The sequence below is a fragment of the Alexandromys fortis genome, unplaced genomic scaffold (assembly GCF_014885135.2).
Source record: "Alexandromys fortis isolate MF-2015 unplaced genomic scaffold, M_Fortis_MF-2015_v1.1 scaffold_8_1_9099942, whole genome shotgun sequence".
NCBI lineage: Eukaryota > Metazoa > Chordata > Mammalia > Rodentia > Cricetidae > Alexandromys > Alexandromys fortis.
The window spans coordinates 7,411,119-7,481,223 of NW_026067898.1; the positions used below are offsets into that span (position 1 = coordinate 7,411,119).

Below are 70,105 nucleotides of genomic sequence, written 5' to 3' on the forward strand. Positions count from 1 at the left end.
AGATTTACATAAAGATGCATGTTTTATATTCCCTGGACTTTTTTTATACCATCTTATCAATAGTTCATGATAGTTTCTTACTAAAACGTCTCCTTAGGTTTCTAACAACAGGTTCATTTTATTATTTACCTTTATTTTCTGTGTTTGAGTATTTGCCTCCATGTATGTCTGTGTGCTTTGTTTGTCCCTGGCGCCCTCAGAGGCCAGAAGAGGGTGTCATATCCCTTGGAACTGGAGTCACAGACAGCTGTGAGCTACCATGTGTGCTGGGACTGGACCTGAGCCTCTGAAAGAGACGCAAGTGAGCTACACTGCTCTGCCACCTCTCCAGCCCCAACCGTGGTTGGCTGGCTTTGCTTTTGAGGCAAGATCTATGTAGTCCTGGTTGGCCTGTAACTAACTGTGTAGACCAGGCTGGTCTTGACCTCATAGAGAGCCACCTGCATCTGCCTCTTGAGTGCTAGGATTCTTAAAAGCACATCCCACCATGCTCGGGCCACCAGCTGCAGTTTTTAATAATGAAACCCCGTAGGAATGCAGCCCTTCCTCTCAGTCAATATTCAGAAAACATTATGTTATACATTGACACTACTGTACTATGGAAAGAGAGCCACATCTTGGAAAACTAAAACCATAGTTAGGAGTGTGTATAGATGTATGTGTGGTGTTTGAGTATATAGTCTTTAAAAAATGTCTATACCAGGTAGTCTTTTTAAAGGCAGAGAGGAATCTGAACTCTGACACATTGCCGGTAGGAATGTAAGTTGAAACAGCATGGAAGAAGGTCTGACGCGTTCTTCCAGAGCCAAAAATACTCATATCATCAAGGTATTGGATTACCCCAATCCAATGGCGTGTTCATTCATGTCAAGATTTGTACATGAATGTTTTATATAGTCGGAAGCTTGAGTTGTAATTTAAATATATGGAAATAACCCAATGTCTGTCAACAGGTGAACAGATAAACACATGGTGACACTCACCCAGTGGGATACATGAGGGTTTACTACTGATGTGTGTAGTGGCATGGCCGCCTCTCACGATGCGGAGAAGAACCCTGATTAAAGAGGGGCCATATTAGACGATGCTATTTATGGTACTCTAGAACAGCAACAAACACTTAGTTACCTAAAGCAGGAAAGTAGGCAAGAAGAAGCAGGGTTAAAACTGAGCCCAAAAGCCAGGTGGTGGTATCGCACGCCTTTAATCCCAGCACTGCACTCAGGGAGGCAGAGGCAGGCGGATCTCTGTGGGTTTGAGGCCAACCTGGCATACAAGAGCTAGTTCCAGGACAGGATCCAAAGCAAAAAAAAAGGAACACACCTCTGGGATGCCAAATGATTTATTATCTTTGATTGTGGTAATGGTGGCCTTATTAGTGTGTATAGGTGTGTACTTACCAAATTATGTATTTTAACTATGAGTCATTTATTGTATTTCAGATATACCTCAGTAAAACCTTTAAAAAAAAAAAGAAAAAGAAAAGTGCCTTGCATAGGTAAGGCCCTGAGCTCAATTCCTAGAACTTCCCAAGAAGGAAAGAAGGAAGGAAATTATGTCAACTTTGCATAAAATAAAATTTATTTAAGAAAATAGCCCCAGCCCTCTGTCATGAGAATGAATGTTCATAATTTCATTACTATAAGCAATTGTGATGCTTTATTTCTGGACTGTTGGGCCTTAAAAGTAAGATCTATATTTAACGCAAGTCCCTCAAACCCCACCCTGTCCCCACCAACAGGCTACTTTTCACTAAATATTCAACTCGGTTTTTTTTAATGAATGATAAATTAATTGGATACCTTTTTGATAAACTATTAGGAGAGTGCTAGACAACTTTCCACACCAACCTTGCAGTAGTTTGGAATACCCTTAGTTCACAGTCATTACCACACTTAAGAACGTGAGTGAGACAGGTTGTCCCAGGCCTGTAATCCCAGCCCTTGGGAGGCAGAGACAGGAGGATCGTTACAAATAGAGGCCAGCCTGGGCTACAAAGCCAGACTCTGTCTCAGAGACAAACACAGACAAGAAGTAGAAGGCAGTGTGTAGTTGGTTGTTTTACTCTTTTGGCCTTTTGGGAGGGAGCCCACCACCCTGCTCCCAAATAAATCACACACAGAGACTTATTATTACTTATAAATTCCTGGTCTTAGCTTGGTTAGTTTCTAGACAAGTTTTCTTAAATTATCCCATCTATCTTTTGCCTCTGGGCTTTTATCTTTCTCCATGTCTGTATACTTTATTTCTCTGCGGCTTGCTGTGTGGTAGCTAAATGGCTGACCCCCGGAGTCTTCTTCTCCTTCTCTGAGAAACCTCTCAGATTCTCCTCCTGTTTATCCTCTCTGCCTTCCAGCCCTGCCTACCCTTGCTCCTGCCTTGCTGTTGGCCATTCAGCTCTTTAGAGCATCAGGTGTTTTAGACAGGCAAAGAATCACAGCTGCACAGAGTCAAAGGAAAGCAGTATAAACAAAAGCAGCACATCTTTACATTGTTAAACAAATGTTCCAGCGCATAAACAAAAGTAACACACCTTAAAATAATATTCCACAACAGTGGCGCTCAGCTTCTTACTGGCTGAGTGCAGAAAAAAGTCTGTAGGCCTAAATTTCCATAGTTCTTAAAAAGAGAGAGAGAGAGAGAGGTGTATCGTATTTGTGTGTGTGTGTGTGTGTGTGTGTGTTTATGTGTGTGCTTGTGTAGACGTCACTTCCAGGAGTCAATGCTTTTCTTCCAACATTTGGGTCCTGGGAACTGAACTCAGGTTATCAGGGTTGGCAGCTGTTGACAGAGGTTTCAGTCCCACCTGGTCCTACAGTCATTCAGTCCCAAAGAATCACACTCCTATAACTTATATTAGCCCATAATTCTTGTCTGTGTCAGCCACGCGGCTGGGTACCAGTTTTTGGCGAGACAGAGGTAGTCACATTTTGCTTCCTCTGTGTCTGGATGACGACTGCAGGCTGAATCTTGCCTCTTCCCAGGATTCTCCTGTTCTCCTTACCCCGCCTATATTTCCTGCCTGGTCGCCCCACCTATGCTTCCTGCCTAGCTACTAGCCAATCAGCATTTATTCATTGACCTACAGCAGGCAGCAGGCACTTTCACCCACTGAGTCTCTCACCCCTCCTCGGTTGTTAAGAGGGTTAACGATATTCCCATGCCATTTTTTTCCTCTTTTTGAGAAACTCAAAATGACCCAATTCATACAAAGCACTTGGCCCCAGTGATTAAGAATTATTCTTTTTTATTTTAGGTTGTTGTTACTGTTAATAAGTACAGTATGTTTTTGGTTATTTCCTTGGTTTCTTTCTTTGTTTCTTTCTTCTTTCCTTTCTTCCTTCCTTTCTTTTTTTTTTTTTTCCTTGTTTCCTGTTTGTTTTTCAAGACAGAATTTCTCTGTGTATCCCTGGCTGTCCTGGTACTCACTCTGTAGACCAGGCTGGCCTTGAACTCAGGGAGATCTCAGAGGCCTGCCTCTGCCTTCCAAGTGTTGGGACTAAAGGCATGGGCCACCACTGCCTGGCATGTTCAATATGTTATAAAAGGAATCCTTTAAAAAGCTTAAAATTTCTAAAAACCTGTCAGCATACATAGCAAACACACAATGGATGTTAGAAGAGAGAAACTCCTATCCTCTTACTCAGTTGCAAGTGACATAATCCATGTCCAGCACAAACATTTTAGTTTATGAACTCCGCAGACAGACATACCCCATCTTTCATTAGGAGAGAGAAATCATGGCAGACAGTGGCCTGAGCCTTCCCCGAGGAAGGAACCATGCCAAGCTGATATTAAAGTTCACCTGAAGGTTAGGCTTTCTAGAAGCAAGCAATCAGAGGAACTAAATTTATTGGAACAATTGCACGGGGTGCGGCAGCTTATGGTCTCGTCGGCATAGTTTATACCTTGTCCTCAGACCTCGTCATGAAGGGAAAAATAAAAACCCTGCGGCTGACTTTCTCTCTGCCCTCCACTTGGACGCTCTCGCGTGTGGAAATCCTCTTCCCAACTTGTTTGCGGGTTTTCTCTAGTGAAAAACACCGCGTTGTTCTGTCCTTAGAGAACTAATTAAACAGAGCATGGATCTTCAGGGAGCTCGGCTGTGAAAGAATCGGTAAATACGGCGTGAGCCAAGGGACTCCAGAGTCCCGCCTTGCTTGAACTTAGCTGGGCTTTGGAACTACTCCTTTCCAGGATCAAATTTTTCTTGAGCTTTTTGAGTTACTTAAAAACAGTATGTCATTGTCTCATTTATATTAGGCCCAGGCACGTCTCTGAATTTCCCTGAATTTTTAGGAAAAATTTGTAAAATATATACAGTAACTATTACCCTTAGTGAATTAGGTCATTAATCCCCCTCAAAATCCAAAATTTGACGTGCGCAAGTGTTTCCATCTGAGCATTTAAGTGTGGTTCAGTACGGCTCACTTAAGTACGGCCTTCATAGTGCAGCTCAATTTGTGAGATAAATAGAAGACCAATTGTTGAGAAATGTCATTCTATCCCTGATTCTACCCGTAGCAGGCAGGTGACCACTAGTAACCAATTGACCCCTCAGTCTCCTCAAATATAAAAGTAAACACTTGACCAGGAACAACACCTAATAAATGTTAGTAGTCCTGTAATTCTTGTGCCATTGCAGACATTAATAATCAATCACTGGCCTTTTATACAGAATTGGGAGGCTAGGATAGACAGCTGAGTGGTTCAGTGATTGCCTAGTGTGTGTGAGGTTCCGACTTTAACACAGGTGTGGAGGGTTGGGGGACTTCACAAAAGGGACATTGGTTAGCTAGGTGCTTCTGAGTGCTCAATAAAGCATTGTCGGCAGCCATTGTGTGACAAATTTGAATTGACAATCTAAATGAAAGCGGGGGGGGGGGTACTTTTAATATCTCAGCACTTGGTAAGAGGCAGGCAGACCTCTGAACAGGGTAGACATAGTGAGTTCAAGGACGTCCAGGGCTACACCCTGAAACTTTGTCTCAACAAACAAAATAAAAACAAAGGGCAAAGTCAAAATCCAAGGGAAAAAACAAATGTCAGCAGACAAATCCCTTACTGACATAATTTCCCTTTGCGTGTTTGGGGACACCGGCTCGTCTCTGCAGGGCGTGGTCTCGGGGGATGCGTGGTTCTTTCCCTCACTGCATTCCAAATTCTGTTTGTCCAAAATGAAAGCCACTTAATCACTTTTCCCTTTGTTCTAAAATTATTTTCTGTAAAAAAATCTAAACATAGAAAAATACAAAAATAAAGGCCAGCAAGACAGTTCACCCCAAAAGGGGGTCGTTGCCATCCCTGATGCCTCGGGTTCTAGTCCTCGAAACCTCTCTGGTGGAGGGAGAGAACCGGTTCCCACAAGTTCTCCTCTTACCTCCACATGTGCACCTTGGCATGTGCACACATGCGCACAAAATAAATAAGCGTGAGTTTTAGAAAGGGAAGAGGGAAACTGTGGTGGTGGGGAGTATTTGGTTTTCTACTCCATAATTAATCCCTGTAGCTCATCAGGGCAGACAGGTTCCCTTTTCCACACAGCAATGTTCTCCCTGGGATGTCTGGTACCTCATCCTGAAGATTCAGTTCTTGGTCTCTGCTCATAAACCTCAACCTCGGTCTGGGAACTGCCTAGACTGCTGTGCACAACTTTGCAAATACGGCAATATATTGAAGAAGGAAAGGGTCTTTAGGCCTTAACATAACCACAAGGCAAGAAATAATCCATTCTAGAACTGGGCTCTGTGCAGGTGAACACAGATGAACACATTTGCAAAATTTGTGGTTCATCCAGTTTGAAAATAAAATTGGGCCAATGGCTTAGGAAGAAAGCAAGCATACTCTCCTCTCTGCAGCATCTGAGCCCCCTCCACCCAGTGCTTTTTTTCTTATGAAAGTAATTAGGAAACTATAGACAGGCAAAGAAGAAGAGGAGGAGAGAAGAAAAGGAGAAGAAGAAGGAGGGGGGAGAAAGGGAAGAAGGGGAAGAAAAGAAGAAGAAATTGTGTCTCCAGCCGGCATGATTGATTCATCGGTGGACATCATTTTGGAAGCTATTCATTCAGTCTCTTTTCCGTCCGTGTACATTTCTGTGGAGGCCAACGGGCACAACTCTAAGAATTCTTTCAAGCCTCTGCCCTCCCTCTTTCCTCATGCAGGCTCCTCCTATAAGGGCTCTGCTGTTTCTACTCGGAACAGGAAACTATACCGGTTGAAACTGGGTATGTATAGACTTACAGTTCTTTGGACCGGTAGTTTGTACCGTGAGGTTGTCTTAAGTCCAAGAACCAAGGTTATGGGTGTGTTTGGAAGTTAACACCCCAATTATTTCTAACACTACCATGCTGGAGTTTATCGGCTGGGCAGGCGGCTCCTCAAATTTCCTTAGTAGCTATTCACAAGCGTCTTGTATAACAGGCGTAAATGAGGTCAGGCAGGGACAGGTCCTTGATTACATTGACATCAGCAGCTACGACTAAGTCGCTGGTGTCTGTGCCCTGTAAATGCGTTTTAATGAGGGTATCTCGCCAGCGTCTGGTCTATTGGACGGAAACTAATGCCTGGTGAGATGAAGTCATTTACTCTGTGGGTAGCAGCAGGTATACATTATGGGAAAAACCCTGTCCTCATTCTTGGCGAAGACAATTCTTTTCTGAGGGTCTAAGACTTGGTTTAATCACTGAGGATAGTCCGTATGGGTGCTCTCAGTGGCAGTTCACAAACAAACACGGTGCCCAGGAGACAGGCTGCCTCTGACGGTCACCACGTGCTCTTCTGATCCCCGACTATTAGGAAACAAACTACCTAATACTTGATAGTTGGAAGTAATTTATGTACTCTGTCACAGGTCGGTGGGTTGACTGGACCCAAACAGGCAGACTTCTGTTCAGTGGCCACAGACTGATTGTGCCGAGGGCTGGAATCCTTTAGGGACTTGAGGCAATAGGTGTGGAAGGAAGGCCCAAGGTTCTAGGCAGTTTCTTCCTAAAATGTATTCCGTTTTATTTCACCGGCCCCAGGAAAGCTGGCCTTGCCTCTTGTTGGACACTATAGCAAGAGAGCAGACCCCAACCCCCACAGGAGAGGCGGCCCCTGCACTAGGCAGAGATGGCGAACCGAAGGCAAGGGTGACTTGAGCCTAAGGACATGGACTGACCAGCTTAGCTTCCTTCCAGACCCTCAGGTGAGCCTCGGCTTAGCCCACCCTAGCATCTACCCCATCTAGGACCTGCTGGAGCTCACGAAGGGTCTGGAACAAGACCAGCAGGGTCTCCAAGATCCGGAGTGGCTGCCGGATATCCCAGAGGAGTTCCGGCGAGGACCAGTAATGATGGTGGGACCAGAATCCAGAAGCCTTGAACCAGACAGGTGACCATGGCAATGAAATCCGCTAGGAAAACTGACAAGACAAAGAGTATATACTGTGCGACGCACACGGAGGCTCCCAGTGCCACCAGGACCGATGAAGAGGTGGGAAAGGTGTTGTTATTTGTTTTGGTTTGGGGGATTTTTTTTTTCGTTTGGTTTGTTCTTGTTTTTGTTTGTTTGCTTGCTCACTTACTTTGTTTTATTTCGTGGGGGAACACTGCAGGGGTGAAGAGGTGAGCGGAATTGGAGTGCATGGCATAAAACTCCCAAAGAATCAAGAAAGAAGTTAAATTAAATTAAGATATATATATGTATAATTTATTACATTTTATTAGTGCGTGCGTGTGTGTGTGTGTGTGCGCACGCGCATGTGCAGTATGTTTCCCACAGAACAAATGTAGAGGTCAGAGGTCAGAGGACAATGTGCAGGACACCTCTGAGCCATCTTGTCTGCCTCATTTCTTTTTTCAGGAGAGGGGTGGTTTGTTTCTTTCAGGTTTGTTTTTTGGTTTTTTGTTTGTTTGTTTGTTTGTTTGGCATAGGCCAGGTTAGTCTCAGACTGGTGACGACGCTCCCGCCTCTTGATAGCTGGGATTCCAGGCATCCACCTTCCAAGTTTCTTCCTTCACACCAAGTCTTGACGTCTTGACGACACAGCCTCCCGGCTCAGGGTTTCATCCCTCGCCGCTTCTCTCTTCATCAGTTAGGCAGACTTCGAACAAGATGGCTGAATTCCCAGAACCTAATAGTGAAAGCTCTCTAGCCTTTTTCTGGCTTGGGCTGGAACGTGGCACCGTGGTGTTTCTGACCTTCTTCAGTAAATTAGCCTCAAAGCCAGCCTTGATTCAAAATGCGAGGGGCGAGGCACATGAACCTTGCTATTAGGAAGGCTTCGTTGCTGTTATTTGCAGATTTGCTGCAACTCAGCATACTGGACCAACGAGCATTTCAATTGTAATTCTCAAAGGGTCTGAAGATTTTCCAGCTCCAACACAACAGAATCCTCAAGCCTGGCAGCATTGGAGGAGGCCGAAGCAGCCCGGACATCCCTCGGGTCTTGAAACTTGGTGGGTCAGAGCAAGAGAAGGTAGAACGATGACCAGGGCATGGCCATTACCCAATCTTGGTGCCCACAGAGCCTCCTTTGATGATGCTTCCTGGGAAACTCTGGATTGCCGTTCCGCAGTGCTGGCGCACCGAGAGAGATCGGACATTTCACACTCAAAATGGAGTTCAGACATTAGTGCAAATGTCCAAGGATCCGCAGAAATTAGCTAACTGGGGCCAGTTAGGGGTGAGGATGCAACGGTAGGACTAGGGGTGTAGTTCAGTGGCGGAGCACATGCCCATGGCCCTGGAGCCTGGCAGCAGTAAATCAGCTCTCCCCGCACCAGAACGGGAGGTGAAACCAGCAAATCCTCTTTGATGCTCCCTGGTTCTTCTCAGCAAGCAGCAGTGACAGTGTGTCAAGGAGAGTGTCCGGGCTTTCTCTCTCCACAACCATTGGGAACCTCCTTGACTTGAGTGGTCCAAGATGGAGGTTCCATTTTCATAAGCTGAACCACCAAAGAGTTTTTCCCGTGTTTAGCTTTCTTTCTTTAACTCGTTCAGGCTCGGATCCCTTTGGAAGTGTGCACTCTGCAGTTGCCTGAAATAATATACACCCAGTAAATTATTTTGTGAAGGGAACGGTTATTTCATTCAGTCCAAGCTCGGTGGAAATACTGCCTAAGAAGGAAATAAAAATACCTGAAAAATTCCTTCAGGGCAGTACTGTGTCACCCAGGACTTTGGTCTGGTCTGCCTCCTGGGCTCACTGTCTGCCTTTCCAGGGGCAGTAGTTTTAATAAGAAGCTGAACGGTTAGCATTATACACTTTCGGCCTCTTTCTTTGACGCGGAAATGGCATTTCACGATTACGTCATTCCCTCTTTTGTATCAAGGTCTTTGTAATCATCTCTCTCAGTTTTCACTGTGCGGCGCATTTTGCAGGCTTTTCATCTAACAGATGAAAGGCTTAATCCTAGTTGGAGAAGCCTGCTTCAATGCCAAGGACTGGGTTTCGGCTCCATTTATCTCAAGGAAGATTGGAACGTAAAGTTTACATAGCAATCCTGGGAGTGTCAAATTATGAAATGAAGAGAAAGCAAGTTCATGGTTTCTGGAGCATTGATCTGCTCCCGTCAGTGCGCACGCTCTGTCGGGCTTTTGAATGAAACAGTAAATTGCCAGCTTCAGTTGTGTTTTTATAGTTCCAAGAAGTGAAAAACTCCAAGTCACATTAAAGAGTTGGGTTGTTAAAGCTTAAAAGAAAACACAAAACCCATTCTTTTTTATATTATATTGATTTTTATTGAGCTCTATATTTTTCTCTGCTCCCCTCCCTGCCTCCCCTGTACCCTTCAACCCTCTCCCAAGGTCCCATGCTCCCAATTTACTCAGGAGATCTTGTCTTTTTCTACTTCTCATGTAGATTAGATCTATGTATGTCTCTTTTAGGGTCCTCATTGTTGTCTAGGTTCTCTGGGATTGTTATTTGTAGGCTGGTTTTCTTTGCTTTATGTTTAAAAACCACCTATGAGTGAGTACATGTGATTATTGTCTTTCTGTGTCTGGGTTACCTCACTCAAAATAATGTTTTCTAGCTCCACCCATTTGCCTGCAAAATTCAAGATGTTATTTTTTTCTGCTGTGTAGTACTCCATTGTGTAAATGTACCACATTTTCCTTATTCATTCTTTGGTCGAGGGTCATTTAGGTTGTTTCCAGGTTCTGGCTATGACAAACAAAGCTGCTATGAACATAGTTGAGCACACGTCCTTGTGGTACAATTGAGCATCCTTTGGATATATACCCAAAAATAGTATTGCTGGGTCTTGAGGAAGGTTGTTTCCTAATTTTCTGAGAAATCGCCACACTGACATCTAAAGGGGTTGTACCAGCTTGCATTCCCACCAGCCAATGCAGAAGTGTTCCCTTTTCCCCACAACCTCTCCAGCATAAGTTGTCATCAGTGTTTTTGATCTTGGCCATTCTTACAGGTATAAGATAGAATCTCAGAGTTGTTTTGTATTGCATTTTTCTGATGACTAAGGATGTTAAACATTTCCTTATGTGTCTTTCAGCCATTTTAGATTCATCTGTTGTGAGTGTAATAGAAAAATTAAAAATGTTCAGGATTCCCGGCAGTGGCAGGCAGCAGGCCACGTGATGGCAGGCAGCAGGCCACATGGTGGCAGGCAGTGAGCAGGGGGTCCCAAGAGTGGCCAGTCCCAGGCAGAGATGGCTGCAGGTCCCTGAGCAGTGGCTGGTCCCAGGCAGGGAGACACATGTCGGTGGACAAGAGACAGAGACATGGATAGGCACACCATGCAGAGTAAGGTTGAATATTTATTCAGTGGCTTATGGAGGGGGAAGGGAGAAGAGCAGAGAGAGAAAGAGAGAGACAGACAGACAGACAGACAGAGAAGGGGGAAGGGAAGAAGTGGGGAGAGGCAGAATTTGCCTCTTCCAGAGGGAGATGAAAAAGAGAAGGAACTCAGGCTGGAAGCTGAAGATCAGCCTGCCTCAGTGGACAGGGGAGGGAGTGGGCGTGGCTTGTCTCTTAAAGAGAAAGAACAGATCATTACAGTGAGACAGTGAGTTCTCTGTTTAGGTGTGTACTCCATTTTATTGGATTATTTGTTCTTTTGATGACCAATTTCTTGAGTTCTTTGTGTATTTTGGAGATCAGACCTCTGTCTGATGTGGGGTTGGTGAAGATCCTTTCCTATTCTGTAGGCTGTCGCAAAACCCAATCTTTTAAAAGAATTCATGAACTGTATGTTTTGAAATTCTTGGTGTTTTCTATAGGCAATGATCCCCCCACTCCCCCCCTCCCCCGCCTTTGAGACTGGGCTTCATTGCAGGAGGAGCTGAGCCTTGGCAGGATCTCTGAGGGCACTCCTTGGAATTGAAAGGAATGGGGTTGCATTCCTAGTAGAACTTCTGGGCAGGGTTTGGAATGGGACCAGAACTGGAGATTCCTAATATTTGTTTGTTTTGTTTTTCAACACAGGGTTTCTTTGTGTGACACTGGCTGTTCTGAAACTTCCGCTCTAGACCAGGCTAGCCTTGAACTCAGAGATCTACCTGCCACTGCCTCCCGAGTGCTGGACTTAAAAGATATACACCACCACGCCTGATTTAGGGTTGTAATGTTGTGTTGATGGCTAATTTTATGTTTAAAAGTTTAAAATGTCTGTGTTTAAGAGAACGATAAAGCAAAGTTAAACCTCCAGTTGTCAAGGGCTGTTAAGGGCTAAATGTTACACTGCTGTTTCTGCTCTATAAAATGCTTAATTTGCCCAAGAGAACCTCAGCTGCACAGAACAAATTGTAACTTTGTATTCTTTGCCTTTATAAACCCCTGACTGAGGTGGCTGGGTACTTGCATTCCTGGGCATAGATCTGACACCAGTATCTGAATAAAAGCCTCTTCTTTGTTAAAACTTACTGAAGGTCAGACTGGCAACTCTTTAAACGACCCCAGACTTATAACACTTGGGGATTTATCTGGAATTTGGGCATTCAGCCAAACCCACCTTCTTTTTCTGGCAGGTCTTGGGGCCCAGAAGGCACCCAGCATACTAGGAACCAAGGGATAAGACAGGCCCAGCATTTGGAGGGAGCCACCGGTGGGTTCTCAACACTTGATTGTAAGAAAATAGGCAATGAGAAAACCTCTGGAGGTCTAGGCAAGGATACTGCTTGTAGGGAACACTCGTGAGACTTGTGGAAGAGCTGGATCAGAGTGCTGCGTCCTTTTGTAGACCAGGCTGGCCTTGAACTCACAGACATCCACCTGCCTCGGCCTCCTGAGTGCTGGGCTGGGATTAAAGGTCTGCACAACCACTATCCACAGAGTGCTGCTTGCTGAGTCAAAGGGACCAATAGGATGTGGGATGCCACAGGCCCTGGTTTGGTTTTGGTTTGTCTGGGTGGCCACTGAATTGTATTATTCTAGATGATATGATTCTAGATTCTCAAGCCTCTAAAATAACAGAGGCCCAAGAAACAGGATGAACTAGGCTAAAAAGGGGCGAAAGAAAACTTTAAAATGTGGGGAAGGGGATGAGAAGCTAAGGAGTTAGGGCCACAGCTATGAGCACCAAAAATAAGAAAAGACAGAAAGACAGACAGAAGAAAGAAAGAAAGAAAGAAAGAAAGAAAGAAAGGAAGGAAGGAAGGAAAGAGGGAGGGAGGGACGGAGGGAGGGAGTTGAGATAAGCAGTTTGGCAATAACCTATGGAATATCTTGATCCTTAGCTAAGGTCTGTTCAGACTAGCAGAAACTGACTTGAAAATGTATCTCTGGCCTGTTTGTCTTTGCTAGCTTTGTTAGCTTTAGCTATTTGGATAAACTGAATCATACAAAACTCATGCTGGGTGGTGGTGGCGCAGGCCTTTAATCCCAGCACTTGGGAGGGCAGAGGCAGGTGGATCTCTGTGAATTCAAGGCCAGCCTGGTCTACAAAGTGAGTTCCAAGCTAGGATTGTTAGAGAGGAAAACCCTGTCTAGAAAAATCAAAACAGGGGGCTGGAGAGATGGCTCAGAGGTTGGGAGCATTGCCTGTTCTTCCAAAGGTCCTGAGTTCGGTTCCAGCAACCACATGGTGGCGCACAGCCATCTGTAATGGGGTCTGGTGCCTTCTTCTGGCCTGCGGGCATACACGCAGACAGAATATTGTATACATAATAAATAAATAAATATTTAAAAAAATTCAAAACAAAACAACAACAAAAAACAAGAGCCTGTTTGTATATGTAGCATGAATTCTGATTGTTCTAAATAAAACCTGGAGTCAGAGACATATTAGGAGGGTGAAAGTCACCCACTAGAAAGACCTTTTACCTCTATCAAACCTCAGACCAAGGAAGCGATCCTGTCCTCAGACTGCATCTGTCTCCACCAAACCTCAGACTGCAGTGAACTCTTATCTCCTTCCTCTTTATATTCCTCTCTCTGCCCAGCCATATCCCTTCCTGTCTCCACCTACCTAGTGCTGGGATTAAAGGTTGAGCCAACACTGCCTGGCCTCTAGTGGCTTAGCTCTGCACCCTGATCTTCAGGCAAGCTTTATTTGTTAAAACACAAAAATCACTACAGTGATAGTCTGTAACGATGCATTATAAAAGAATCACGAGTAGGATTCTTAGTCTCTCTATGGGCTGAATTTATAATTTGAAGTTTTATTTTGGTACTAAAGGAGCTTCAATTAAAGAACTGTAATTTTCCTAAGTCTATAATTAGGACATGCAGGTTAATAGTCATGTACCTTATAAATAATCAAATTCTTCAACATGCTCAGAACTGTGCTTATAGTCATGCTAAAAACAAATATAATTCATTTTCATGGAAAAGCTTTATTTAAATTTCTGTGGTAGCTTAAATGTAATTGGTCCCTATAATCCCAAAGGAAGTGGCGCTATCAGGAAATATGGACTTGTTGAAGTTGGTGTGGCCTTGTTGGAGTAGGTGTTTCACTGTGGGGCAGGCTTTGAGGTCTCTTTGGCTCAAACTTCACTCGATGTGACAGATAGTCCACTTTCTGTTCCTTCTGATGAATATGTAGCCAGCACCATGTCTGCCTGCACGCTGCCATGCTCCCCGCCATGATGATAATGAACTGAACCGTGGAGCTGTAAGGGAGTCAACCACAATCAAATATTTTCTTTACAAGAGTTGCTGTGGTCATGGTGTCTCTTCACAGCAATAGCAACCCTACCTAAGACGTTTTTCTGTATATGTTTTCAAGGTTAAGTCTAAAACAAGTAAAGTTTATTTAAAGTAAGATTACTTAATAGATAGCCTTCAAAAATTCTTCAGAGATCTGCTGAATATTTAAAGTTTTTAGTGAAAAAGTGTAGTATGAGGCCACTTGTTTGTTCCCAGCTACCCAGACCATGAAATAATCATTCAGCAACTCTATTATTCGCAATACTGTTTGACCAATAGCTTAAGCGTATTGCTAGCTAGCTCTTACATCTAGAATTAGCCCATTTCCATTATTTTGTACTTTACCACGAGGCTCATGGTCTACTGGCAAAGTTCACTGGCTGGTCTTTCAAAGGTCCTGAGTTCAATTCCCAGCACTCACATGGTGGTTCACAACCATCTGCCATGGTAGCCTCATAGGATCAGATGACCCCTTCTGATGATCAGATAAATCCATATACATAAAATAAGAATCTTTTTAAAAAGACCTTAGAGATGATATATGGTGTTAACAGTTCAAAAGCTCAGAGTTTTAACATATCAATCAATGGAGTTCTGATGAGCTATTATTCTGACTGGTAAATCACTGACTACTATTATAGTCACACACTCAAAATTTTAAATTTCCTTTGGTTGTTTTCTAAGTAGAGACTAAAAGATGCTTCTCTTCATGCTAAAAAAAAGAAATCCCTGTTAAATCTGTATATATCCAGACACCTGGAGAGAGGAAAATGTGTTAATGTTTTTAACTCAAAATCATTTTGGAGTCTGAAAGCTTTTACTATAACTCAAAGGTTATAACTCAAAGGTGTTGCTTTTTTCTACAATGTGGATTTCTATACAGATTACAAATAGTGGGAATGTAAATATATCTAAAACCTTTATCCCTTCTTGTCAACTTTAAGTTCATGTAAGCTTCAGGGCATCATGACTTAGGTCAAATGGACTCCCAGATAGACACTCCTGTCAATCAACAGCCTAAGCTTCCCCACCTGCTGCTCATTCCTGAGTGCTCAGTTCTAAATGTAAAATTTCCCTTTAAGTTCCTAAACTTCAACTTCTGTCCTAAGTTTATTTATTTATTTATTTATTTATTTATTTATTTGTGTTTTCTGTCCTAGCAGATTTCCACTTGGCTGACAAACACCATCCAGGAATCGGCTGTGAGCTGAAAACTGCTCCTAACAGCCGTGAGCCCCACACCTGTTAAAAGCTGATGTAAACCAGTCCAGCCAGTGTGACTGTCCCCATCTCTTCAGCCGCATCAGCAAACCAGCTGCTTCTGGTGCATGCCCTCCACTGGTGCACCCCATCCTTGGCCTTTGACTAGCATTCCAGCCTTCATGGGCCCTGACAATGACATCCTAGTCTCCACTGCAAAGCAGTTACAGAAGAGAGAGTATGTCACACCTGACCCTCAACAAATGGAATATTAGGTCTGTAGGAAACTGGGACCCCACTGGAAGGGACCACACCTCACCATCCTTATCACCCTCACTGCTGTCATGGTGACCATGTCCACACTTGGATGCATACGTCAGGGTCACAGGATGATGACCCTGATATAGAAGGACGGCCCATCACTGTGGCTTGAGAAGATTCACTAAAGATAAAACTGATACGGGTTGTACATTATAATGTTTTGTCTGACTGTGTTACCACCTGCCCTTTCATGGGGTTTGTGTCTAGATCCCCCTTTAAGAGCAAATGCAAACTTGCCGTGAATGTCTCACAGCTATTGGCCACACTTCACCAGGTGGCCTTTCTTTCTTCACCTCTCAGCTGAAACTGTTTGGTTTGCATACAGTGATGGATTACACCCCTGCTTAGCTAGTTGGCATATGCACAATCCCCCCAAATCTTGTATCTCGGTATCCCTAGTTCCCCAGATGTTTGTATATGACGCTGCAGCATGGAGAGCACTTGTGTTTGCAAATCTTTCAGTGCCTGGGGCAGAAAGAAACATGCAGTCCCTCTTCTTAAAGTCATCACAGGAAGCCATTCTTGGGGCAACAGGCACAGCAATGACTGATATCAACTACAAAAACTTAGACTCCATGCTGGGCAGTGGTGAATCCTAGCATTTGGGAGGCAGAGACAGGCAGATCTCTGTGAGTTGGAGGCCAGCCTGATCTACAGAGTGAGTTCCAGGACAGGCTCCAAAGCTTCATAGAGAAACCCTATCTTGGGGCGGAGGGGGGGGGGGGGACTTAGAACATCAAATAATCCAGGACTTGTTTGCATTAGAAAAGTCTATTGCAAAATTAGAACAGGTTGACTCATTAGCTGAAGTAGGGTTCGTGGGATATTTGTACATTGTAAAAATGTGTTGCTGTGATTGATGTAATAAAAAGCTGAGTGGCCAATGGATAGGCAAGAGAGACTAGGTGGGACTTCAGGGCAGAGAGCCAAAGTCAGAGGGATGACTCTAGGTGTCTGTGAGATACCAACAAACCTTGGAACAAGTTGGACATAGGGAACAGAGGGAAAGTAATCAAACCGTGTTCTATAACATGGATTAATAGAAACAGGTTCATTAAGTCATAAGAGCTAGTTAGAAAAAGCCAGGGCTTCTCTGCAGACCATTCAGGAATTATTGGTATAACTTAGCCAAACTTTAAAAACACCTTACAGAGAGGGAAAAGGCCCTTCGGGGAGGAAGTTATTGGTTCCCATTTTTCCTCAAGTTCTTCCTGGCTAGTAACTGCTGTCAGCCATCACAGGGCCCTTAGTTCTCCAGCTCCCACCGATTACAGTTGGCCCCTGCATCAATGAGTGCCTTAAGCAGCTGTAGACATGCCCACTTAAGAGCTTTCCAGCCGATGGTAATTGCGTCCTAGTAGGAATAGGTCCCCACCACCAGAGGCAAAGATCTGGCTCAGGGAATAACTCAAGGGGGTGGGGGATGACTGACATGTTGATTGCCAATTTAATGATTAAAAGTTTAAAATCTCTGTGCTTAAGAGAACTATAAAACAACATTTAAGAAAACATTAGATCGCGAAATGAAAAGGCTCATAAATGTTAAATTTTTTGCTGCTACTTTTGCTTCTGTAAAAAAGCCTTTTTTTTTTTTTTTTTTTTTTTTTTTTTTTTTTTTTTTGCAGTATAGGACCTTCTATTGCAGAGAATAAATTGTAACTTTGTATTCTTTGCCTGTATAAAGTCCAGACTGAGGTGGCTGGGCTTTGCATTTGGAAACTCCCCAGTCCCAGGTGTAGGGGTGTAGACTGGTGCCATATCGGAATAAAAGCCTCTTGTTAATATCTATTAATAGTCAGACTGGTGAATCTCTGAAGGGCCCCAGACCCATAACTAGGTAATAGTTTTTATTTACTTATTTTTGGTTTTTTGAGACAGAGTTTCTTTGTGTAGCGCTAGCTGTCCTGGAACTCGGTCTGAGACCAGGCTGGTCCTGAATTTACAGAGATCCTCCTGCCTCTGACTCCCGAGTGCTGAGTTTTAAGGCCTACATCACCACTGCCAGATGGGTAATGGTTTTAAGTTACATTTTGAAAGAAGATATTAATTATGGATTTCAAACAGACTTTTAAAAAACAAAGAGAAAGATAAAAATACTCCGTGGGATTTCAACTACTAATACATCAGTGAACATCCCTTGATTTCTCTTTTTTTTTTTCCCCTAGGTCTTTACAAACTGTCTTATAGATTGAATTTTTTCAGGGGCTAGGGAAGTATGTTAGGAAATGGACTTTGTCAAACAAATCACCATCACCACCAACAGAGCCTAGTAGTGTAGCCTATAAATGGAGTGTTTTACAACTCATGGGTCGTGATTCCTTTGGGGGTAGACCAACTTTCAAAGGGGTCACATTTCAGATATCCTACATATAAAATATTTACATTATGATTCATAACAGCAAAATTATCACAAGAGAAACTATGTTAAATGGTCACAGTATTAGGAAGGTTGAGAACCACTGCTACAATACCAGCCCTTGGGAGGTGGAGACAGGAGGATAAGGAGCTCAAAGCCACCTGGCTTCATGAGACCCTATCTCAAAATTCCAAAATAAAATAGTAAAAAAGAGGGGGAGCTATATCATGAGCACACAGAAAGGAAGGGTGATCCACACCGTTGAAGGATACTACTTGTGTGCCTGCTTTGTGTCTGTTCTGGGTGGGTGACCCGCATACTACTTCAGTCCTGGCCGCTAGCCCAAGGCACGTGGGAGAAGTAGAGGGCGTTGATTAAGTGAACACGAGTTTGCGGTGTGGACGCGTCTCCCCAGAGCAGAGCTGTCCGGCTCAGGCATGAACGACAACAGGGGCCAGAGAGCAGTTGGCTGCCTGCACAGTCCCGATCCCAGCCCAGAGCCCCCACCCCCAGGCTGGCGCCACAGTCAGACGGTAGGGCGAGATAAAGCGGGCAAGGTTCTGCGGATCCGAATCAGGGAGGTGCAGCTCCGATAGCAGCGCCCGGGCCGAGGCTCCCGGTGTGTTTGCTCCAACTGTTAAACTGCTTCAAAGCGCCACAACCCGAGCGACCTTCAGCAAACAGCTGCTAATCTCCAGCAAGGGAGAGCTGTCCTAGGGAGGACCCGGGCAGCCGTGGGCCTCTCGCCCGCACTCCGCCCCCGTGGGACCTCAGCCCTCCAGACTCGGCCACGCCCGGACCGCTACAACAGGGTCTACAGCGGCGGTGCCGCAGGGAACGCAAGAGCTCTGGCCGGAAGCCCAGAGGGTCATTATTCCGCCCCCAGGCTCCTGCTCCTCCCTCTGGCCCCCGCCTGGTCCCTTTCCCTTTGTCCCGCCCCCGGGTCCTTGCCCGAGACCCTCTTGCCCCCGCCCCCAGGCTCTTGCCCCGCCCCCGGGCCCTTGCCCCGCCCCTGGGCCTCAGCCCCGGACCCTTGCGAGACTTCAGGCTCTTGCCCCCGCCCCCAGGCTCTTGCCCCACCCCCGGGCCCTTGTCCCGCCCCCAGGCTCTCCTCCCCTCCATGCCCTTGTCCCGCCTCTAACCCTTGCCTCTTACCCGAACCCTCACTCCGCCCTTAAGCGCTTGTCCCTTCCCCAGATCCTTGTTCCGCCCCAAGGGGGCGGGGGGCGGAGCGGACAGAGGCCGGCCGGACACTCTAGCGAGCCTGCTGTCTGCTGGATCCCGGTAACTCTGTGGAGTTGCCGCCGCCGCCGCACCTCGGCAGCCAGTGTAACTTCGTCGTCGGGGATCCCCAGTGCAGCGTCCGCTCTCAGCATGATGGACTTGGAGTTGCCGCCGCCAGGACTACAGTCCCAGCAGGTGCTGCTCCGGCCCTCGGGCCTCTCGGCTGTGCCTGGGGAGCGGGCAGGAGCTCGAGGGGAGGGATCCTCCGGAGGGAGGGACAGTCTGAACCCGGACTGCGACGGCCGGGCCGGGAAGGCAACGGGGATGTAGGGACAGCGACAAGAGTAGGGACCGAGCCTGAGGTCCCCAAGGGCGCCGTGGGGCCGGGGGCGACAACCACCTCGCTGGGTCGGATGCTCAGAGGCGGCGGGAGGGGGTGGACCCTGGCTGTCTTAGCCGGCGCCGCCCGGCCCTTTCCGGGCCTGCGTGGTTTCCCAGAGTCGGTGCCGGTAAAAATGTGCCTAGTCACGGGGCCGCGCTCGGGGGAGCTGAGGTCTCCTCAGGCGACCGCCCCGGAGCCCGTCCCCGTCCGCGACCTCCAGCGCGGTGGCCTAGCCCACTTTGCCGTCTGTGGCTTTTTCGGCCCGAGAGCTGGTCGTCTGTAGGGTCTCGCCAGTCCGGCTTGATCTAGAATAGGCCAGCCCTTCGGGGGCGGAAGAGAGAAAGTCACCGGGTGGCCCTCGTGCTCAAGCGCCCCGACGGGCGGGCGGGCGGCGGGCAGGGCTCCGCGCGCTTTCCTCGACCCGGGAATCCGGGGTTGGCCTTACGTCAGGCGAGGACGTGTGGACCTGGGCGGGCTCAGAGGTCCCGAGTTGGCCGCACGGGAGCTGCGTGTCGTGTGCGCCGTGACTCGCGGGGCTCCACGCTTCATGCATGCGTGGCGGTGCCCTCCGGGTGGGTGACAACGGCCGATTGGCAGTCATAGAGGCCCTCGATTGGCCCTTTCCTGCTTTATAGCGTGCAAACCTCGCCGCTCTGGGGCCAAGGGACAAGTTGGAGCTGTTGATCTGTTGCGCAATTGTTATTTTCCCCTGGGCGGCTTTGTCTTTGGATAGAGCTTACAGAATTGCAATCCCAAAATGTGTAAGGCAGGATATACTGTTCCTTGCCGTCAAGGGGAAGAGTTGTAGGTTAGAATTTGTTGCTTTTTATACTGTTGACGAAGTTTTGCTTTTAGCTATTACCCCTCTCTTGTGTCTTAGCATGTTTTCCCTTGCTGTTTGAGATTTTTGCCACCTTAATTTCTTAGCATGTTGCATACTTTTATGAAGACAGAGAGGATGGGACGCTTGCGTTTCATAACACTTTGTTGATACGTTTTAAAGATTGTTATGTAAGTGAAAACCAGTTTCTGGTCATACTTCAGGCACTTTTAAAGAAGTAAAAGCTTACGTTGCCAAAAATCGTGTCGAAATTGGATTTTTAGAAAAAGAAAACATTTAGCTGAAGGAAATGTGTAACTTGGCAAACAGTAAGTTAGCTTAAATGTAAAATCTTGGGCTGACTGACCCTGAAGGCCCTGGTGTAAGCGTTTGGTTGCTGACAGTGTTTTAATTCTACTCCCTCCCTTGAACTTTCCTCCAGAAATGATTGGGGGTTCTTGCCTGGTTTTCATTAGGACGGTCGAGTAAACTGTACTTTCCTATCTTCTGTTCTTCATTAGTAGTCAGAAGAAATGCTTGTCTGGCCACAGGATTCACGGCGCAAACCATCTTCGCTTTACAGTTTTCTCCTCTTTTCTGTGTAGTGCGCAGTGTCACATCTCATGTACAGAAATGGCAGGCGCAGCACTTTCTCTTCCATGTGAGTTCTCATCATTTGCCAACAGCAACCTTTCCTGTTATTTCCAGACCTCGGTTTAAATGTTTGAAGACTCTGAAAAAAAAATTAAGAATTATAATTTATCTTAAAAACCATTGTTTGGTAGTCCAGAGGGATTTGAATTGCCTTCGGATCTGAGCAGGTGGTTGTGTAGTCATAGAGGATATGGTTTTTAACTGCGTGCAATGGTTCTTCATCTCCGGGGAAAAATCGTCCATTACTGGGAAAGAGAAAATACTTTTGAAGACCAGAGATGAAGTCGATATTGAATGAGACAGATGAGATTAGTTTTAAAAGTCAAACACAAAGAGGACGTGGACAGGAGTGAACGCTAAGCAAGAGCATCTTGCCGTTTTAGATACGTGGAATATCTCTGAGACACTACAGAAACCGAATGTAGGTTGATAAACGCAAGACTACATCAGTCTTTCTGCTGTAAAGGTAACTAGGGCCATTTTGAAATTCCATTTGTATTAACTTGGGTCCTTAAAAACAACCCTGAGGGAACAGCCCTGGTTTTTAGGATTCTCGGGGAGTTGAAAGCTAGATATTTGCTTATTCCGAATATTTGTTTTATTTAGGATGAGTTCATGCTCAGCAAAGCTGCAGGAGAAAGGGCCCGAGGAGCTGTGCTTATATCTGGATATTTCCTTCTTCGTGATTGAGCGTATCTAAAAGAAGGTTTCCATAAGTCCATCCTTCTTAATTTTTCCTTGAACTAGGGTTGGCTTGAGGATGCAGGGACAATTTGAAACTTAGATGTAGATAATAGGTGAGTGGACACTCCTTTGTAAGCCAAGAAGTATGGGAATTCTTGGATGTCTAATTTCTCAGTAACCCCACGGGGCACACTTTTTATCTTTAGTTTTCGGGTTAGGAGAGAGCACACAGAGAGGCCAGGACGCCTCCTCCCACTGTTTTGTGTTGAAGATACAATCCAAACTTAGCCTGACTCCTACCTACCTAGGTCTCTGAATTTCCACTTCCAAACTGGACCAAATGGAACTTGAAGCAGGGCCACAAAGCTTCCCTTTTAAGTGGGTAGATTTCAAAACAAACCAACCCAGGGAGGAGAGGCTGGGATGATAAAGGCTATTGTCTGCACCTTCCCCTCTTACCAAGGGGGCTAATAACCACCGTGTGAGAGGGAGGACATCCTTGTGATGACAGCAAGTGAGGAACCCAGCAATGGTGCCTGTGGTCCTGCCCAGGGAGGCACGGGAGCAGGCAATGGGCAGCTTTCATTTGGAGAGGCAGGATGCTTTTTTCTGTAATTATCATTTTTAAAGCAGTGTCTGAGAGTCTGCTTCCCATTTTCCAATAGCCATTTTCCCTTTTTCTTAATTAAATCTTTTAGCTGCCTGTATCTTTTCCTCTGCCTTGTTTTTGATACGTTCTCCTGATTCTATTTTGGAGTGGTGGACACAGTTACCTTTACTACTTAGGGTGTGTTGTACAATGTGACCAACAGGGTTAAACTAGCTTGATGGAAACTGGATTTGGGAATGGGGGGCAAGGAGTTGAAAACAGCAGAAACCTGTTAGGTCAAACTGAACACGAATCCCCTGTCTTGGCAACTTGGTACTAAGAGCTCAAGTCTGTCTGGTGTACCTGTAGCTTTGAAACTAGTACATTTGGAGGTTCGCTACTTTATTTCTTTGCCTTTATTGTTAAATCCTGTTAGGAGTTATTGTCTGATTTGTTTGTGTTGAATATGCTTCAGAACCTTCAGGGTTTTGTGATTTACCTGAATTTTGTGTGTGTGAGTCTAGATACTTGAACTCCTGGGTCACCCTGAGCCTGGGGTGGAGGTGGCTTCTAGAGGTGGTTAGTGGTTACCCTGCCTCACTCCATCGTGACTGTAGAAGGGACCATCTTACTGTGATGTGCCGAAAAGTTTCTATTTTGATAATGTGATCTCCAGAAGGTACTGAAATTTCATTGCTGTAAGTGCCAACAGCATTTAGCAGAAAGGGCTTTAAGGTTCCGAGCCAAGACTTGGACAGTTGGCAATGGTATACGTTATAGACAGGAAAGCAAAGATGTGTTTTTAAGTTTGTGGAAAATACAGTTGCATTCTTATGAGAGTTTGTCCCTCAGAAAAACAAAAACAAAATCCTAAATTGGGCTTCTTGGTATATGCCTTGCTATAATAATATTAAGAATTTTGAGGAGTGGAGAGATGGCTCAGCGATTTGGCTGCTCTTCCAGAGGACCTGAGTTCAATTCCCGGCACCCTCATGGCAGTTCACAACTGTGTGTTACTTCAGTTCCAGGGGATCTAATGCCTTCACACCAATACACATAAAATAAAGTTAAATAAATTATACGTAAAAATTAATTTTGATAAATGCGTGGGCGGGAAGCAATACAATGCTAATCTGTCATTTTTCTAACATGTGAACAGTGATGTCACAACCTTGCATCAGAATTCTCTGTCCTGACAGTGGGTGGTCGGGGTGTTGGGGATCAGTCCCAGGTCCTTGCACATGCTAGGCACAAACTCTACCCCTGAGCTCACCTCCCCAGCCGTGAAAGTCCTTCTTGCCAGAGTAAGCGTTTTTACCTAGAGCGCTGCAGTGTGGAGACAGAGCCAGGGCCTGCGCAGGTGTGAGCACCTGCCCTTCCTCCGCAGGCCTCTCGGATGACCTGCTGATGCTCACATCGTCACACTCCAGGAACAGCTGTCTTCTGAAGGATCGGTTCAAGTGAAATAGGATCCGCCCACCACACAGCTCGCCCATTTAAAGCCCATTCAGTAGTCCAGGTGTTTACAGTTATGTAATCATCTGTAGTTAATTTTACCACTCCTAGAAGGAATCCCAGGCCCACTAGTAGCCACTTCCTATTTATTTTCCTCCAGTTCCCCAAACCCCTGATAACCACTCAGTTATTTTTTTCCTTCTAGATTTGTCCATGCTAGACATTTCAAAGAAATAAAACATTCTATGACTAGCTTGGCATGATGTTTTGAAGCTTCACCTTGTTAGACCATGTATCCTGTGTCTCCATCCCTTTTTATTGCCGAATACTATTCCATTGTGTGGGCATCGCATATTTCAAATGTGAAACATTTGAGTTATTTCTCCTTTTTGTACTTCCAAACTTTGTTGTTTGTTAGACTCACCTCCGGTATTGATGTTTTCTTTATTCAAAGTCTCTAGGGATGGCTGTAGGCATTCGTGCTCCCTGTAAAGGCATCCCACTGGGTTCCAGTTGCAGCGAAGATTGAGAGCTAGTACCTTAGGGACCTAGCTCAGTGCCTGGTGCACACTGCGCGCGTACCTTGCTTGCAGTGGTTTTAGAAGAGCTGGTTAGAGCGCTGCCTTCATAGTGAAAAGTTCTTGTGTTTGACTGCAGCCCGCGTCTCAAGTTACCTGGAGAATGTTTGAAGTACAATAAATGTGGCTTGAGTTCTTTAATGCCCCGTGAAGATTTGCGTGATGCCCTTGTTGTCGACAGGATGTCCCGAAAGAACCAGTAGGACTTTCCATGAGGTTTTTAGGAGTGTGGAGAACCTGCAATAATAAGATCGTTGAGGAATGGCATATTTAAATGGCTGTGAGGGGGCTAGAGAGATGGCTCAGGAATTAAAGAGTACTTGCTGCTCTCTAAGAGGATCTGAATTCAGTGTCCAGCACCCATGTCAGGTGGCTTACAACTGCCTGTAACTCTGGCTCCAGCTGGGACCTAAGGCTCCGACCCCCTCCCCCCGCACCTGCATATATTAGCATATATCACATGCGCACACACCGACGGGCACGTAATTTTTAAAAGGCAGTGAGAGCCAGGAGCGTGGTGGTCATTCCTGCAATTCCAGCCTCCTAGGGAGGATTGCTGGCGTTGGGGGACGGCTTGGTCTGCAGAGAACCCTGTCTCCAAACACAGGAGGAGAATGGAATGCTCACGCTGGGGTGGATGTTGAGTTGGATTCCTGCACACTTCATTCCTGGCCTTTGTTTTCTTTCTCCAAAGAAAACTCTGGAATCCCAGGCCAACTTTTAACAGCTCTCGTTTTTCGACTGTGCCTGATTGACTGTTCTAGCAGCTGTATAATCCTGACCACGGTGATTAGTACTTATATTGCTGAGCCATTTCCTGATTCGCACATTTGGGCCTGTCCTGGAACTAGCTCTTGTAGACCAGGCTGGTCTCGAACTCACAGAGATCTGCCAGCCTCTGCCTCCCAAGTGCTGGGATTAAAGGCGTGCGCCACCACCGCCCGGCTCTCCGCACATTTGGAACTAGAGGCCGCCTTTGCTTGTGTGTGCATGAGAGGTGGGGTGGGATATACTGGGTGTGCCCTTTGCAGCTGGCCTATACACTCTATGCACACCTCTGCCCTCGCTGCTTCTGCTCAGTGCTGCCAGGCAGAGCTGGTTGGGCTCCACCCCAACCATTCCCACAGCTGCTTGCTGGGGTGTATTTAGTCACCTGTCAGGAAGCTGGTGAAAGTTCGACCTCGATTGCTTTAAGATTTTGAAAATGGTATTTTTATATTTGTCCCTAAAAGACTTGAAAACTCTCCTTGGGGAGGGTTAGTACCTCCCATATTTGTTGAGAGGTAGGACATGAATGTTGGGGCTGTATTGTATGGCTAACCGACTGGCCGTTGAAAAGGCGAGTTGGAATTTCCTTTGTCAGATCTAACGCTCTTTCTGATGTTTTCTGGGAATCTGGAGTGTTGCACATGGATGCAGAACCTCACCTCTGCCCAGCCCAGGACATTAGGTTGGAGGGCAAGTGGTTGCAGTTGGTGCCTGCCGCCGCAGAGCCTTGCAGAGTTGTGTCCGCCCGATGGGATTAGTCTGCTGTTGTTTCCTACGGGTGACCGGGAATTGGGACTCTGTTGGTTCGTTCTGCCATACTGGAGCCCCGAATTGGTTGATTTTCTTGAGACAGGATCTCATACTGTAGCCCACCTTCAGCTCCCTGCGGTGGTATGAGCTCACCTGGCCTGACAAGCCAGGGAATCTTGTTTCTGCGAATAGAGAATGTTGGAGACATGAGATTTTGTTGTTAAACCAATAAAGTCTTGGTAAAGCACCCAAAATACACGCACCATTTTTTATCTGCAGTAGAAAAAACTGCCAAGTTTTGAAGTTTCTGCTGCTGGCAGTTCTTAGTGAAACAGTGAGATATACATTAAAAGACACCCTTAAAGTCTGCTTTACTTTGTGCTACTGGGGGGGGGGCGCACTTGCCACCACTCCCGTGTTCCTAGTGGTTCCCAGGCTAAGAGTAGGTGTCTGTGGGCTGTCTCCTGTGTCACTAGAAAATCTCTACCTGGCTTGAAGCAATTGGTTCTGACTAATCCACGGGCCACTCCCGGAATGTGGGGGGAGGGGACTGGGCACCTCAACACTCTCCTCATTGCCCTTGACAAGTACAGTCCTCTGTCTCCAGAGCTGTGGGTCAAAATGGCTCCTCCAGGTAGAACACTGGCTTTCCCAGTCAGCCAGAAGTCCCGAGCTCAACTCCGGTCCCTGTCTTCTGTGCTTCAGTTGGTCAAAGTTCACATGATAAGGCTGTGGCTGTAAGGTGTCGTAGGCTCTGCCCTGCAAAAGATAATGGAGAGCGGAGACACTCTTGGAGTTCTGTTAGCAGCTTACCCTCTCCCTTTGAAGATAGCCGGTCGCTGGTGCCCCTCAGTGTCTCAGGGCGTGTACTTCCAGAACCTGTGGGCACTGAACCCCTCGGATGCTCAGATCCTCCTTGTAAAGTTAAATTGTTAGGGGGTAATAGAGCACGCATGCAGGCAGCTGAACTTTCAGTTGAGGGTTGCTTGACTCTGCAGTCCGAGGGCCAGCTGCACTGCGCACTGGCAGTTTCCTGGATTGGGAGCAAACTTGTATTTGTTGCTGCTACTGCCAGACCCTAGTTCTGGTCCTTGCTCTTAACAAAAGTCTACATAGAAGCTGGCGAGATGGCTCAGTGGGAAAGTATGGGCTTGCTGTGTGAGCCTGACGTCATAAGTTCAGTCGCCAGAACCCACGTAAAGGTGGAGGAGAACCTTCCCAAAGCTGTTCTTGACCTGCACACGCACCATGCACACACGCACATGTCCGCAGACACATGTCCTATGACAGTGTTAATAAATCTATGTAGATATCCGTTACAGTTGACAGAAGCAATTCGGAGTGGTTAAGCTACTTCCCAGGACCACACTGTGTGCATGTGGCAGAACAGGGAATCCGCATGTCCCCAGTCCCTGCCTTCTGGCTCCTGGATGTCACTGCTTCAGTCCTTCGTTCTGTCCGTCTCTAGAGGTGAAAGTGTTTTCTCTTGTTAGCTCCAGAGAACGAAGATCTCTTTACAGAATGCTAGAGAGTTCTGCCAACGGGGCAGTGTGCTCCTGTGCCCAGCTTCTCCATGGAGAAAAGACCCACGGTACAGCAGCTACCAGAAGGCCCCATCCTCTGCCTCTTGCCTCTTAGACTCCCGGCTGCACAACTTTGGTGGACACTTGCTGTCTTGTTTGTAGGGAAACCCATCACCTCCTCAGAGAGCGAGCTGCTGTGCCTTTTATTCTCAAGGAATGGAGGCAAAGCGGGGAGACCGAAGATGGCTGCAGTGACCAGGCACATTTTCCTGACTGAAGAAGAGTGACTGACCCAGATCCTTTCCCACCCGGGGCAGTGCTTGTTGGACCATTGACACCGGAGTCTGTAGCTGCAAGGAGGTCGTTGATCCTAAAAGATGAGTTAACTTGGTTCTTGTTGCGTGTGTAAGGAGAAAGAGGTAGAAACGCTGCCGCGTTATTTTCCCTCCTGCTCGTCTCACCTGAAGAAGCCTTAGTCCTGAGGTGAGAGTGGGAGAGCTGTAAGTGGCTGGGTAGGCCGCCGTGCCAAGTTAATGGCGAGGCCACATTCCCAGTGATGCCGGGAGACTAGCCCAGTGGTCTGTGGGCGCATACACACCCTTCCTGACCCTCTCGAGGAAACACACCTAGTGGATTAATTATTTTCTCTGCTTCCTGGATTGCAAATGTCTGGCTTTTGATTTTTGGACAGACTCGAGGTGGCAGACAGGCTTGAATGCTGCTAGTCCAGGATGGTCTTAAGCTCACGTCATTGAGCCTCTACCTCCTGAACGCCGAGATTCCAAGGCTGCAGCTGGTGCCCAGCTTCCAGATTACAGAATTCTTTTAGTGGACGTTTCAGGATACTTTCACAGTTACCCTCCTTTAGAAACTCGTCTTAAGGCTGGAAATCTAGTCTGGGAAGAGCAGAGTGCGTACCTAGCACGCACAAGGCCTGAGGCTGTATCTCTAGAAGTCGACCCTGCTCCTCCCAGAGATGATTGTTTTACCTTGAAAGGTGTGTACTGAAAGGGTGTAGAGCAATACTCTTCAGATACAATACTTCTTGTACTGAAAATGTTCAAGTATTGCTGTAGGAATGGAGTTAATTTTTCTGTAACTGGCATTTGGTCACAGATGATATGAAAAATGTATTTGGTCATTTGAACTGTGACTTTAGATCTCATAGCTTACAATGAAAATGTTTTTTTTTTCTGAGACTCAATAATGTATAGTTACTCATTGAGCAAATATTCATGAGGTCTGCATCCAGACCTTCACAGAATGAAGGTTTGCTTTAATCTCTCAAGATAGTGCAGCAATTACCCTTCAGGGATGAGAGTTTCTGAAATTGCTCTTTCTAGTTCCTCTGACCTTTGGCTCTTGTACTGCTGAATTACAGGGTGTGTTTTATAGGGTGATTAGTGTGATTTCATTAGTGGTGTCTGTTCTGCTGGGGTCTACAATCTTGTGCTTGGCAGTAGTTGCTCAATAAACACAAGGAAGAAGTGTCTCTAACTGTCTGCCATCTAGGAGCTTGGTGCTCAGTACAAATGACGAGGCCGTGTCACCACCACAGAAGAAAATGCCACTTCTGCCTGGGGTGCTTAGGGTATCTAGAGGTGGTAGCATTTTCTCAGGTGTTTGGATTTTCTAGCCTGTAGATTTCATGTTTTGGGTTTAGAGGCCCCTTAGTAAAGCTGGGGAACAGCAGCATGAACTGGACTCCAGTGGCTCCTGTGCCTGCTGAGGTTAACATGGGGTGAGGATGGGGCTCCAGGTCTCGTGTGCAGCTGTAGTGCACCTGAATCACAGAGCCCTGGCAGCCTTGGGAGGTTTTAGAAAGGACAGAGGGCCTGGATTGGCTGTGGTCAAGGAAGCTTTTATGGGCAGGCTGGAGATGGGAGATGGTGAGAGGCCCGTGCTGTACAGTGGGTATGAATGCCCTTCTAATGGCTTGGTCCGTTTGACAGCCGTGTGCTAAGGATCTGTAATTGTAGCTACAATGTACTTTTTCAGTTTGAAAACATTTAAAACCAGAGATGGTGGAACATACCTGTGTATCCAGCATGTGGAAGACCAAGAATTCAGGGCTAGGCTGAGCTACACAGTAGGCTTGAATCCAGGCTCAGCTACATGAGACCTTGTCTCAACTCCTACCCTTGCTTCTCCCCAAAAAAAGATATTTTTTTTTCTTTTCCCAAGACAGGGTTTTTCTGTGTAACCCTGGCCGTTCCAGAACTCTCTCTGTAGACCAGGCTAGCCTCAAACTCAGATCTGCCTGCCTCTGCCTCCTTAATGCAGAGATTAAAGGCGAGCCTGACTCATTGTGGGCTTCACTGTGGAGCGTGTCTGTGACGTTGTATCAGTAAAATAACTCAGTGTAGGCGCTGGCACACGGTGATCAACAGGTGGTAGCTGCTGTTGTCGCCATTTTCTTGTGTCTCGGGAGCTGTGGGATGTGTAGCCGTGTGAGGGTTCCATTGGCCCCTTGGAAAACAAATCCCTCCCCCATCAGCAGCTGCAGCAGAGCCCAGGCTTCCTGGCTCTGTTGTATTCTTGGCCATAAATGTCCTCTTTTCCTGCCTCCTTCGACCTTTTTATTTGGAGCCTGGTTGGAAACCAGTCTTCTGGGAATGAAAGCCAACCCCTGAAGAAGTCTTTTGAGCCCAGCAAAGGCCACACACTGCCCAGGCTCCCTGGGGACCCTCCAACCTGTTGCTGGATCCCTTCTCATTAAATGGGTTAATAAGGATTGCCTAGGAGACCTCCCAGGCCTGTCTCTTCACTTGCACAGTTTCTTACTCAGGGGTTCTGGCCCAGGAACCCACTGTCCTGTCTGTCCTGTCCGTGTAGCTGGATAGAGAAGTCTGGAGAGCAGCTGCACCTTTGGAGGAAGGCTGAATCCCGATGCAAATGGAGCCGACCTACCTCCTTGTCCTCCTCTCACCCCCACCCAAAGGCTTAAAGTATTGTTTTGTAATATCTCTTCCAAAATAACTTTGGCCTTTAAAGTCGGCAGAGCAGTGGAGAAAAAGAAAATCTCCTGGGATCTGAGAGAGAGATGGCCCAGCTGCAAGGCGTTTACATTGCCACTCCGTTGCCATCAACAAGTTATGGCCTCACCTTCTATTTTTCGCTCAGTGGCAAGACCCAGAAGCCTGAAAGGAAGCCACTTTCTTTCTCGGTCGCTGACGTTTGCTACAGGGGATAGACTTATTAATAGGGTCGCTGCCACACCCTGGCCTTCTCCTTTACATGTTAAAGATGATTTACATACTTTTTTTTCATATAAAAGATCATTCTGTGAGGACTAGCATTATCTTGGCTTTCTGCTGTGTTAGAGCTCCTGTGGGGGTAGATGGGTGGGCGCTGTCACCAACACGGCTAATATGGCAAAGCTGCTCAGTTCTCCCAAGCTATAGTGTGCTGTCCTTGTCCGTCCAAGCAGCCTCTCCAGGGAGGGGCACTGGGGAATTGAAGCCTATGTGCTAGAGCGGGTGAGAGCTCACTCCGCAAGATCCCCTGCCTGCTCTGGAGCTCACTGTGGCTGATGTGGCTGGCAAAAGTACTAAAGCTCTTTGTGCTTCCATTTCCTCACTCCAGAATGACGATGACATACTGCCCGCTTGGTGGCTTGCTGTGCATCCCGACGAGGCGGTACAAGTTTTGGAACAAGTGTTTTGAGCACGTAGAAAGTATGTGACCAGTGGTGGCTGTTATTGTTGCAATGTAATGCCTGCTTTATCCGGACTTAGACTGTCCACAGTTGTAACCTTCCATTTTCAAAGATCGGTGTGGCTAGTGCCTCACACAACTATATAGTGGGTTTAATTAAAGCTTGACATTAAGGAAAGGATGTCTACATTCATTTTAAGAAAGTGAAACTAAGATACTTTAAAACTCCTTTTTTGCATTTATTTTTCTGCATATGAGTGTTTTACCTGCGTGTGTCTGCACCACATGCTCATGGTTTCAGAGTCAAGAAAAGAGCACAGATTCCCTGAGAATGGAGTTACAGCTGCTGGTGAGCCGTTCCTGGCTTATCTGGAAGAGCAGCGGGTGCCCTTAACCATTAGATTAACCATCTCTCCATCCCCTAATAATCCTTTTTAAGAGACCCAAATTGCTTCGTAGCAATCAGCAACAGTGGTGAGTACCATGATGCATTTTCAAACGTAGACATCTGAAAGTAGTTGAAATATAATTTCCAAGCTCAGGGTTAATTTATGCCTTTATTTGGAACAGAGAGTGGGATTCTATCACGTTAGTCATTGAGAGCCCTCTTTGTGATTCCGATTCACACTGGCTTTTGAGATAATTGCTAACAGATACCTAGAGTGTTTGGAAGGACTGCCGGCCACACTTGAAGCCTCAGGAAGTCATTAGCCACCCGAAGCATCTGCTTAGACAGAGCACTCCTAAGGAATGCAAGGCCCTAGTGGAGGCCGCTGCAGTCCCTAGCCACTTTGCACGCTTGAGGTGTGGTGAGTGAAACTGAGAAGCTGGAGTTTTCATTTTAATGAACTTGACATTTACCGCTATGATTCTGCTCCAGAGGGACCTTGATGGCTGGTGAGAGCCAAATACAGAGCTTCAGTAGAGTTCATTGAGAAATGGGGGAAGGGAAAGGGAAGAGACCTGCCTCTGGGGACAGGCTTGCACCCCCTCCCTGCCAGAGACCTGCTTGCCTATTCGGAAGAACAGTGGGACTGGAGCGGGAATGGGCGGAGCTTGTCTCTTAAAGGGATCTTTCAGACTACTAGGGATGTAACAGCCATAGGACCCTGGGCTGGCCAGGGTACTGCCTGAGTGCATCCTTCCAGGTGCCAGGCCAGCATACTCTATAAAGAGCAGGAACTGCTTTTCTGTAGATTGCCTTAGTGCTTTTGCGGTACTCGGTAGCTCAGGACTGGGGCTTGGGGCTTGTAGGCATGCCTTTGGTGTTTCGGTAAGACCCCCTTTCATGCTGTCTTCTGGGTAAGATTTATTGTCATGTGCTTGAATGTATTTGTCACTTCTAATATCACAGTAATTTTTGTTACATGTTAAATATTTGAACAAATTGGATTAAATACATCGTTCAAATTGAATTTACTGTGTTGGTTTTGTTATTGTGTCTAAGCTGCACACAATACCATGACATATTACTCACATGGTACTTCCTTTAGAGTTGCTTTAGTGTATACTGTAGGTACTTAAAATTAATGTATATTTCACATTAAAAGTTAATTTTCAAAAAAATTTAGTTATATTTTGGACATCATAAAATCAGAAACACTTAGAGGAATGCGTTTAGGAATCTTCCCACCCAACCCCACTCTTAGATAGGTGCAGAAGCCAAGGCTGAAAGGTTCTATAAATCAGTGATGCCCAGTACCAGGTAGGGCCTGGAACCCACCTGTTCCTCTTCACTGTGACTCGGCAACGCAGGTGCCCAGAGAGGTTCCTGTCTTCCTGTTACAAACTGAAAATGGTTCTCTAGCACAGACTGCAGGTGGTAAAGAATGCCGCCCCCCCCCCCCCGCTCTGTCCCCATCCCCCACCCCCCACTCTCACCCTCCAGTGAAAGGATGGTGTGTCTTTCTTGGGCACTTGCATGAGGGTCACAATAAACTTTGCTCATCTACTTTGGAAAATTCCATCCTGGTTTTCCTATTCTAACTTAAGTCACAAAGCCAGCCAGAGACTTTTTTGGGTTTTGTTTTGTTTTTGTTTTTTTTGAGACATGGTTTCTCTGAGTATCCCTGGTTACTCTGGAACTTGCTTTGCAGACCAGGCTGGCCTCCAACTCAGAAATCTGCCTGCCTCTGCCTCCTGAGAGCTGGGATTAAAGGCTTCAAACCAGGAACACCACCATGCCTGACTCAAAGTCGTGATTTTTAACCAGCTTTAGTCTTTAAGGGAAAAGACAAAGAGTTTGACTTTGTGTGCTTGGATAGGCCTGGTTTATGACATTGTTTGCAAAGCCAGCTTGAAGAGGCATCTGTAGCTCCGCTGAACAAACCCAAGGGCAGATTAGAGTCTGGCTTGCTTTCTGAGGAGGTGGGGAAGAGGAAGGACTTTGTTCTGATTGGGGGGGGAGAGGGGCCTGCCTAGCTGACCCAAGCCCTCAGGTGGAGACGCCCAGGTGCAGAGAAGGGCGGCTGGAGCTGCAGGCACAGCCCGTGTGGGCGCTGTCTTGAGTGCTTCCTCTTCCCTGTGTTTTCCTCCTCACACAGAGAGGACACAGGAATTACATAAGGTGCAGATGGAGGCTGTGGCCTTCAAGCACACGAATGTCAGGGCCAGTGCCCAAGAGCTGTCCTCCTCAAGGAGGGCAAGGGCTGTTGCCTGCTCCCCAGTCCTGGGAAGCTGTGGCCCTAGCAGTCAACTTTGTGTCTGAGTACTTGGTCAGCACTGCCCGATTGGGGCCTTTTTGGGTCTGCACTAGTTTCAGGCAGTCGGTTCAAGGTCAGGTTGCTCTAGTGGTTGAGGCAGTGGCTGGGACTGAGGGCTGCAAGGCTCCTGCTGGGTTAAGAAGTGGTGCAGCCTTGGAAGAACCACTTGCTGTTCAGAACACTGGTGGGGAAGGCAGGTCTCCATGGAGACCCTACCTGGTCAGATGCCCGCTGGCCTTCTGAAAACAAGATTTCACACGTCAGTCCTGCACAGCAGGCCTTTACTTTTTTTTTTTTTTTTATTTATGTTTTGGTTTTGATGTTGTCCTGTTTAGTCTGGGCTGGTTTTTGCTGTAGAGCCCGGCCAGCCTCTGGTTTACAGCAATACTCCTTTCGGCCTCTGCATCCTTGAGTACAGGATGGCCAGGTGTGTGCTAGTTCACCTGGCAACAGTGTTAGCAGTGTCTGTGTGCATTGGTGTGAAGGTGTCAGATCCCCAGGAGTTACAGACAGTTGTGAGCTGTCATGTGGGTGCTGGGAATTGAACCCGGTCCTCTGGAAGAGTAACCAGTGCTCTTAACCTAACTGCTGAGCCATCTTTCCAGCCCCTCCTACATTTTTTGCTTGTGTTGGTGTGACTATTGAGTTACCAAGGTGCCAGAGCCTGTGGAGAATACACTGTCCCCTCCCTTCACCCTTGGAATCAGAGTTCACGGTTGGAGTCCTAGTTCTGTTGGTGCTGGAGATGTGAGTTAAGAGAGATAGCTCTCCCCCAAAGCTTCAGTGTGCTCACTGAAATGGAGATGACAGTGTCCAGGCTCCTCCCTCATAGGGGAAACACTCCTGCAAACAGTGAGCCCAGGGGCTGGAGAGCCGGCTCGTGGTTAAGAGTGATTGGTGTACAACAGCTGCGAGGACCCGAGTCAGGAGTCCGGCACTCACATAACAAATGGGCACAGTCTCCGGTATCCCTGTGACCCCAGTGTCTTGGGGAAGATTACCAGAGCTCTCTGGCTGTTAGCCTGGCCAGAAAAATGTGAACTCCAGATTCAGGGAGGGACCCTGCCCGTGAGTAGTAAGACTTGAGTGATCAGGGAGGACACCCTCCTGTGGCCTCTGCTCACATACTTAGCACATGCATGCACACACAAAAAAAAACATGAAAAGGTTTTTCTTACAGCATGAAACTGTGCTGGTTATGGTGGCGCACGCCTTTCATCCCAGAACTCCAGAGAAAGAGATAGGTGTGTCCCTGAGTTCCAGGCCAGCTTGGGCTACTGAGTGAGTTCCAGGACAGCTAAAGAAACCAACCCTCTCTTGAAAACAAACAAAAGCCCCAAACTGAAGCTCATTGAGAAGGGATGGTGAACTAGAGGTCTATCTCTTCTCTGCCAGCTTGGAAGGGATAATAAAATTAGAGACGTAGATGGGGTAGTTTTAAATGCTTTGCCCGCTGCCCCTAATCAAGTTATCTCGCCCACTTTGCAAATGAGAGGAACTATCTAGGTGATTCTGGCAGCCCTTTCCATGGTAGCATTCCGTGACCGTGTGGCATAAACAGTTGTTCCCATGTGATCTGAGTCACATGTACCGAAAAGTCCATAGGAAAGGAGGAAGTCTTGGGATGAGAATTTTCCCTGGGCTAGAGAATTGGAGCCTCTTTTGGGGGTTTGGGGAATGCACACAGTTGAGAACGAGAGAAAACATGGCCACTGTCAAGCAGGGAGCCCAAGAACACGAGTTTGGAGCTGTGATGACTTTTGTATGTTCTTACTGCCTTAGATAGCTTTCTTGTTTTCTCTTACTGGCTCAGGCTAACCTTGAACTCATGACCTTGCTCCAGCCTCCAAAGTACCGTGATTGCTCGCGTGCCTGCCTGACACCCATTGCTTTCAGAGACTCCCTTGAGCTGGGCCTTGGGAACCCAGACTTACCCCACGTCTATGTTCCTGGCGTTCCTGGTCATGTTCCTGGTCAGGCCTGCTCTGCTTGATGACAGTTACTGCCTCCGCTGTGTCTCTGTGACTTTAGTGACTCTTCTGTGCTGCCTGAGGTTCTGTCATGCTGCTGTGGTGTCTCAGAGCTCGTCAGAGACTGCTCCTTTATCTCTGTGTCCCGGCCCCTCTGCTGTGGCCTGTGTGTGTGTCCAACGGGTACACCGACGAATACGACACTTGGACTGGACACTAAGCTTGCTGGTCTTCAGCACCACGTTTATGAACATGACCACGTTTTGACAAGAATTCTAGCCACTAGCGCCTATCACTTCAAGAAACACTGCTTGCTCTTGCTGTCTTCATAGCACGTGAAGGAAAATTGGACTGACACAGAGGTCGCATGCCCTCGGAGAGAGACGGTATGCAAATTGGTGAGGTGTTCCTTACAGAGTCAAAAAACAGTTCAGACTTGCTGGGTGGTGGTGGCACAGACCCTTACTCCCAGCACTCGGGAGGCAGAGAGGTAGGAGGATCTCTGAGTTTGAGGCCAGCCTGTCTACAGAGTGAGTTCCAGGATAGCCAGGACTACACAGAGAAAAACCCTTTCTAAAAAAAAAAAAAAAACAAGTTACACTCAAAACAGTTCATAATTGAAAAAAAAAAGTTAGCAGACCTTTTGGAAACTACCCTAAAGGTGCCTGCAGGTCGTTATAAACAGCTTTCTGAGTGCTGTAGTCTAAATACAATTCAGTATACTATATTAATATCTGAAATCCCTCAGCACCAACTGCCATCTCTACAGCTGGGTCTCAGGATTCCAGGGTCTCTGTCTGACTGTACATTTAGTTCTTACCCGCCCCTCAAGCCTGGGTGGGCTGTCTTGATTGTCGCTATTTTTAGCTCTTTGGTAAGTGGCTAGATCTGAAAGTGACCTTGAAAGTTAAACTAAACAGTTTAGTTTGGGGACCCAAAAAGAAGATAAAGGAAAGCCCGAAGCACCAGAAGTTTCTCTGAAGCCTCAGCTCCATGAGCTGACTGTCAGAGAGGTCAGGGGTGGAGATAGCAGGCCCCAGGCTGCCTGCCTGGACTACTCTGTGAGGTGAAGTAGGCCAGGAAGACGGAACCGGAGCTCCTGAAGGTTCTTTTGGCCATGAGCTGTGCATGCCGTTCTAACAGTAACTGCAGAGTCTTCATAGAGTGCTTTCCCTCACCCTGAAGACTACCTGCCACACCCTGCTCTGCTCCAGAACAACCCGACTGTATGAGAGCCCAGTATGACAGAGCTGTGTGGGTCCCACAGCAAGTGGGGTTACCCACTGTTTGGAAACGAACTAAATGTCCCCTGTGGTTTCATTTTGACCATGTTACAAATGGGCCTCTGAAGAAAGCCGTGTTCTGGCTGCCTTCACTTTCCAGTTTTGCCTTGTCTTGCATCATGCATTGCAGGCGGTGGACAGCGTAATGGACGAGAGTTCCAGTAAGCTGACTGGATCGTATTTCTTAGACCGAGTGAGTCACGGCTAAGAAGCTTGTTTGAGAACAGGAAGCAGCCTGAGAAAGTGTCTGCACACGGTGACCTGCCAGCCTGAGGAAGCAGACCACTTCCTAGCCTAAACAGGGGAGGTTGGTCACAGCCTAGGGAACGGCACATCCGGGAGCTAGGCTTTGTGGAACCTTGTGGAGTCATTCGTTCTTGGTGGGACTTGGGGGATTTTTATGTGGTTAGAATCTCTAGTATTGAGGGAAGAAGGTTTCTATAGAAGGAAAACTTGGGTTAGTGCTGAGTGTTGAGAGTCTGCCAGGTACATATGAGGGGCTTCACCAAGTTCTTTCTAATGTTGTTGTGGTTGCTGTCATAAACTTAGCAACATCTGTGCTTGGTTTAGATAGCAGTAAGGCTCTCTTTGACCCCATACTACTATTCTGTATATTTTAATGATTTCACAATTAAGAATTAGAAAATTAATCCACTAGAACCAAATATGCTCGGGTGTGGGGCCTACTGCTGTGAACGCTTGGTCTCTTCTGCCGCCGCTGGGAAGTTTTGTTGAAAAACAATTGCATTGTTTTGTCTACCATGCGATGCCATGTGGGGCAGGAGGAGCCTTTGAGAAGAAAATGGGTAAATATTTATATCGTCTCTGATAACTCTCATCTGGTTGTCTTTCAGACTGTAGAAATGAGTCATGTTTTCTGTCTGATTTTATTCCAGAGCATTTGGGCATTGTCTACGGGAGGGAACAAAGCTAAACCAGATTTACCATCCAGGTGAATGATGTATTCCCTGGACATGGCAGTGCGGTCTGTGAGAGGACGACATAGCCAGCTTCTCACTCCGGGGCCTCTGTAGTAACTGATGGATGGAGGAGAGGATGTTGAGAAACAAATGCCAAGCTACGGCTGTTCTCTCTGGGAATGTGTGTACTTCAGGGTGTGTGAGATTGAGTCAAGAGGGTGGTCAGGTCAGCTGGGCCTTCATAGTGAGAGCCTGTCTCCCAGGAACAAGGAAAGAATAGCAACTTTTACTTGAAAGTTGGAAGCACAGATCAGTTTTCATTCTGGGCTAAATGATAGGGACAACTTATTATTTTTAGCAGTTTATTAAGATACTGTTCTTGTAGGGCTGGGGACGTGGCATAGTGGGTAAAGACACTTGGCCGTAAGGCTGACGACCTTAGTTCAATCCTGGGGACCCACATGACAGAGAGAAGCCATTCCTAAGCTGTCCTCTGACTTCTGTTCATTTTCTGTGGCACATATGCCCCCTCATAAAATAACACAAACTTTATTTTAAGATACGATTTAAAATTTTTCAATAATATACCAAAGTCACAGTTTAGTGAAATGGGTAATTTAAATTTTTTTAAAAGATTTGTTTATTATATATAGTGTTTTGCCTGTATGGTCACCTTCACACCAGATGAGGGCGCCAGATCTCATTACAAGTGGTTGTGAGCCATCATGTGGTGGCTGGGAATAGAACTCAGGACCTCTAGAAGAGCAGCCAGTGCTCTTAACCACTGAGCCATCTCTCCAGCCCCCACAGTTTAGTGAATAACTTTAATTTAGAATGAGAAGATCATCTTTGCTTAATTTTTTCTCTTTTTTTGTTTTTTTTGTTTTTTTTGTTTTTGTTTTTCGAGACAGGGTTTCTCTGTGGCTTTGGAGCCTGTCCTGGAACTAGCTCTTGTAGACCAGGCTGGTCTCGAACTCACAGAGATCCACCTGCCTCTGCCTCCCAAGTGCTGGGATTAAAGGCGTGCACCACCACCGCCCAGCAATTTTTTTCTCTTTTAAAATCATCTAAACATGATGTTTGTTCAAAGAACTAAAATTGGCTCAAAACACAGTATGGCTCCAGTGTTCAAAATCTCTATTCATGTACAGAGATGTTTATTTCAAAATGGCATGAATTTGTTGTCCAACTGAAGAATTCCATGAACCTGTGACGGATTACCCAGATGGCAAATGATTAGCACACATTTGAATATAACTTTCTGTTGGACCAGATGGCGATTTAACACGAATTGTCCAACATTTTGTTTCGCGCTGTCTTTTGTATAAGCCAAGTCTGTGGCAGAATTTGGAGCACGCTCAGGGATCTATGAGAACAAAAACTGAAACAGGAAGTGGCGGGCAGCCTTCACCCCTGGACTTGCTTCACCTGTGGGCCGGCTAAGGAAATACCTTCCCTGCTTTTGATTTCCTCCCCAGACCGTTTGTGTGGCCTTCCCTCCTGGGGCCGACAAGGTGGGGTCAGGCCCCAGCTGCTCCTCAAAGCCCTGGCTCTGAGCAGTTTTAGTTCTCCTTGGGCACTTCCCTTCCCTTCCCTGCTGTCTTGTTCTTGCTTGTTGCGGGCGCCACCCTCGTATTTCCTCTTAGATGATGTTCAAGCTCTGCAGAACAGTGGGTCAGGAATGGGTCTTTGTGGTGGAAGTCACGCGCCAGTCACAGGGTTCCTTACAGGAAATGCTCGGTGCTTATTTGGTCATTACAGAGAGCAGCACTCAGGCTGTGGGCGAACAAACTTCTGCATAACGCTTTCTTTCAGTTCTACTTTGAATGCTTCCTACAGAAGCCAGTATCTGAAGCCAGGCTATCATGGCACACACTTTGGGAAGCTGGGGCAGGAAGACTGCCCTAGACCATCTTGGGCTCATTATGAAACACTGTCTTAAGAGGGAAAAAAAAAAGTCAAATTTCAGACATTTTTCTTCTTAAACTTGTTTGGAAATCTAAAACAGCAAAACACAGGCCCAAGAAGAGCCTCGCTTACTGTTGCTGCATTCTGGGCAGAATGTCTGCGTTCAGCTCTCTGACATGGGCCACTCTGTTTCTGCTAAGCAGGATCAGCCCTGGCTTGCACTCGAGTACACCACATGCATCCAAGTGACCACAGAGGCTCGAAGAGTCTTGGACTGGAGTTAGTGAGCCACGTGTAGACGTGTAGACGCTGGGAGTTGAACGTAGGTCTTCTGGAAGAGTAGCTGGTACTCTTAACTGATACACCATCTCTCCAGCCCCGTTTGGATGTTCTCAGTATAGGTGATATAGAAACGGACTGCAGCTTTCTAAAAACCTTTTTAGACTTTTTAAAAAACTATAGGTATAGTTATATGTGAGAAAAACTGTTTTGGGGTTGGAGTGATGGCTCCAGTGTCAAGCATAGTGACTCATACCTTAATCCTAGCACGTTGTAGGTGGAGAACTGCCTGGGCTACACATGATCTCAGAATAATAATGCTAATTAAAATGAAAGCATGGCCTCTCTGTAAGATCTCCCCATGTCTTATGTGATGTCTTCAGTCTCTCCAGAGCGATGCTTGTTTTGAAGAGTGTTTTAGGTGTGAGGGCCTGGGTCAGTGGTGTGGTGTACTTAGCATATACTACCTTGGTACTTTTGTAGGTAGTACCGGTTCGCTTTACTAATTTGTTCATGACTTAGAGACTAAAGCTCAATAGCAAATCTGTTTCTCTGTAAACTGGGTATTTGCTGAACGAGTTAAAGCCAAACTCTGTCTCAAACGTGAGTGACTTGGGGTATTTGCTGTAATTTCAATTCTCAATCGATATGAGATTTTAAAAAACACACTAATGTGAAATATGCATAACCTGTCTGTCTTTATTGTTACTTAGTCATTAATGATTCAAATTGTGACTAGAATGGCCGGCTGCAGACAGATCCTGTTACTGCAGTGAGTGGCATTAATAGCGCTCTTCTGGATCGCTACATCTGCCCTCTCATTCAGAGTGAGTTTCTATTCTCCCCCTTTGTGGACCATCTTGACCTTGGTTTCTCCTTCCTTTTCTTTCTTAAACACAGGACATGGATTTGATTGACATCCTTTGGAAGCAAGACATAGATCTCGGGGTAAGCCGAGAAGTGTTTGACTTCAGTCAGCGACAGAAGGACTATGAGCTGGAAAAACAGAAAAAACTCGAAAAGGAGAGACAGGAGCAACTCCAGAAGGAACAGGAGAAGGCCTTTTTCGCTCAGCTACAGCTGGATGAAGAGACAGGAGAATTCCTTCCAATTCAGCCAGCCCAGCACATCCCAACAGACAGCAGTGGGCCCGCCAGCTATTCCCAGGTACACTTTCATTCTGAGGGAAAGAGTGTGGCAGGATCTAAGGAGAGCTCTGAGTGGACCACCTGGATTTGAGTTGCCTGCTGTCTGCCATGTGTTTTGTGACTGGTCAGGCTCCCAAGCTTAGCCTCTGGATGAGCTCAGTACTTGTGCTCCTCTTAAGGGATCCCTGTGATGATGAAGACAGATCCCAGGGAGCATAGATTGTGAATTCCAGAGAACCCTGTTGGGAGCAGCAGCAGCAGTAGTAGTGTTGGGAGACATGGCTCATAGTGTTAGGGCAGGCATGGCCCTAGTTGTATGAGTAATTGATTTAACTTACTGTGTTAAGTACTGTGTTATATACCAGTAGACAACTAACGCCAATAGGCTTAAATCATTTACCCAGATCACTCAGGAAATCCGGGGGGAGGTTATTGCCCAGCACAAGGCCCTGTGTTCAGGCCTCCAGCACTGTTTATTGGTGGGGGAGGGGCACTAAGATTTGACCCCAAGTGATTTGGTTTGAACTTGTGCAACAAGCTGATTTCTGAAGCATCATTAGTTTATAAATATCATTGTTTTATGAACAACTCGATGCCGGTCACGACTCTTAGGCTCAGCAGTAGAACTTTTAGTAAGTTCTTTTGTATCTTTCCTTTTTTATCCAGGTGGCCCACATTCCCAAACAAGATGCCCTGTACTTTGAAGACTGCATGCAGCTTTTGGCAGAGACATTCCCATTTGTAGATGACCATGAGGTATAAAAATATTTACTTAACAGCAAAACTCTCTTATCTGGTAGTAGACCCTTTAATGTGTCCCCCAATTATGAGACTAGAAGAAAATTTTAGAAGGAAAAATTTGATCAAAGAAGTTCTTTGTCAGGGAAACCATACAGGTATCTATACAATGTTTAGAAATAAGACCTGTGGACAATACTAAACCAAGTCAGTTTTATTTGTGTAGCTAGAAAAAAAAATCTGAATAATTTTCCAATGGAAATGGATATAGATTAAAGAACAACTATTAGCCAGTGCTTCCGTTAACTTTGCTAGCTATTGTAGATAGAAATTAAGTCCTAATGGTTATTTTTGTCCATTTTGAAGTGTACCCTTAAATACATGGGTAACAACCAAGTAAATTATAACTGTGGGGTCATTTGGGAAGGAAGAAGTGTTTTGTTTGATAGAAACAATGATCGGAGAGCTGCAGACCCCGCTGCTGCCGCGTACCTTTGCTCTCGTTCACGTAAACACCTTGTCAATCTTAGGTTTTTTCACCTACATTTCAGTCACTCGCCCTGGAGACCCCCAGCCACGTGGAAAGCCCAGTCTTCAGCAGTCTGGATCAGGCTCAGTCACTCGGCAGCTCCCTGGAGATAGCTATGAATCTAGACAGCATGCAGCAGGACATGGAGCAAGTTTGGCAGGAGCTTCTTTCCATTCCCGAGTTACAGGTGAGCGAGCTCTGCAGCCTTGTCATCCTGGTTATTCATTATTTACACGTCACCTGCTTACAGGGAGAAACTGGGGCTATGTTTAAATTCCTCAGGATAGCTTCCAAGTTGAAAGCTAATTTAGAGCTTTGACAACCTTGCCTATCTATTGAAAATGAGAATTCTTGGAATTATTGCAAAGAGCACCTTGGGAATGGTGGTAGAGAACTGGTCTAAACAATCCCTAGAGAACTGATCTAAACAATCCCTAGAGAACTGATCTAAACAATCCCTAGCCTCAAGTCATACAGTATGATCTTCTTTTCTAGTGTCTTAATACTGAAAACAAGCTGTTGGTTGAGACTTCCACTGTTCCCAGCCCAGAAGCCAACCTGACAGAAATTGACAGCAATTACCATTTCTACCCCTCCATCTCCCCGCTGGAGAAAGAAGTGGGCAGCTGCAGTCCCCATTTCCTTCACGGTTTTGAAGATTCTTTCAGCAGTATCCTCTCCACAGAAGATGCCAGCCAGCTCAACTCCTTAGATTCAAATCCCACATTAAACACAGATTTTGGTGATGAGTTTTATTCTGCTTTCGTGGCAGAGCCCGGTGGCGGTAGCAGCATGCCTTCCTCTGCTGCCGTCAGTCAGTCACTCTCTGAACTTCTGAGCCGGCCTATTGATGGCTGTGACCTGTCACTCTGTAAAGCTTTCAACCAGAAGCATTCTGAGAGCACAGCCGAATTCAATGACTCGGACTCTGGCATCTCCCTGAACACTAGTCCCAGCCAAGCATCCCCAGAGCACTCTGTGGAGTCTTCCATTTACGGAGACCCACCGCCTGGGCTCAGTGACTCTGAGATGGAAGAGCTAGACAGCGCCCCTGGAAGTGTCAAGCAGAATGCCCCCAAAGCACAGCCAACACATTCTTCTGGGGACCCGGTGCAGCCTCTGTCACCAGCTCAAGGGCACAGTGTTCCTGTGCATGATCCGCATTGTGAAAGTACAACAGCAAAAGAAATGCCTGTGAGTCCTGGTCATCAGAAAGTCCCGTTCACAAAAGACAAACATCCAAGCCGCTTGGAGGCTCATCTCACGAGAGATGAGCTTAGGGCAAAAGCTCTCCATATCCCATTCCCTGTTGAAAAAATCATTAACCTCCCTGTTGATGACTTCAATGAAATGATGTCCAAGGAGCAGTTCAATGAAGCTCAGCTTGCATTGATCCGAGATATACGCAGGCGAGGTAAGAATAAAGTCGCCGCTCAGAACTGTAGAAAAAGGAAACTGGAGAACATAGTAGAACTGGAGCAAGACCTAGGCCACTTAAAAGATGAGCGAGAAAAGCTACTCAGAGAAAAGGGAGAAAACGACAGAAACCTCCATCTCCTGAAGAGGCAGCTCAGCACCTTGTATCTTGAAGTCTTCAGCATGTTACGTGATGAGGCTGGAAACCCTTACTCTCCTAGTGAATACTCCCTGCAGCAGACCAGAGACGGCAATGTGTTCCTGGTTCCCAAAAGCAAGAAGCCAGATACTAAGAAAAACTAGGTTCGGGCAGATGGAGCCTTTTGTTCTGAGCTAGTGTTTGTTTTGTACTGCTAGAACTTCCTACTGTGATGTGAAATGCAGAAACACTTTATAAGTAACTATGCAGAAATCTAGCCACGGCTAGTGTAGAAATAATAGGAAACTTTATAAAGCATTAAAGCCTCGATGTTGAATCAGTTTCATTTTAACTCTGGAGTTAATTTCTTTGGGCACCATTTGGGCTAGTTTCTGTGTAAGTGTATATACTACAAAACTTATTTATACTGTTCCTATTTGTTACATTCATAGATTTATATGACATCTGGCTAAAAGCAAATTATTGAAAAACTAACCAAACCACTATACTTTTTTATATACTGTATGAACAAAAAGAATGACATTTTTATATTTAGCTCTGACAAAAATTAAAGGAGCTAGCACTAATAAAAGAATATCATGACTTAAATTACTCTGGATTGCTTGAGTTTATCCACAACAGTATTTTCCATAGGAGAATAATCCACTTGCCACATTTTGGTTATTTTACATGGTTTTGAAAATTCAGAAGCATTTTATAACCAGCATGATAGTACATGTCTCTTATTCTCAGCAGTCAGGAGATAAAGGCAGAAGGATCTCTGAACTCAGGTCAGCCAGGGCTGCATAGGGAGAGCTTGCCTCAAAGGAGACAAAAATAAAACCTTTTTATACTAAATGTGGTTATTAGTATTGTGGTACCCAGGAACACGTTTGTGCAGAGCCGTGGTGTGCCTGTAGCATATAAGTAAGTGGCATTCTGAGAGGGGGCTAGGAAACATACTCTGAGAAGAAAAAGGATTGAGGAAATGCCGGGCGATGGTGCGCACGCCTTTAATCCCAGCACTCGGGAGGCAGAGGCAGGCAGATCTCTGTGAGTTCGAGACCAGCCTGGTCTACAGAGCTAGTGCCAGGACAGGCTCCAAAGCCACAGAGAAACCCTGTCTCGAAAAAAACAAAAAAAAAAAAAAAAAAAAGAAAAGAAAAAGGATTGAGGAAACCAGTTTAGAAAGAAAAAGATGGGCATAGTGGCTCTTGTCTTTAATCTTGGCACTCTGGGCCAGAGACTGGCCAATCTCTTTGAGTTTATGGCCAGCTTGGTCTACATAGAGAGTTCCAGGAGAGCCAGAGCTCTGGAGAGAGAGACTGTGTCTCAAAAACTCCAAATAAATAAATGAATACTTGTAAAAACCATTGCAACCCTGAGCTTGTAACATCTGAAGGTGTAGGTCAAGCCACTGTCAGAGCATTGAATGCTAACACAGACCGCAGGCCAAGGCTGAGCTAGCTACAGGAGTGGGTGATGGGAAGAACTGCTCGGCAAGAGTGCCAGGCAGTCTTTGGAAGGGAGGGACTGCGGTTGGGTGGGAAATGAGCCTGTTCCCTCCGGTTTGTGCATCTAAGCAGTCTACAAGGCAAGCGGGGTCAGAGAGAGCAGTTGTGAGGTTCGTATATGCCACTGTATTTCCTCCCCCCCTCTTTTTTTTTTTGACTTTTCAAGACAGATTTTCTGTACTCCCGACTGTTCTGGAACTCTGTACACCAGGCCGGCTTTGAATTGCCTGCTGGGCCAACGTGGTGGTGCACGCCTTTAAAACCTTGTCCGGGCGTGGAAGAGGGGGGTAGAGAACTGACCATAGGACTTCTTTACAGTACCTAAATTACATTAAGTAGTGCTTTATGTAATTGCTTAAAATTTCAAATAGAGGGCCTGAAAACAGAGTTCCTTGATTAAGAGCTCTGACTGCTCTTCTAGAGGACATGGGCTCAAATTCCAGCACCCGCATGGCAGCTCACAACCATTTGTAACTGCAGTTCCTGGGGACTCAACACACTCTTCAGGCCTCTGTGGGCACCAGTTACACAGACAGGCATGCAAGCAAAACACCCATACACACAAAATCTTTTAAAAAAAAAAGACGGGAAGCAGTGGTGCACACCTTTAATCCCAACACTCTTTAATCCCGCAGAGGTAGGCGGGTCTCTGAGGACTTTGAGTCTGGCCTGGCCTGTTCTACAGAACTAGGTCCAGGACAGCTAGGGCAAGAAAAAAAATGTAAAACTTCAGAACATACTAGCATACCCAACTACCAAAACCCCATATCCCTTTGTTCTATATTCGAAATATTAAATCTAGCCCAACTGTCTAAACCTTGCTTGAACTGTTTTTAGTTAAATTCTAAAATGCACACCTTTGAGGATACACCAAACATTGTATTCTAAATCTTTAACTTTTAATTATGTGTGTGCCTGAACATCTGCATTGGGTATGTGCGTGAGTGCAGTTGTCTGTGGAGACCAGACACTGGAGGACAGCTGGTTTGTGAGCCACCTGATGTGGCTGCTAGGAACTGGGCTCTAGTTCTCTGCAAGAGTTGTGCTCTTAGCTAAGTCATCTCTCCAGCCCCTTATTCTTAGATTTTATGTGTGTGAAGGTTTTACCTGAATGCATGTCCCCTGAAACTGGAGGTTTAGTGACTGTAAACCATGTGGGACTGGGAATCAAACCTGGGTCTCTGCAAGAGCCACAAGTGTTCTTAAACACTGTGCCAACTCTGTAGCCCCTTGTATTAAGAACCTAGAAACCCAGCCAAGAGATTTTCTGGCTGTTTTTTAGTAAATAGGGAGTCTATTCAAATGTACTACCACACCCATAATTTATGTGATTATGAGGCTGGATAATGATAGTACATGGCTTTAATATAATTGTCGGGAAAATCTTGTAGGTGCTGGGAATCAAACCTAAGTCCTCTGGAAATGCAACAAATAATCCTAGTCACTAAGCCATCTCTTCAATTCCAAAACCCAAGTATTTTAAGCTTTCTTATTGGCAATATCAAATAAAAACACAAACCAACCCCAAATAAATTGTCCAAGTGGATTAGGTTCACAATCTAAACCTGACAGGCAAAGCTTACAGACTAAACAAAACCTAATTGCATTCTAATAATTTTGTTTTTCCAGACAGGGTTTTTTTCTGTAGCTTTGGAGCCTGTCCTGGACCTCGCTCTGTAGACCAGGATAGCTACACCTGCCTCTGCCTCCTGAGTGCTGGATTAAAGGTATGCGCCACCAACACCTGGCCCTAACCTAATAGTTATTAAATGAAGGCATAAAACTGAAACTCCCTGCAGGTGGCTTATCTGCAGCTTGAAAGATGTTCCCATTAACCACATTGGAAACAATGTCCATTAAAAAGAAAACCATTATAACCTCCAGATAGCAACTATTTTAAGCTATTAAAAATCACAATGGAAGGGGCTAGAGAGATGGTTCAGCTGTTAAGGGCACCTGCTGCTCTTGCAGAGAACAAAGGTTTGGTTCCTAGCACCCAGTTATCTTAAAATCTGGAACTCCAGGGAATGGTGCCCTCTTTGGGATTCTAGGAACAGGTATGCACATTTATGTGCATGCAGGCAAAATAATCTTTAGTGGTCAAGGACAGCGGGGAGTGTTGGTGTCACTGGTAAAGGTAGGAGAAAGGGAGTAGTAAAGAAAAAAAGCAATGCCTAAAGAGAAACGCATTCTAAAACTCATCCATTTCCATCCATTCATATATGTAGTTGGCTTTTCAAGACTAGCTTCTCTGCTTGTGCCGGGCGGTGATGGCGCACGCCTTTAATCCCAGCACTAGGGAGGCAGAAGCAGGCTGATCTCTGTGAGATCTAGGCTAGCCACTCTTACAGAGTGAGTTCCAGGACAGCCAGAGCTGTTACACAGAGAAACCCTGAGAAGAAGGGGGGGGGGGGGGGGAGCATGGCAGGCCTTTAATTCCAGCACTCAGGAGGCGGAGGCAGAAGGATCTCCCCGAGTTCGAGACCAGCCTGATCTACAAGAGCTAGTTCCAAGACAGGCTCCAAAACCAGAGAAACGCTGTCTTGAACCTCCCCCCCCCACACACACACACAAAAAAAGCTCTGGTTGTCATGGAGCTCACTCTGTAGACCAGGCTGGCCTCAAACTGATCTACCTGCCTCTGCCTCCTTCAGATTACCATTGAGCTCCTTTAAAACTTTAAAGCTCAAAATTTACATAACTTGGAACATGTTTATCCTAACTAGACCTTAGAGATTATCAGTGGACACATGCTTACCTTCCAGTTCCTAGAACTATCCATTGGGGCTGAACATCTAGTTAACACCCTACCACTGCCCGTTTTCAAATGTGCTAGAAAAAGTGGCATGTCCCCTAGCCAACCTAAAGTTATGCCTACTTAATGCTTAACAGGATCCTCATCTTGCTGAAGAAAATAGCACTTAAGTACATCAGGGAGTTCAATCTTGATCTTCTTTCCTGTTTGGCAGGTTTGAACAGAAAGACTGAATCCAGAACCTTGTGCGTGCTAAGCAAAGATCAGGGGCAAAACTCAGCACGTGGCACTAGAGCTCTTTTCATCCCGACACAAAAATATATTCTGGCGAAAATGGAATTAAAGTAGCAATTTGTGGTTCCTAATTACATAAAGCCAGTATATGAAGATGTAAAAATCCCAGCACCAAGACTCTCACCTGGACTATTTACAAAAGTGGTTAGCAGGGCGATGGTGGCGCCCGCCTGTAATCCCAGCACTCGGGAGGCAGAGGCAGGCGGATCTCTGAGTTCGAGACCAGCCTGGTCTACAGTTAGTTCCAGGACTGGCACCAAAGCCAGAGAAAAACCCTGTCTCGGTGGGGGTGGGGGGGTGGTTAGGCATCCTCACAGACCCAGCAGAGGAAGTGGAATCTGAGCCAGCCTGGGTTTAAGAGTTGTTAGAATCTCAAAACTCAAATGTTATGAAGACTCCCATATCTTGGGGTGGAGGTGCTGTAATAGAGCTCAGTTTCTTACCCTAACTTCACGTCTGACCAAGGAACCACCTTTCAAGGTTAAAGTTGTCACACTTAGAACTCATTTCCCCCAGTCTTTACCATTTCACACGTGTTATCAACCACGAAGTCTATAAATTCCACAAACACCAATTATCCCGTTGTCCTTCTATTAGGTAGCAGTATGCTTTTAAGTTATACTGTCTTAAAACAAGCTCACTCTATTAAGATTCACCCCAAACTTGTTACTGCCTATATTCACATAGAGCTAAAAGAACACTGCAAAGTGAGAAAACAGCACACACACACTTCTAAAAATATTTTAATGAAAAAGTCATCTGTTAACATTTCATTATACTACAAATTAAACAATTGAATGCAATACAGACCACCTCTGCTGTCATAAAAAAAACAAATACTTGGCTAGACTACCATTCCTCACAGCACCCTACCCATCCCATGCTTACCATTTTGTCATGCCCATCACTGTCAGGAATGTTTTGAATTGCAACATAACAGAATCATTGAAACCAAGCCCATTTCTCTGTAGCCCATGTTCTTGACATATGAATGCAGCTCTTAGACATGTAAAATAGGAACAGTATCCCACAGGTCAAACAAAATCACCCAATTGTTTCCTGTCCACCTTTTGTACGTAAAATGCTTTTGCAGAAATGACAGTGGAACCACATTAAGTAAAATCATTTTATTTAAGAAAATGAAAATGCCTGTTTAAAAAAATGCATTTCTCTAAATCTGAATGAAAGAACCACCATTCAAAGATTGCTACCTTGACCTATGTCATGTATATTCAGTACTGATTGAAATACCAAGCAAACTTAGTATAGGGAAAACATATAGGGCATCCCTGTGTGAAAAACATCTCTAACCAGTATTTTTGCAAACTTGTCCTCTGAAGTTATTAAAAAGCAATTTTCAAAGCCCTTTCAAGGCAGCAAAAAAAAAAAATAGCCCTTATGAACAATCAGCAACTTATCTGGATAGTAACTCAATTGTTCTTTGGATTTTTTTTTAAGGAACATGAGTGACAATTAGGCACCACCCTTTAACCATCCCAGCATTTGGGGGACAGGCTGGTGGATCAAGTTCTAGGCCAGGACAACAGTGAGACCCTGTTTAGGGAATGGCGGGGACAGACACACAAGTAAAAATGACTGTTCCTAATGGTCCACATGATAGTGAACTGCTATGCAAGAAAACCTTGAGGAAGACAAGCATTCTGATAACTGTCAAAGTTCCCCATTTTCTTCAGGGTAGAACTAGTATAGCTTATTTGAAGCCATATTCCAAAAAATTATTTTCTGAAAAGCCAACATGACCTTCGTTTCCCCTATAGAAAATGGATTTTACCATAGATACCAATGGTGAGTGGTATGTATGAAGAGGCCACATCTGGCTTTTGACAAATACCCATGGCCACTGCAGAATGTAACTGCCAAGTCTTAGAACTTGTTCAACAGTATACCCAAAAAAAATTGAGCTTGAGGATCCTACCAGTGTACCTACTAATGGGGGTAATGTTCCAAACTGTGGCATGGATTTGTAGGGGAACCAATGGTGTCATCAGGTTTTACTGTGAGCTACAAACCTTACCCAGCCAGAAACCTTCGTATTTAAGATGGTAGGAATGACATTCCTCATTTAGGCAAGTAGGGTTCTCATTCACCTGCAAATTAAAAAGATTACTCTTACCTTGCTTTACAAAAATGTACTCTTTAATTAGTGAAAAAAATTCAAATTCAAGCCTTACCTAATGCTTATTGCCCTTCCTTGCAGGTCTAAATGCTAGACCTAGTGACTGTGGCAACTATCTCATTGATGTTCCAAAAGGCGGAGCTCCTTCCTGCTACTTTCTTCGACATTTCAGTTGCAATAAGCAGATTTAACTAGCTTTTGGAAAGCTGCTCACTATCACCATAGTATCATATGCCTCCACTTCTCTGTAGTTGAAGTTCTTGCTGCTGCCTTCTCATTCTTTATTTATGCTGACTTGTCCAAACACAAAGGCTGCTGAAGTCCTGTCTTAGTGGGTTTCCTTTGATCCAGTGCTTAAAAAGCACAACTTAGGTCCTTTAAAGCTGGTTAAGTCACTCTCATGGCTTACTTTTCCACATTCTTCACAAAAGCTAACCTTGTACAACTTATAAACAGGTCACATACAGATTTCACCTGATTATAGGTTGTAAACATCAACTTACTTAAAATGTTTAACTATTATACTTGTTCCAGAATATAAAAAGTTGGTTAACAATACAATCGACCTCATGACATTAAAGGATACTGTCAAGGTTGTGTCCAACAATTTCACAAACAAAACCAGCAAATGTTAACCTCCCCAATTCTTTAAATCTTTATTATATGAATAAAATGACTTGAGACAATTTAGCTCAGTTTTAATATTTCCTAAGCATTTTGACCAGGTACCCGGGTTTAAACTATGAACATTGACAGTGTCCATTTATATAACCACACTTTGTTATGAAAGATGTAACCATTTTCTAACATGAGCCTATTTTCTACACTGCTTATTCACATATGCCCATTAACAAATGGAATGTTGTCTGTTACATTTATTGGTTTGTGAGTGTTTCTGGAAAAACTGCAGTATTTGTGAAGACCAAAGTTCCATGCTAGCATTGCATGCATCCAAATATTAATAATGCACAGAGGCACAGAATTAGAGCACAAGAGAGCATATTTGAACACTAGCCCACCCCATTCCCCTTTTTATTGCTTGTTTTGCTTATACTTCAAAAACCAAGTAAAAATTTGAATTCAACGTTCAACTGCCAAAGAAAGCAACAGCAGAGCACATACTCGGGGCTTGGATGAAGTTAAGCACTAGCTGGCGCAACAGTAGACATTTTTCAAACGACCTTAGTTTCTAGAACTCTTCTCAACCAGGGTCTCTGAACAAACACCAACATGTTTTAGGATGAAATATGTACAAAGAATAACTGTGTTCTTTGGGGATTTAAGCATTCAGGACTATCCAATTTGAACTCTTTGGGAAGTGAGGTGGCTCACACTAAAGCAACTGTGCTACATTTTCTGCTGCTTTGTTTTGGACAATGACACCTTAACTATCCTTGGCTTCATCATCCAGCAAAATGTATAGGGTATGAACAGGAAAGCATGCCAGCCAGTTAGGGGTTCAACAAGTGATTTTTATTCCTCTGTTCTGAAAAACTGTGTGTGTGGGAAACTAAACCAAGGAAAGGGACTAGATCCGTGTGCTTTGGGGGTTTAAAACTTGGAAAGCAGAACGAACCAGGTATCCACCAGTTTGCTCAGACACAGCAGACTTGGTGGTCCTGTATTAGAACTGTTGAACTGGGAGATGAAATACATTCACCATCTTTTAGTAGAGGGCAGTATAAACACTTTATACCCCAAACTATTGGCAGCAGTTTTCAATGTGATCAAGGTAAATGAGGAATGGAGATGTTCTTAACACAGCTAGGACTCAATATATCTAACATACTAAATCATGATTACATTTTGAAAGAAAATGCACAAAAACCAAATAGGAACTTTTGAGATCTTTTTCAGTAATCTTAATGCTATTAAATTCACAAATATGCTATTTTTTTAATTACCCAATCCTAATTATCTAAAACACACATTGCAAACATACAAATATCTATTCTCTCCACATGTCAGTGCCCATTTATCATGGTTTTGGAAATGGGGAGAATAGATTCCCCTTAAGTTGCAAGTCAGTAGGTGTTTCTTTACAGTTAACTTTAGCAAAATTCATACAAAATAGTAATTAACAATGATCTTCTTTACTTGTTAACTCACAAGGAAACACCTTCAAAACTGCATATTTTTGTTAAAGTTTCTGTACTAAAAATGTAGAAAAACTGAACTACACAAATATTGAAAAGTTAAAAATTCCTTAATTTTTTATTCCTGGTACCACTACCACAATTTACAGGGCAATATACCTGATGTAATGAAAAGAAAAAGAAAGACAAAGCTACAACAGATAAAAGACCTCAGGAATGTACATCTAATTGACACTACATTGCATTAATCAATAGCTGCACTTTTTGCAAACTGTGGCTCTGACAGTCCTGAACAAGAAGGGCCTCATGTTTAAGCTGAGGTAACTTTTCTGACTATGGATCATCGCTCCTTCTGTGGCAGATTTTTACAGTTCCTCTAATGCATTTAGGACGACTGTCTCAAAGTAACCTGCAGCTTTCCTGACAACTCCTCGCTCTCTCTCCTGCTAAGAACTGTAGCCTGTTGAATAATACAGGATAAAAAAATTAATACACTCAGTGAACAGTCCATATAATCTTTTATCATCATAATTTAAAAAAAATAAGGATACCTACCCTTTTCTGCTGTTTTTTTTAAAACCTTCTGCTACCATATCCACCACTTCCACCACCTGATCCATAGCCACCTGGAAAATAACGCACACAGTTCTAAGTACACATAAAATGTTAACCAAGATGGCTCTAAAGAATTCTAACTAAAAAGGACTTACCACCATAGGGACTGCCTGAGCTTCTTCCACCAAAACTGCCCCCTTTCATGGGCCCATAATTTGACTGCTGTTGTCCACTATAATTTCCAAAGTCATTATAGTTCCCACCACCATAGTTACCTGAAATCACAAAGATTTTATTTGTAGTTTACCATAATAATTTGTACAATCATGTAAGTATTTTTTTAATGCAAGCATTAACATCAACCTTAGGTACTAAACTTCATTTACCAGAAGCCTAAGTGAGCTAATATAGATTTGGGGCTTAGTAAGTGTAACATTCAAGAGTACATTTCTAAGAAGCTCATTAAATTTCAGCACATTTTGACCTTATCATTTAAATCATCTAAACTGTCCATGTGATTCTGATATAATGCACCTTCTTTTAAAGCAGCAATTTAAAGTATCAGCTCTCACATTATAAGTTAGGTTCAACAGTTTTCTACCAAATCTTTACCTGTAATTATGGAAAACCCATGGTACAGTATGTAGTACGTTAATACATTACAAACACATAGAGTAACACACCCAAAGTATTCTAAGAGCTGATATAGCACCCTAGCCACCTTAAGTATTCAAACATTTTGCACACTCCATTCTAAGTCTCCCCATGTAATTTACTTTTACATGTCTGTTTTACTATATTAAAGTTCCTCTTATAAACTGCAAAAAAAAATTTTTTTAAAGATCAAATTTGCGTGGTGTGGTTGGGAGGTGGGTGCAAGGTTTCAAAGCCATAGTCCAATACATATTTAAGGCTAGTTGGGTTATAATATAGTACCGCTTCAAAATAATATCCTATTTGTTATGATGACAATGTTTTGGGAATAGTTATGATCATAAAATACTGTAAATATGCCTCAACAGCATTCAACTGTACACTAGAAACCTTAATCTATGCTATGCTGATCTGGAACCCAAATTTCCCTACATGCATTATCTTCAAAATTGTTTTCTAATTGTGAAATGTATGCAGTACCCGTTTTCCCACAACTTAAAAACAATGGGCATGGCCAGTCAGCTAAGTTTACATGGATGAGCTTGTTTTTATTATTTATTATGTATATAGTGTTCTGAGCACCAGATCTCATTATAGATGGGTATGAATTATCATGTGCTTGCTGGGAATTGAACCAGGACCTCCGGAACAGCAGTCAGTTCTCTTAACCTCTGAGCTATCTTTTCCAGCCCGATGAGCTTGCTTTTATTTTAGCTATTAACACTTAAAATTTCTTTCCCAAGTCTATCCTTAAGAATGTTTGAGTATTGCAGAGAATTAACTTAAATGGTCATTTGTGTTTATTTCAAACATCTGTAACTTACCTCCACCAAAATTTCCTCCTTCATTGTAACCGTCATATCCTCCTCCTCCACCACCACCATATCCACCACCTTGGTTTCCATAGCCTGGTCCACCACCACCATAGCCTCCTCTACTGCTGTAACCAGGACCACCACCATAGTTGCCACCTAAAAAAAAAAAGCCATACAAAAACAAATGTAGAGGGAGGGCTCAAACACTTCTGGTTTCTACCACACTTAACACTCTAAAATCTCGTCAGAGCCAAGCAATCCTGGTGGCTGAAATCTTTTTTTGTGTGTGTGTGGGGGGGGGGGGGGTCGAGACAGGGGTTTCTCTGTGGTTTTGGAGCCTGTCCTGGAACTAGCTCTTGTAGACCAGGCTGGTCTCAAACTCAGAGATCCGCCTGCCTCTGCCTCCCAAGTGCTGGGATTAAAGGTGTGCGCCATACCACAGCCCAGCTGGTGGCTGAAATCTTAAGATGAGTCTTATGTTTTTTCAACAAGTCAGTTTTCACTTAGCAGTTTTAGCTCAACTGCTGGCACAAATAAATCATACTGACAACTAGTTAACATTTTACTTGGCAGAGAGGCTTCTTTTGTGGTAAATTTTTAATGTGGAAGGCATGACACTTTTACTGACTGAATACCCAGCAAACATCTGCCATATCTAAGTTTTACTGCACAGCATGAGGCCATGTGTCTGATTCCTGGCAATGCAGAAATTCTTTACAAACCAAAATCTTTACAAACTCACCATCACCTCCAAATCCATTATATCCACCATCACCACCTCCATAACTACCTCTGCTGCCACCACCTCCACCACCATAGCCTCCTAAGGAAAAAAAAAAAAATCAAAGGTTGAATTAACACTATACCTTGAACTTACTAGTAAATTTCTGATGCATTAGCACTTAAAATGTACCTTACCTCTTCCACCAAAGTTTCCGCCACGACCAAAATTACCTCCACCACCTCCAAAGTTCCCTCCGCGACCCATAAAATTGCCAGATCCACCTCCACGGCCTGCAACACAGGTCAAAGTAGAAATTTTAAAATCTTTCAACTATTGTTCATATCCTATTTATGTGTATATAATCCTACTTACCTCTCTGTGATCCAGCAGACTGCATCTCTTGTTTAGAAAGGGCCTTTTTCACTTCACAATTATGCCCATTGATAGTATGGTATTTCTGAACTACAAGTTTTTAAGTAAAAGACAAAAGAAAGTTATTTTTGTTTGGAAAATCATGTAAGTAAAACCCTTTGTTACCATGCAAGTAACTAAAATACTGTTAAATTGGCAGACTGAGAAGGGGAGCAGATATATGGGGAAGAAATGATTTTGTTTTTCAAGACAGGGTTTCTCTGTGTTAACAGCCCACACTGTCTTAGAACTCACTCTATAGACCAGGTTGGCCTCCAGAGATCCACCTGCCTCAGCCTCTGGGTGTGCCATCACCCGAAAATGCTCCTTAATTGAGACACGAATCACATCAGATCTCTACGTTATGATTCATAACAGTAACAAAATTACAGTTATGAAGTAGCACTAAAAATAATTTTATAGGTGGGGTCATCACAACACGAGGAACTGTAAAGGGTCACAACATTAGAAGGCTGAGAAGCACTGCTCTAGATGACTTGTAAACTAAAATTACATATTTCTACACTTTTCAAAGTATAAACACATTAGTGGATCCAGTTGAAAACAGAAATCATTCATGCAGCAACTAATTGTTACTTACCAACAATTTTATCAACTGTGTCATGGTCATCAAAAGTCACAAAAGCAAATCCTCTCTTTTTCCCACTCTGCCTGTCTTCCATAACTTCTATGGTTTCAATCTTGCCATACTTTTCAAAGTAGTCTCTCAGGTTATACTCTTCTGTATCCTCTTTAATACCACCAACAAAGATTTTCTTCACTGTTAAATGGGCACCAGGTTTTACAGAATCCTGCAAACAAAATAATTTTAAGTCAAAAAAACCAAACTCTTACAGCCCCATAAATCATACAACATGTTATTAAAATACCTCTCTAGAAACGGCTCTCTTTGGTTCCACCACACGCCCATCAACTTTGTGTGGCCGAGCACACATTGCAGCATCCACCTCTTCAACACAAGAGTAGGTCACAAAACCAAAGCCCCTGGAACGTTTTGTTTGGGGATCTCTCATTACCACACAATCTGTAAGTGTGCCCCATTTCTCAAAATGTTCTCTTAAGCTATCATCTGTGGTTTCAAAGCTCAGACCACCAATAAACAGTTTCCTCAACTGTTCTGGTTCCTTTGGATCATGGCCCTGAGAAAAAAAGATCAGTACACTTTTATTTTTTCTTGGAGCAAATTTTATGTCACGTGAGTTTCAAAATTTTTAACATTAATATCCCAATTAAATAAATCTGCTCTACGCTGGGCATGATAGTACACACCAGTTAATTTCAGCGTTTGAAGCAGAGGCTAGCTTGGGTCACATATCCAATTCAAAGCCAGTATAAAATATAGTGGGTGGGCTGTTTTAAAAATAAACAAAAAAAACCCACTACAATGGTACCTGGGGTCATTTTAAAACATTGTTAACTCAACTGAACCCCAGAATTAAAAAACAAAACTCTTTTTGACCGCTACAACTAAAAGGAATGTATTTCAGATGTTTGTAACAAGTCATGGGGGGGGGGGGCACGACCTGAAGAGTCAGCATCATTCACCCATGCCATTGCCACTATCCTCAGTCTGCAACACCAACAAACCCTTGATTTTAAAACACAATCTACAAAATGCAACTTAATAGGTTTGTGTGGCAAATTCGGAAAAATTAAGATTTCCAGCAAATCGGTTATTTAAAAGACATTCCTAAGCAAAACAGACATCCCATAAAGAACAAAAAACACCTCTATGGGTTAAACCCCGTAGTGCTGAGAGCAAGGTGCTGATGAGACAGATTCTCACGCTAGACTTAACTTGAGGCAGCCCTCCTACCTCAGCCTTGCACGTGCTAGGGTAACAGGTGTGCATCATCACACCCAGTTGCAGGACTTCGCTTTCTGTAATCAAGTGAACTTGCTGTATGCCCACTTAAAACATATCGTAAAATGATTTCAAACACTACATACACATGCATATAATTGGAATTTACATCACCGTAAAGCATAATACCGTCTGCCAGAGGAATTAAGCACAAAACCGTAATCTACTTAGAAAATAGCTAGTATGAATTTTTTATTTTCATGGTTTTAAATTCAAGTGACCTGCTTTTAATGAACGCATTAAGACAAATCAACACAAATCCTTAAGAGACTCATTCACATTTAAAAATGTCTTCAATCTTCTAGAAATAGAGGTGTTAAAGCATTCAGTGACAAAGGTGTTACATACTACAAACACGTTACATTATCAACTGCCCAAAGCATCAATTCACTTAGTCCCATTTAGTCAAGCCTCGGATAAATGCATTCGACAATACACAAAAATAACATCTCTGTACACACAAAATCCCCGCAATCGTGAAATTCCCGACTGTGGTCGCAGTTCTCCAAAACCAAAATCCAGGGAACCACAACGGCACCAATCCAAAGAATAAGAAATTATATTAAGTATTAACAGCTCCAAATAAACACATTACCTACACGCAAATCCTGAAACAATTAATACTTCAACCGCCAAGACCCTATAAGTACTTTCCTTCCAAATAGTTGAGCGAAAGGAGCGGGTTAGGAAGCACCTTAAAGCGGCAAGCTTTTCAGTAATGCACCCCCAAACGAGCGCGGAGAGAATCCGGCCAGAGAACTGCGCGGATCGTCATCGCCGAGGAGGCCCGAAAGCCCGCTTCCACGCCGGCAGCACCCCAGCGCAAAGCACCGCGCCCCGAGGCCATCGGCGGCATTTTCTGCCCGGCCGCCTCTCTCGCCGCTCCCTCCAATCCCACGCACTCCTCGGCGGCGTAAAGCAGGCGGCGGCCATTGCGGGCCAATGCGCCATTTCGTAACGCGCCAGCGGATCAATGTCAATGTGGCCGCCGCCCGCCTGCTGCTCGCTCGCCCGGATGTGCGCCTCCCCTCCCCCACCGCCTCCTCCCAACCGCTCCCGCGGAGGCCCGCCATGCCGGCCGCGGCCTCGCCAGCCAGGCCACGTTAGGCCGCGGGCTCCCCTCCTGGCCGCCGACTCCCCCCCCCTCCCCGACCGCGCCGCGGTCTCCGAGGGCCGCTGGGGCGGCCGACCGAGAGGACCAGGCCGATCGAGGGCCTCCATGAGGCCGCCCGGCCCGCTTCCCCTCCCCCCCCCACCGCCCTCTCAGCGCAGAGCGCGGGACGATCGTCCCGGTTCCCTCCGGCCTCCCCGCTCCCATCGAGCCAAAGCCCCCCCCACGCCGGCAACTACCCAGCAACCCCCCGCTCTCCCCCTAATACCTCCTCCCCCCGGCGGCGGCGGCGACGGCCGGAGTCAGCCTGGGGGCGACCGGGCGGCGGTTTTACCTCCATTTTGAGACCGGACTCGCCTCTTCCAACTCGAGTTCAATATGGGACCGAGAGGAAGAGGCGGGGCTAGTCATCACGTGACGCCCTTTCCGCGCGCCGCCCGCCCACCGGGGGCGGAGTTGTGCCGACGCGGAGCGCGATTGGACGGGCGGGTTGGCGGGCCGAGAGCGGAGAGTGGGGATTGGTCGAGCCGCGGGAGCGCGCGCGCGCCGCACCGACTTCCACCGCAGCGCCGCCCCCTCCGCGGTTCGCGCCGGGCAACTGGGGCACGTCAGTGGCAGCTCGACCAATGGGAAGCGCCCACGTCGGGAGAAAGCCGCGTGACCGCGCGTTGGCCGGGAGAAAGGCCTTTTCCCTTTCTTTTGGCGAATCCCGCCCCTCCCCCGTGCGCTGCTGAGTCTCCATTTCCGAGGTCACCCCACTCCAGTGCCCTAAGGAAAACCACGCGGCCCGAGAGCCGCTGAGCCCTTCGCCCCCGTCGCGGGGATCTAAGTGTCTGGGGCCCGGCGTGCGTGCACAGTGCGACTGCGCCGTCTCCTCACGAGGCCCAGGCTGCTAGCCCTGCGGCCTTGGCGGGAAAACGCGGCCGATTTAATGAGATTTACTCTTCCGGTGACCCGCAGATTGAAAGAATTCAGGCTTTTATCAATCCGAGGGGAAGGAACAGAATCATGTGTTTGGGGTACAGAGTTTTAGAGGATGTTAGGGTTGCCAGAGTTTGTAACGAGGCTTTGTGGCCAGCTAGACTACCCGCTGACTAGTGATTCGAGTCTTTTTAAAAATAACATCTGTTAAAAGTTTCACTGTGAAGCACGTGAATGAACTAGAAATCGCATCTTTTCTCTGCCTGGCAAAGGGATCTGAAGAAATTTGGATTTTAGTTTTTCAAAAAACAGTGAACATAGGATTAGATATCTCCCAACACCCATGATAACCGTAAATTAACAATACTGATTTGTCAGGAGTGGTTTGGCACACCTCTAGGCCACCCTGAAAGGCAGAAGCAGGTGGGTCTCTGACTTAGAGTCCCAGGACAGCCAGTGCTATATAGTGAGACCCTGTTTCAGAAAAAAATATATATGTATTTAAAATTACTGGGGGAAAGAAAAGCACAATTGACAAGCCTTTTCCTGCAACAAATCGCCTGTTTTAACTTAACATTCCGCCTAACAAGTTCCTTTAGAAATTACCTGTCCCTTTCTGTGAAAGACTGGAGATGGATTCAGGTGGTGGCACAGGCCTGAGGAGGCAGAAGCTAGTGGATCTGAGTCTGAAGCCAGCCTGGTCTACAGAGCAAGTTCTAGGACAGCTAAGGCTACACAGAGAAACTGTCTTGGAAAAATGGATTTAGGTATGTTCTAACTTGCTTGCCTAGAATTCATGAGGCTTTTGCCTGGATCTTCATCTGAGCAACGTGACACAGCCCCTAATCACGCATTTGTGGGGTGGCCTTAGGAGATCAGACAATTGAGGACAGCCAGGTGTGGTACTGACACTTTTAATCCCAGCAATCAGGAGACAGATTCAAAAGAATCTCTGTGAGTTTCAGACCAGACTGGTCTACACAGCTAGTTTCAGGACAGACAGTTACACAAAGAAACCCTGTCTCAAAAAAGAAAAAGTTCAAGGACATTCACAGCTACAAAGGGGAATGTGAGGCCACCCTGGGCTGCCCGACACCTGCTTCTACCAAAAACAGTTTAGAAGAGGAAATGGTTTAATTCCAGGATTCAGTTCACCACTGAAAGCACTGAAGCTGTCCTAGATCTCACTCTGTAGACCAGGCTGGCCTTAAACTCACAGAGATCCTCCCACCTCTATCCCCAAATTCTGGGATTAATGGGCCACCACTGCCCAACTAACTTTCGTTCTTTTTTTTTTTTTTTTTTTTTAATCCTTGGTTTTTCCAGACAGTTTCTCTGTACAACCCTGGACGCCCTGGAACTCACTTTGTGGACCAGGCTGGCCTTGAACTCACAGATCTGCCTGCCTCTGCCTCCCAAGTGTTGGGACTAAAGGAGTGTGCCACCACCGCCCAGCTAGGAAGGACAATCTTAAAGACCTTCAATAATGATATTCAAGCTGTGCTTCCTCTGAGAAATACTGCCAGGGTGATTGGTAAGAACTACATGGCATTTTATGTTTGTCTAGGATTTTTTTTTTTCTGTCTTTTTGTAGTTTGACCGTTTTGATAAAGTTTGAGAGAGAAGAACAAAGCAGGCAAGCTGTAAATCCCAGCCCCTGCTGGAAAGAGAGACAGAGAAGAGCAACAACACTCCTTTCGAGTAGTGCCTGGAGGTGGGCAAGCGTCTGTAGTGGAGTGTGGGATATGTCCTTCAGAGAATCCCAAGTCCAGTGTGCCTGTGAAAGCATGGTTATAGGCTCTGGGCGGAATCCAAAAGAGAGAGAGCCGCCAGACAGTGGTGGTGCATGCCTTTAATCCAAGCACTGTACAGAACGAGATTCAGGACAGACAGAGCTATTAAACAGAGAAATCCTGTCTTCAAAAACCTAAATAAATAAGAGAGAGAGAGAAAAAAAGTTACACGATTTGAACTCGGGAAAGGGGGGCAGGCCTAGCAGTGAAGATCTGCAGTCTGTCTGTCTGCATGTTGGTATGTTGTCTGCCCAAGTTTTTTGTTTGTTTGTTTGTTTGTTTTCAAGACAGGGTTTTCTGTGGCTTTGGAGCCTGTCCTGGAACTCACTCTGTAGATCAGGCTGGACTCAAACTCACAGAGATCCGTCTCTGCCTCCTGAGTGCTGGGATTAAAGGCGTGCACCCCCACCGCCTAGCTTGGGTTTTGTGCTTTAAAACAGGGTCAGCAAGACCCAGTGGTGCTGGCCTGGAGTTCACACTGCAGGTCAAGCTGGCAAAGACCCCACCTATGGGTGAGCACTCATGCCCAACTATTTTTCCATGCTTTTTTCCCTTAAAGTACCTCCAGTTCTTGTGCCCAAAATATCACACATATAATATCTCTGATCTAGCTCTTGACCCTATGAACCTTGTCTTCTGTCAATCCTTGTAGCCCTAACTTTTTTTTTTTTTTTTTTTTTTAGACTGTCTCCATATGCAGCCCTGACTTGCTTGAAATTCGTTATGGAAACCAGGTTGACTAGAACTCACAGAGAATCACCTGCTTCCGCCTCCCAAGTCCTGGGATTAAAGGCTGTTACCAAGCCTAGAAAATGATTAGAAATCTTTGAGATGGTGTTTTTATACAACACAGGCTGGCCTTGAACTCACTATGTGATCCTGAACTTAAAAACTAACATCACGTTTCAAAGCTCACTAGGGTAAGTAGCGAGCGATCTGGCGCCATCTAAGTAATGGCTGATTTAAAATTTTCATAACATCTTCTTTATATAATTGTGATTAAAAATAAGATGCAAATTATTAGGGAAGATATTGCACATGGAATTTGCATAAAACTAGCAAGCAAAAATATCCATTTTGTTAATGATCACTTTGAACTTGGTCTTATGACTATATTTTCCTATTGAGTTTTATGGTTAGAATGACTTTGTGCAGCTTTAGATTCAGACTTTCTAATGATGAGTCCCTTGTATTCTGGATACTCATTATCATTGAGGGCCTCTGATCACATAAGTGGGTAATAAAATATTTAAAACCACTTTACACCACCATTCAAAATTTACAATTATAATTTTATTTAAAGAATTAAACAACTTTTCTTTTTATTGACTAATGTCATTTCACGTGATGGATTTCAAACCCAATAGAACAATTTTATATTAATATTTCTACTTTGAGCCAGACAATAGTCAGTAACCACAAACCTATAATCCCTGAACCTGTGGGCTGCAGCAAAGATAGGGAGATCAGAAGTAAGTTCAAGGCCAGTCAGTGCTACATAAAACCGTGTTACCCCCCCCCCCCCCGCCCATATTTAAACTGTGTATTGAAACTCTAGCTTTCAGAATACACTTGCCCTGACAACAAGCTGGATGCCCTTGAAAGGGCACAGCATTGTGGCTGTTGTGGGGTAGAGTGCTTGAATATTATCTGCAAGCGCCAAAAGATAAAAAAAATGGTTCAAAGGCATTGACTACTCCCCAGGAATAGTAATTGTCACTACACATTCTGACAGGGACTAAGAGCAAGCGTTTCATGAGCTGAGCCCACTCAGCCCTTCTCTCCCTTACCGACAGCCCAGCCCTACGTACCTGGCTCTAAAGTCTGGTCTACAACAGTCACTAGGATGTCTTAGTCATATTGGATGCCGAGCTTTGCGTATACCCCAAAACACTCTGCTGTACCAATAGAGCTCATCTCCAGTCCTGCCCATAGCCCACTTTAGGACGTCAGTCCTGTTATTATTCTCATTCTTTGGAGGTCAGTAAGCAAAGGGAAACCGGGGGAACTGGCCAGATGAACCTCAGACCTCAGCTGAGTGTGATCTTCAATTCCTGAGACTCTTTTTCCTTCCTTCCTTCCTTCCTTCCTTCCTTCCTTCCTTCCTTCCTTCCTTCCTTCCTTCCTTCCTTCCTTTCTTTCTTTCTTTCTTTCTTTCTTTCCTCTGGAGCCTATCCTGGAACTAGCTCTTGTACACCAGCCTGGCCTCGAACTCACAGAGATCCGCCTGCCTCTGCCTCCTGCGGAGTGTTGGGATTAAAAGTGTGTGCCACCACCGCCCGGCAAATTCCTGAGACTCTTATCACCGCCTAAGTGTTAGGATCCCAGGCCTCTGACACCCCCCCAGCCCCTTTATACTTTGTTCATAATCAAACATTGATATGGAATTTCTCATTCTGGTCTTACATCTACTAGAGACATATCTCATGAGCACTGGGGTTCATATTTGTACCCCCAGTCTTCAGAAAGCTAAGGCAGATGACTCATGATGTCATGGTTACAGAGTAGGACTGTATCTCATACACACACACACACACACACACACACACACACACACACACACATATATACGGGAGTGGTGGTGCATCACCTTTAATCTCAGTATTTAGGAAACAGAGGAAGGCAGGTTTCTGGAACTCTAAAACCAGCCTGGCCTACAAAGCAAGTTCCAAGCTTGCCTAGGCTGCAAAGTGAGACCTTGTCTCAAACAATAAACAAATAAAAATAAAAAACCCTTTGAAAATGTTTAGAATTTTCAAAAAAATCAAACCATTGTAAAGGGCAATGAGAATATTTCATGGCCACAGTGGTTTTTACAGGACATTTAGCTAAAATTCCATAATTCTGAGGAAGGGTAAAATAGAAGCTAATGGGGAATTAGTGCTCTGAGTCTTCCAGTGGGCACGGATCTGGGCTTTGCTCCTTGTTTCTGGGCTCCTAAACTACTAAAGACCTAAAAACCTCTGGCAGATAGGACACATGAATGGAAGACACAGGCCTGGGGTCATTAGTTGGTAGAATACTTGCCTACTAGGGTTACTACCCTGGGTTTCATCTCCAGGACTTCACAAAAAGAGACCAAATCTAATGTGCTTATTTAAATTTCTCCTTCCTTGCCATTTGATTTTTTTTTTTTTTTTCGAGACAGGGTTTCTCCTTTCTCTGTAGCTTTTTGGTTCCTGTCCTGGAACTAGCTCTTCTAGACCAGGCTGGCCTAGAACTCAGAGAGATCCGCCTGCCTCTGCTTGCCAAGTGCTGGGATTAAAGGCGTGCGCGCCACCACCGCCCGGCAGAAATCCTGTCTTGAAACAAACAAACAACCAACAACAAAACTAAAGCACACCAAAGCAAATTAAACAAAAACAAACAACAACAACAAAAAAAGGAGTATGTATTGAAATCCTCAAGATAGCTGGGCAGTGGTGGCACACGCCTAAATCCCAGCACTGAGGAGGCAGGGGCAGGTGGATATCTGAGTTTGAGGAGTTTTAGGCCAACCTGGTCTACAAGAGCTAGTTTACTAGTTCCAGGACAGGCTCCAAAGCTACAGAGTAACCCTGTCTTGAGAAATCTTCAAGCTAAATTCCATGACAAACCGACAAACGCTCAGTCTCGCTCTTGCTTTTAGGGCCACACACCTTTCACAAGTGAAAGGAGCTTTTTTAGCACAGCGATGGAAAGGACAGCAACCAGGCTATTTCTAAGCGCCAAGAATATCACATTCTTTCCGAGAGGCTTTTTATGTGATAGTGGAAGCTAAGAGGATGACATTAAAGTATTCCTTACTTTGTGGAATAAAGACTGTTTCTCAAAACTTTCAAAAGGTCAAATTCCTACATAGTGAAATATATTTTAAAAACATAACTAAAATGTGATTTTTTTTTTTCTTGTTCCTTTGAGAACTTGTTTGTCTGGAGTCGAGCAAATTCCCAGAGCGGCTAAGGTAGCCATCTTGCCTCTCTGGCTCTCTGTCAATCCCAGCATTAGGTTCTGTACTGTTTCCTGTGTTGTGAGTTTGAATCTCTAAGCAACAAAGATAACAAAGTAGGAGCAGTGTGGTTTTTTTAATTTCCACTTCTATTTAAAAGATGGAGGTGGGTGAAAACTTTAATAAGGACCCACCCCTTGTCAAAAGTGTTTGTCTACATTGTCTAAATTAATCCTTTCTCTGTCCATAGGTAGGTTTATTATTTCCGTGGAAGATACAAAGTTACCGTGAGTCAGAGAAGCTAAGTCATTGTTTATAATCATATAGCTGATTAAAGACTGGAAGCAAATTTGAGGTCAAGTTAGAAGCACAGAGATCAGGGTTCACTCGGTAACTCCCCCTTTCTTGACCCTGCCATATTGAACAGCTGTAGAGGCTTTTCTGGGCCTTCATGCAGGAGGAAGATGATGACTGCCAAGAAGAAACTTGCTTTTCTCCAATGACAGCCGCAACCAGCCCCATAGACTGGAGGGAAATATCATCAATAAAGGTAAGTTTCTAGGTGGGAGGACCGTGAGTCTAAGGCCAGCCTGGGCTACATGGTGAGAGCTTATATCCAGAAGAAAAATTAAAGTATAATACTGAATCCTTCTTTTACTTTAACTTTTTTTTTACTTTTAATTTTTTGGAAGATTTTTTTTAATTTAATTTATTTTTGTTTTATTTTCTGGGTGTGGGTGTTTTGCCTACAATGTATGTACCATGTGCTTGCCTGGTACCACAGAGGCCTGAAGAGGGCAGTGGATCTCCTGGAACTGGAGTTAAAGTTGTGAGTTACACTGTGGGTGCTGTAAATCAAACCTGGGTCCTCTACAAGAACGGCTAGTGCTCTTGACTGTTGAGCCACCTCTCCAAACTTTTTTTATTTTTTTAAACTTTATTATTATTGTGCGTGTGTGTATTGTGTGTGCATGTGATGTGTGCACGTAGGATGCCTGTGTGCACGTCACGGTGTAAGTGTGGAGCTCCAAGGACAACTGGGAAGAGTCAGTCGTCTCCTCTGTCTTTCTCTGAGTCTAGGGATGGAATTCAGGCCTTCAGGCTCACTCAGCAACCTCTCTTATCTCAGCCATCTTGTTGGCCCTGAATTACCTCTCTTGTTAGCAGTCTGGCTGGACGCAGTTACTCTGGTCTGAGAGGCACAGCAGGGCTGGCTCTTCTCATTGGGTGGCCTCAATGGGCAAATTGGTGTACTTCAAGTCTTTCTCTTTGGTCTTCCTATTTATAGGTATTATTTTTTCTCTTTTAGCCCTCAAACTGGATTTTACCAAAGACTTTTCTCCTCCTACATAATGTGAAAGATGTTAATTGTATTTTACTCGTCTATTAGATGTGCAAGTTGAGTATAAAGTAGCAGGAGATTTGGCGCACAGTTAACATTGGCTCCTCATCCAGAGGACCTGGGTTCAACTCCCAGCACCCACATGACAGCTCACAACTGTCTCTAACTCCAAGACCTGACACCCTCAAACATACATACATACAGGCAAAAACACAAATGCACATTAAATAAGTAAATTTAAAAGTAAGCCAGTAGCTACTTCCTCAGAAAAGATATAAAGATATTCTCTGAGAAGAGTGAAATGACCTAACTTTGTTTTTGCCTTCTGAGTAGTGGGATTAAAGGTGTGCACCAACACTGCCTGGCCAGTTTTGTTTTTCTAAGGAGTCAATAGCCTGCTTCTGAGCGAAAGCTGCACACCTGAATCCTCTGATAAGTGTATACAATTGCTATAAAGTACATTATTTATAATAATAGTTATTATTACTTTATTATTATTATTAATGTTCATGGACTGCATGATAACATTGTTGCTTGACAAAGTTCCAGCATTTCAATACTGCAGACCACTCTTCTCCAGCAACTTTTTACTTTAATTTTTAATGATTCCCAATATTAATCCCTTTCCCTTTGGGGAATTTTGTGCGGGCTTTGGTGAAGGGTAAAAATGTGTACAATGTTGGCCTCTCTAAACAACGAAATTCTCTGGGGAAAAACAAAACAAAAAACCCCCCAGGAATTCTATTGTGCCCTCCTAATTACACCCAGAACAGGAAAGTCAGAGATTCGCTAGACGCTCCTGATCCCAAGGATGACACGCCCACAATTCAGATCCAGAGCCTGAGGCGGTTAAAGGCAAGAGTTCAGTTAATAAATGCAGAGAAGACAAAATGGTCCCACAGAACAGGAAAGGACTTAGACAGCAGGACCTTCCCTTCGGAGCGTTCTGAGAGGAACAGGCCCTTAGAGGAAGACTAAAATATAGTCCTTTTCCCAGGTCAGGCATGTGCATAGGACCTCCATTCCCGCAGGGACTTGAGGAAAGAAAGTTCCTGCTTGATAAAAAAATTTAAAAAAAAAAAAAAAAAAAAAAAAAAAAAAAAAAAGAAGCCATTCTTATCTCTAGGGAGAGGAAGTTGAGGCCGGGCAACTCAGGCCCTGGACTGGCGCCTATTGTCAAGGTCAACCCTAGATTTCTAACCTGCCGCCCTCAAGCCACACCTCAGCTTCCTCGCCCCGCCTCTGTTTAATGCTTTGGGCAATCGTAGCACTTTAAAGGGGTCTTCTTTTTTTTCCCAGTTAAAGTTTGCTAGCAGCCATCCTGACTCGTCCACAGCTGTGTCTATCTCCTTCTCCCCTAACCCACTCCCACTGTCTACTCTCCACAGTCCTCTTTGGGACCCCCTACCCCACCCCAATCCCCCACCATCACCACCCACCCTGCTGAAGCAGGTCTCCAGCAATTTTGCTTTTTCAATACAGAGTTTCTTTTCTTTCTTTCTTTTTTTTTTTTTTTTTTTTTTTTTTTGGTTTTTCGAGAGAGATCCGCCTGCCTCTGCCTCCTGAGTGCTGGGATTAAAGGCGTGCCACTGCCCGGCCTCAATACAGAGTTTCTATCTTTTTTTTTTCTTTTTTCTTTTTTGTTTTTGTTTTTCAAGACAGGTTTCTCTGTAGCTTTGGAGCCTGTCGTGGAACTAGCTCTTGTAGACCAGGCTGGACTCGAACTCACAGAGATCCTTCCGCCTCTGCCTCCTGAGTGCTGGGATTAAAGGCGTGCCATGGCCCTCCCCACCTTCAACACAGGGTTTCTCTGTGTAACAGCTCTGGCTGTCCTGGAACTCACTGTGTAGAGTGGCTAGCCTAGACCTCACAGAGACCAGCCTGCTTCTGCCTCCCTAGTGCTGGGATTAAAGGTGTGCGCCACCACCGCTCAAACACAGCGTATATTATTTAAGTCATAAATTATTTAGGATTTGTGTTTTACTAGGAATATAGAAAATGTTGTTCTCACTGCTCAGCCCTATGTGAAATGGGTGGCCATAAGAGACCCCCTTGTTATATTAATATTATATAATGTCAAGGGGTTTTGATAGCCACACAGAGTGAACGTTGGGAGTGGGGGCCTGTGTTTACTGTAGCTATCCTATCTCACTGCTTCTGAGGAAAGAACCCAGAGAAAGCAGAACTTGTTATCTTCTGTCCTCTGCACACCTAGGATGGGCTCACAGGCACAGCATCAGGGAAATTTACCACGTGCTCTCCCTTAGACTTCCTCGGCCCGTGGCTGCTCTGACTAGGACGTCAAGACGGGTGACTGACAGCTCCACAGCTGTGGTTATGCTGCCTGGGGCCGACCCGTTGTGTGTCCAGGATGTTGACTTTTCTTGGCAGCTTCTGGAACCGTCATGCCTTTGGAATGCCTGGCTTTTGATGAAACCCTACATCAAAGAGCAAGGTCTCCAGTTTCACAGATGGTTGCCCAGTCTTTGGGTGATGTCATGTAAAGGACTAGAGTGTTAACTGCACCCAGAACGAACTCTGATCAATAGGAACGGGTTCAGGGGGAATGTGGTGCTTTGTTCGCCGTTCTTCCTCCCATGCTAACTCACTGCCCAATTGTGGCTGTCCAGGTAGCTAACGTTGTTTCCCATCCATTTCTGCCACCTCTCCCATTTCCCTCCCTCCTCTCCCTCCCTTTACTCTTTATATCTATTAATCACGGATACATTCCTGTGTCTGTGTAAATATATACCATGTGGTGGAGGTCCCACGGAGGTAATGTGTGGGAGCCCCTGGAGCTGGAGCTGCAGGTGTTGTGAGCTGCCTGGCATTGGTCCTGGGAATGGAAAGAACCAGATAGGCTGAAAGAGTGCTAACCACTGAGCCATCTCTTCACCCCCACCCCCTGTTTGAGACAGGTTCTCTTCTGTATTCCAGCATCACTCATACGCCTTTTTGCCTTTGTCTCCCTGTACTGGGCTCACCCCTTCATTTCTTTATTCTTTTTTCTCTTTTATTCTTTCTTCCTTTTTCTTTTCTTTTCTTTCTTTCTTTTTTTTTTTTTTTTTTTTTTTGTTTTTTCTCTCAT

At 45.1% G+C, this 70,105-nt stretch overlaps 2 protein-coding genes across 7 annotated transcripts; one reads left to right on the forward strand and one right to left on the reverse strand.

Moving 5' to 3' along the window:
- Positions 1 to 19,243: 19,243 nt before the first annotated feature.
- Positions 19,244 to 44,691, forward strand: Nfe2l2 (NFE2 like bZIP transcription factor 2). Of its 4 annotated transcripts, XM_050119780.1 has the most exons (6): positions 19,330 to 19,385; positions 30,979 to 31,070; positions 41,013 to 41,279; positions 41,927 to 42,016; positions 42,529 to 42,714; positions 43,023 to 44,691. In XM_050119780.1, exons 3-6 carry the CDS (start codon positions 41,016 to 41,018, stop codon positions 44,244 to 44,246), a joined length of 1,764 nt encoding a protein of 587 aa, XP_049975737.1. In that variant the 5' UTR covers positions 19,330 to 19,385; positions 30,979 to 31,070; positions 41,013 to 41,015; the 3' UTR covers positions 44,247 to 44,691. The 4 variants fall into 4 exon arrangements, with proteins under 4 accessions (XP_049975728.1, XP_049975731.1, XP_049975737.1 ...); XM_050119771.1 differs by lacking the exon at positions 30,979 to 31,070 and having other exon boundaries at positions 19,244 to 19,385; XM_050119774.1 differs by lacking the exon at positions 30,979 to 31,070 and having other exon boundaries at positions 19,244 to 19,385; positions 42,550 to 42,714.
- A 4,681-nt stretch (positions 44,692 to 49,372) lies between these two features.
- Hnrnpa3 (heterogeneous nuclear ribonucleoprotein A3) lies at positions 49,373 to 59,463 on the reverse strand. 3 transcript variants are annotated; one of them, XM_050119806.1, is made up of 10 exons: positions 59,368 to 59,463; positions 56,928 to 57,197; positions 56,639 to 56,849; positions 55,999 to 56,088; positions 55,821 to 55,916; positions 55,645 to 55,725; positions 54,912 to 55,058; positions 53,589 to 53,708; positions 53,434 to 53,504; positions 49,373 to 53,338 (listed from the first exon to the last, which is right to left on the reverse strand). In XM_050119806.1, the coding sequence occupies exons 1-9, from the start codon at positions 59,371 to 59,373 to the stop codon at positions 53,452 to 53,454; spliced, it is 1,074 nt and encodes a 357-aa protein (XP_049975763.1). In that variant the 5' UTR covers positions 59,374 to 59,463; the 3' UTR covers positions 49,373 to 53,338; positions 53,434 to 53,451. The 3 variants fall into 3 exon arrangements, with proteins under 3 accessions (XP_049975763.1, XP_049975756.1, XP_049975755.1); XM_050119799.1 differs by having other exon boundaries at positions 49,373 to 50,753; positions 59,302 to 59,451; XM_050119798.1 differs by having other exon boundaries at positions 59,302 to 59,451.
- Positions 59,464 to 70,105: the final 10,642 nt, after the last annotated feature.

Excerpts from the sequence above, each read along its gene's own strand:
- Nfe2l2 (XM_050119771.1), top strand. The coding sequence starts at position 19,341 with ATGATGGACTTGGAGTTGCCGCCGCCAGGACTACAGTCCCAGCAG. Across the intron at positions 19,386-41,012 it reads CAGGACTACAGTCCCAGCAG|GACATGGATTTGATTGACAT; the intron begins GTGCTGCTCCGG and ends TCTTAAACACAG. Across the intron at positions 42,017-42,528 it reads CATTTGTAGATGACCATGAG|GTTTTTTCACCTACATTTCA; the intron begins GTATAAAAATAT and ends TGTCAATCTTAG.
- Hnrnpa3 (XM_050119799.1), bottom strand. The coding sequence starts at position 59,373 with ATGGAGGTAAAACCGCCGCCCGGTCGCCCCCAGGCTGACTCCGGCCGT. Across the intron at positions 56,089-56,638 it reads CACAGTTGATAAAATTGTTG|TTCAGAAATACCATACTATC; the intron begins GTAAGTAACAAT and ends AAAAACTTGTAG. Across the intron at positions 53,709-54,911 it reads AGGAGGAAATTTTGGTGGAG|GTAACTATGGTGGTGGGAAC; the intron begins GTAAGTTACAGA and ends TTGTGATTTCAG.